This window comes from Lissotriton vulgaris, chromosome 5, assembly GCF_964263255.1.
Source record: "Lissotriton vulgaris chromosome 5, aLisVul1.2, whole genome shotgun sequence".
Taxonomy (NCBI): Eukaryota; Metazoa; Chordata; class Amphibia; order Caudata; family Salamandridae; genus Lissotriton; species Lissotriton vulgaris.
In genome coordinates, this window is record NC_141693.1 from 1,117,191,871 (window position 1) to 1,117,263,959 (window position 72,089).

Here is a 72,089-nt window from a genome sequence, read left to right on the forward strand (position 1 = left end):
TGCATGGAGGATGGGTTGGTGGATGGATGGGTGAGTGGATGGTTGGGTTGATGGATGGGTGGCTGGGTGGTGGATGAGGGGCTGGGTGTTGGATGCATGATGAATGGGTGGATGGATGGGTGAGTGGGTGGATGGGTGGGTAGCTGTGTTGAAGGGAGGATGGGTGGATGGATGGATGGATGGGTGGATGGATGGATGGATGGTTGGGTGGATGGATGGCAACAATTGGTGCTGGTTGCATGATGGATGGGTTGGTGGATGGGTGGATGGATGCATGGATGACCAAAATTGTGGATGGATGCATGATGGGTGGGGGGAGTGTGGATGGCAACTGCTGGCTGACTCACTGATGTCCTGTTGGATGGTACCAGTGGGGCCACCAGGCTCGCATCCTTAAGCCACCAAAGCGGAGGCAGGAGGAGCCCGGCTGAGGGCCCGTGTAGCAGGCTGCCTAGAGGAGAGGCAGGGTGCTTAATCCGGGACCAAGACAGCAAACTAGACAACTATGTTGATGCTGGCCAGGCACCCCCAGGGGTCAGAGACAGTGCTGAGGGTTTAGCCCCTGGCAGAGCCACCTGCACTGGTGGGTGCATGGTGAAAAGTTACAGACAAGGCCCTGCGATGCTGCGGGCATGTCTCCACAAGCCTGTGTGGGAAATTGCAGACTACCCTCTGGTGACTTGAGACGGCTGGGAGACACGAGGTGAGCGGGGAGGATTGAGAGCGCCGTTCACTGGGCTTCATCCGTTTGTGTAGCTTGGGATCATTGTGATTCCTGGAGACCGAGGGATGGAGACCTTCACCCTCCCCCTCGTACATTGTGGAAAAGATCTGGCCAGATGTACAACAAGATTGAATGGTGCAGTGCCTGTCCCGGTAATGGGTGGGGAGCCCCTGCAGTGTTGGCTTGGAGCACCAGGCACCCACCTGGTCCAGGGGGTCTGGATGGCCCCCAGCAGACTGGCATTATCCTAGGGCATCTAGATCGGGGGTAGCCCACATTGCATCTGGTGGTCCCCAGCCCAGGGGCAATTGGACTCAGGGCGAGTGCTGGAAATTTGCTGGCTTGTGCCTGCTGGGCTTGGGGAGGATTCAAGCTCAAGGTGTTGTACAAGGCCAAGACACTTTTTTCACTTTGGTAGCAGAGACTTTGGACTGGGTTGACACGCCTCCGGAGCCTCTCTCCCACCCCTCTGGAAAATTGAAACCATCCTTTAGCACAATTAACAAATGTAGATCATCGTGGGACAGACACCGAGCCCAGAAGTCTGCACGCCCGCATTAACAATCTCAAGGGCAAATATTATTTTGATGGGACACTGCGCAAACGCACTACTCTATCGATAACACATGACCCTTCACTTAGCTTGTCAAGGTGGCCCTGAATATTCCTCGGATAGCACAGATGACGGCAAGCTGTGACTCCTCAATGCCAAACACAATTACATTATGTATTGACTGAATTAACACAAAAATAAAAATTAGGAAAAATAAAAGGAGGAGTAATAGCGTTGGTGGGACGGGGAGGGGGGGCAGGGGACCAGGGGTTAGAGGTGGGTTCACGCATTCTGTCAAAAGATAGCAAACACTGTGGTAGGACACATAAAACGCGTTGTTACGGCGTGCGATTTCGTGGTCTGCGAAGTGATGTACTGCCCAATAGCAATCTATGCATTGGCGTTGCTACGACGTTCGATGTAAAAGGTGACGAGGTAATGTACTTTGCGGGGTAAAATACGCGTGGTAAACGCACGCGATGAAAGGGTGCACAATGTATTGTCATACATCCCTCATGCAGGATCTCGCAGCTCCTCGAACCACCTCTGCACGACATATCTCTGATGCAGAAATTGACATCTCAAACCTTCAACAGCATCTTCAATGACGGAGCAGGATTTCACACCATAAATCCTGTCAATGGCCTCATTTGAACTGCCTCTGCGTAATGCATCTCCAGAGCAGGACCTTGCATCGCAGCCCACAGCTCCTGAGGAACCACAGCGGTGTGATGCATCCTTGTCATGGGATCTCGCATCACTCCACAGCCAGGATTTAAGGTTCTTTGTTCAGTGGGCCTAACTGTGTCCCTGTGTACGGCCCACGCTCCATCACAGTCAGCCCAAACTTGTGACTTTGTTCTGGTCTAGCGTGACCAGATAACTACAATTAGCTCTTTATGCTTCTAAGCAGAGTTTTCAATTACATTTTTAACATTGCAGGTCTCTGGTTCTTCTGATAGGATGTTTGTTGCTTTGGTTTCAAATAATTTAGTAAATTTTACTGGATTTTTGTAAATTGGTGTCCGATTTTTCTTGTGCTGTGTGTTCGCTTTAATACTGTTTGTGTTCTGCATAAATACTTTACACACTGACTTTAAGTTAAGCTTGACCGCTTTGTGCCAAGCTACCAAAGGGTTAAGCACAGATTAATATGTGGTTCCTTGTGATCTTACCCTGACAGTAATTGTAGTTTCTGTTTGAGTAGGGTTTCACCCAATTTCCTACATTAGTGTTTAGCAGTGAGATTTAAGACTTGTTTGTGCAGTGCCACACAGTGATTTTGTGTTAAATAAAAATCCCATAGAAATAACTTGAAACCAATTCAAGTTTTAAAAATTCTCCCTGATTTTTTGTTGTTGCTTTTTTTCCAAATTTACTCTCATCCTACCTAGTGGACTGTGTCTGTGACCATGCCTCAAGAAATTGAATTTGAGCTCATTAAGCTGGAATACTACAGTGTGACTGAGCTCAAGGAGTTCTATAAGGAATGGGGACTTCCAAATACCAACGTTGCAGCTTTAGAAAACGCTGAGGGCCTGGACTTGCAACAGGAGATGACCAGGAGGATTAGGAGGATATGGAAGGACAAGGAGAGGATCTGAGTGCAGGTGGGGGGTGTCTTGCCTCTACAATTGGAGATCCACCCAGAGTAGAAAGAAGTGTATCATCTACAGCCGGTCCCCAGTGGAGCTGGCAGACACGAAGACTGAAAGGAAGTTTAAGTTACAAATGGCCAAGCTCAAATTGGAAGCAGACAAAGAGAAGGTTGTGGTAGAGAGAGCCTTAGCTGAAAGGAAATTGATATAGCTTATGAACGGAGTCTGAATTAGCTGGAGCTCAAGACAAAGTAAGCAGATTCCGGCAGTAATGTTGGCAGCATGCCCACAGTGTCTGAGGCAGACAAGAAGGTTAACATATCTAAAAATCTAGTGCCCAGACAAGTGGTACGGGATGACATTAATAAGTGGTTTTCTGTCCTCAAGATGCACAGGGACCCAGAGGAGCTGTGGGGGCATCATTGTGGAAAAACATGTCTATAGGAGTGAGGGATTCCTAAGTTACACTGGAGGTGGGGGACCATATGTCGTACACTTCAATGAAAGCCAATCTTGTTTCCAGATTTGAGCTCACTCCACAAAACATCCACACCAGATCTATATCTGTACCGACATAGTGACTAAATGGTTGATCCAGTCAGGATATTAATAGTTTAGGGTCTTAAAGCCATTTGTAGTAGTATAGCAACAGTTATTCAGTTACTTAACCCCTTCAGCGCGGTTCAAATTTTCGCGCTGTGCTGAAGGTTCTAATGAGCCTATCGGCTCATGACGGAACGGTTCCGTCATGAGCACAGCTCAACCGGCGCTCATGACGGGACCGTTCCGTCATGAGCGTGGAAGGGGTTAACAAAGACAATTAGGGATTCGTTCTCAAGATGGAGGATATCAAAAAGCTTAGATATAGTGATTTTACTTAATTGGTCAGGCACCCAAAGGGATAAACACGTAGTAATTTCCAATGTTAAGGCTACATTTTTAAACAAAGCTAAAAGAACAGAATCGCATGCCAACTTCATGTTAGGGTATTTAAAAGCAGGGATTTTCCCGATGGGAATGAGAGTCAGAAATGTACCATGCTTGTTTGTGGAAATGTGGAGGTTTATGGAAAAATTATTATTAATTTCAAACTGGTGTTTGAGAGACCGGATGATTTTGATTGTTGAAACAGCTAGGAAATTGGTGGTGATACAAAATTGAGGGGGATGTAGCCGACTAAATGCACCTTTAGACAGCTTCCGCCATGGGGAATAGAATCCCGTTTTATCCTGTGCCATCCAGGACTCTGGGCACCTGCTTTGTGCTGTGGAATGTATTCTTGCAGGGGGAATCTGTTTTGTCCCCGGTTGCCTGCTGGAAGTAACAACAGGGTCTCTCGACTGATTATCCCCACTGGACCTGGATGGCCTGCAGGGCTGATTGCGGGCTCTGGACTGCAGAGATCCAAGCCTAGGGCCTCATTTATGAAGCCTTGCGTCAGTTTTGCGCTTCTGATGCGTCACTTTTTGTGATGCATCGGCGGCGTAAAACATGCCTCCTGTTGCGCACTATTTACAAAGTGACGCATCTAAGCAGATGCGTCACTTTGGCCTCTGGATGAGGCAACCAGGGTCCGAGACAGATCGTGAGAGTTGCACCCAGAGCATAATACCATTTATATTCTTGTGGCCATCCGGGACTCTATGGTGGTGCTTGAGTCGAAGATGTACTCCTTGGCCATGGACAATAACTATCTTCAATAAACAAATGGAGAGAGTAAAGGGATTTTATCCACCGGAGTGGACGGAAAAGTACTCCTGATCCCCTGGGCTAGGTATCTATATAACAGAAAGGAGGAGTACCACCAGAAAAAGGCTCAAAGGGCGATTTTGGTGGGATGATTTTCTAATGAGAAAAAGAAGAAAGTCCTTCTTTGGTTTTAATAAACCCCTCATTCACCGACCTGGTCAGTGACATGCTTCATCATCGGGGCCACCTTGACAGCCGAGTGCCATCAAGGTGTGCTGCGACACCTGGAATACAGTGGAGCTGGTATATGAGTGATGAGTGCAAGAAAAAAGTAAGTGTGTTAAAAATTGTCCTGGTATGGCTTATAGGTGAAAATTTGTTATTCTTGAGACTACTGGACAATATTAAAAACGTGTGGGTAGATACAATAATAGGTTTAATTATGACCAAGTGTATCTGTAATATAAGTGGAAGGTCTACATGTTTCAAACCGAAATGGAAAATGCCGGTTTTTCTTCAGGACCAGAAAAGGAAATGGGTGGTCAGGGTACACTAACGCCCTGCCATACCTGCATTCCTTTGTTCCCTAGTAACAAAAATGGTACAGGGCGAATGAAGCTGTAACCCGGGGGTGGTTACGCTAGGAGCGAAAAGACCTGCAAAGAAAGAGAATATAAGTCACAAGAAAACTCGTTGCGTGCCTGCAACGTAGTGAAGTGACGAAATCTGCTGTCTCTGTGAGTCATCCCACACTGAGTTAATGCGGATTATTTAAGTGCGATGTGCTGCTCAAATACATGGAAAATAACGTATTGGCGCAATATAGCCAGTGTGGCTTCCTAGCACACCTATCAAGGGTTGTGTGCTTAGTGAGAAACGATCCGTGATTCTTTAGTCACTTGCATCCATAGAATATAGGTGCGAGGCTATGCAACAATCATATCCTTATAAGTGAAAGGAATACGACGTGCTATTGCTTCATCATGATCCAAACAAGACAATACAAAACAAACACTACATCTAACACACAGTATGTATAAAAAGTGCTTACTCATAAATTAAGGGTCATAAGGCTGCACGGGATTAGAGGGAAGGGAGGCCACTGTTGAAAAACATATTCTGCAATTGAAAGGGGAGAAAAGCTTAGTACCGGATTGTGTACTCGTGGGTACTGGAAAGGTTCCGAAAAAGGAAACGGAAGAGTTCACGTTTCACTGGGGGACAGCAAAGTTCTACTTACAGTTTTCGCGTGGCTAGTCAGGCCGTATACCTAGTTTGCCCCTCCATGCGCCCGTGGTGAAAGCGAGTGGAGAGCCGGGTTAAGGTTGCCGCCATCGTAGTCGGGGTGGGCGTGGTCTCCTCAGCGTGACGACGTCACGCGCTTCCTAGAGAGTAGGACGGAAGCCTGTGAGGCACACGCGGGGGTGTAACTATGGAAACGCTGTAGCGTTTAGTAAAACAGTTGACAATGCAATAGGGAAAAATACTACATTTTAGCGCGCAACTGAGCAGTAAAGTTCTATTTAATGGTGACATGTCTTTCATGGAAAGACCGATAATTTAACACGAGTGGTGGATATAACAACAATCTCGTTCCCTCATTTGATTACTACAAAGAAGGGGGGGGTATAGTAACTCTTAACTGTTCATTATGGTGACATGTCTTTCAAGGGAAGACCGATAATATAACACAGGTGGTGGATGTATCAACGATCTCATTCCCTTGTTTGATGACTACAAAGAGGGGAGGATTTATTAACTCTTGCCTATTCAAAATTGAGGAGTTACCTTAGGCAGTATGTCTACAAAGTCAACTAAACCGGGGGTGTGGCTTATTGAGTGAAAATGGGCCAGACAGTTGTTAAAAATGGGGGGTTGGTTGAGTTACAGAGTTTATTGGGACATAAGCCCATGGGATCTTAGGGCTGGGTATATATTCGTGAAGAGGAAGTCTCACAGCGGTTTTTTGGGGGGCAAGTTATTATTGAACATTCGCCCATGGTATGCTATCATTGAAACCATTGATATGTGTAGATAGTCTGTACACCCATCTTTGTTCCTTTTCATACAGACGTTTCTGTAAGTTGGGTCCAGGAGATATCTGTTCAATGATTGTCCATACCATGTCGTTTGGTGTATGATTTTTCTTTATAAAGTGGTCTGTTAGCCTGGTCGCACTTTTCTTGCAGCGGATGGTGCTGCGGTGTTCACAAATTTGTTGCTTTACTTTGCGGGTAGTCATTCCTATGTACTGTTTTTTGCATGTACATTCAATTAAGTAGATCACGTTACTGCTATTGCAATTAGTATGGGAAACTTGTCTCCATATTTTTCCTGCTTCAAGGTCCAATGTTTTTGTGTTTCTCGTCAGATGGCATACGCTACAATTTCTGCAGCGGTAGTGTCCAGTGACATCAGGGAGACCCCAAGTCCTGGTGATGGATTGAACAGCTGGAACTGTCCTTGTTTTTGGCCTGGTGTTGACCAGAGTGTCCTTAAGACTGTGAGACTTTTTGAATGAAAACAGTGGTTTCTCCCAGTGTAGATTTCCAGTGTTTATGATTGCCCAGTGTTTATTTATACTTCTGGTCACTTGATTTTATACTGCGTTGAACGTGGTCATGCATGTCAACTGTATAGAATTGTTGACAGTAGTTTTTTCTTCAAGTAGCGCCTCTCTGGGCTGATTTCTGGCCCTCTTTTGACATTTGTTTACAATTCTATTTGGGTATCCACGCTTTAGTAGTTTCTCAGATAGATCATTGGCTTGTTCTTTGTATTCAGAAAGTTTACTGCAGTTTCTGCGCAATCTAAGAAATTGTCCATACGGTAGGTTTCCCTGAGTGGGTGAGGGTGGAAACTCTCAAACCTTAACAAATTGTTTTTTGCAGTCGGTTTATAGTGAGTTTTTGTCTCCAGATGGTTGTTCTCCTTACTGATGGCCACATCTAGGAACACAATCTTTTCTTTGTCATAGCAGTTTGTGAATCTGAGGTTGTTATCGCAGGTATTTATCCAGGTAATGAATTGGTCCAATTGTTCGACTGGTCCTTGCCAAATCGCTAGGACGTCGTCGATATAAGGTTTCCAGAAAGTCAGATTTTCGCGAAAAGGATTAGCATCATTCAAGATGAACTTTTTTTCGAAGTCGTAAACATACAACCCGGCTACGATGGGGGCAAAAACGCTTCCCATTGATGTACCTCCAGTTTGTAAATAGAGGGTACCTTCAAATTCAAAGTAGTTGCATTTCAATGCCATCTTAGCACATTCCAGAATGAAAGCTCTAGGTGTATGAAAAGACCAATCCGTGTTTTCCAAGGTGTTTTCAAGAACTTGGATGGTGTCGTCCTGAGCATACCTCTGGAATGTGCTAAGATGGCATTGAAATGCAACTACTTTGAATTTGAAGGTACCCTCTATTTACAAAATGGGGGAACATCAATGGGAAGCGTTTTTGCCCCCAGCGTGGCCGGGTTGTATGTTTACGACTTCGAAAAAAGTCCATCCGCTGCAAGAAAAGTGCGACCAGGCTAACAGACCACTTTATAGTGAAAAATCATACACCAAACGACATGGTATGGACAATCATTGAACATATATCTCCTGGACCCAACTTACAGAAACGTCTGTATGAAAAGGAACTAAGATGGGTGTACAGACTATCTACACATATCAATGGTTTAAATGATAGCATACCATGGGCGAATGTTCTATAATAACTTGTCCCCCAGAAAAAAACGCTGTGAGACTTCCTCTTCACAAATATATACCCAGCCCTAAGATCCCATGGGCTTATGTCCGAATGAACTCTGTAACTCAACCAAACCCCCATTTTTAACAACTGTCTGGCCCATTTTCACTCAATAAGCCACAACCCCCGTTTTATTGACTTTGAAGACATACTGCCTAAGGTAACTCCTCAATTTTGAATAGGCAAGAGTTAATAAATCCTCCCCTCTTTGTAGTCATCAAACGAGGGAATGAGATCGTTGATACATCCACCACCCGTGTTATATTATCTGTCTTCCCTTGAAAGACATGTCACCATAATGAACAGTTAAGAGTTACTATACCCCCCCTTCTTTGTAGTAATCAAATGAGGGAACGAGATTGTTGTTATATCCACCACTTGTGTTAAATTATCGGTCTTTCCATGAAAGACATGTCACCATTAAATAGCACTTTACTGCTCCGTTGCGCGCTAAAATGCAGTATTTTTCCCTATTGCATTGTCAATTGTTTTACTAAACTCGACAGCGTCTCCATAGTTACACCCCCGCATGTGCCTCACAGGCTTCGGTCCTAGTCTCTGGGAAGCGCGTGACGTCGTCACGCTGAGGAGACCACGTCCACCCCGACTACGATGGCGGCAGCCTTAACCCGGCTCTCCACTCGCTTTCACCACGGGAGCATGGAGGGGCAAACTAGGTATACGGCCTGACTAGCCACACGAAAACTGTAAGTAGAACTTTGCTGTCCCCCGGTGAAACGCGAACTCTTCCGTTTCCTTTTTCTGAATCTTTCCAGTACCCACGAGTACACAATCCGGTACTAAGCTTTTCTCCCCTTTCAATTGCAGAAAATGTTTTTCAACAGTGGCCTCCCTTCCCTCTAATCCCTTGCAGCCTTATGACCCTTAATTAGGAGTAATCACTTTTTATACATACTGTGTGTTACATGTAGTGTTTGTTTTGTATTTTCTTGTTTGGATCATGATGAAGCAATAGCACGTCGGTATTCCTTTCACTTATAAGGATATGATTGTTGCATAGCCACGCACCTATATCCTATGGATGCAAGTGACTAAAGAATCACGGATCGTTTCTCACTAAGCACACAACCATTGATAGGTGTGCTAGGAAGCCACACTGGCTGCATTGCGCCAATACGTTATTTTCCATGTATTTGAGCAACACATCGCACTTAAATAATCCGCATTAACTCAGTGTGGCATGACTCACAGAGACAGCAGATTTCGTCACTTCACTACGTTGCAGGCACGTAACGAGTTTTCTTGTGACTTATATTCTCTTTCTTTACAGGTCTTTTCGCTCCTAGCGTAACCCCCCCCGGGTTACAGCTTCATTCGCCCTGTAACCATTTTTGTTACTAGGGAACAAAGGAATGCAGGTATGGCAGTGCGTTAGTGTACCCTGACCACCCATTTCCTTTTCTGGTCCTGAAGAAAAACCGGCATTTTCCATTTCGGTTTGAAACATGTAGACCTTCCACTTATATTACAGATACACTTGGTCATAATTAAACCTAATATTGTATCTACACACACGTTTTTAATATTGTACAGTAGTCTTAAGAATAAAAAATTTTCACCTATAAGCCATACCAGGACAATTTTTAACACACTTACTTTTTTCTTGCACTCATCACTCATATACCAGCTCCACTGTATTCCAGGTGTCGCAGCACACCTTGATGGCACTCGGCTGTCAAGGTGGACTCGATGATGAAGCATGTCACCGACCAGGCCGGTGTGTGAGGGGTTTATTAAAACCAAAGAAGGACTTTCTTCTTTTTCTCATTAGAAAATCATCCCACCAAAATCGCCCTTTGAGCCTTTTTCTGGTGGTACTCCTCCTTTCAATAACTATCTCCGCCTGGATTTGCGCAAAGCGGCAGACAGAGTGAAAGCAATGAGGGCGAGGTCATCACACTGCAGCAGCAGGATAGAGAGCTCCAAGCAATGGTGGAAATGCTAAAATGTACTACATAATGGCACCCTTTAGCAACACAATAATCAAACACATAAATACAAAAAAGTTCTTGTTCCTTCGTTGAATGTTCTTTGTTCCTTTAATACTCCTTCTCCACAGGAGATATTAATTATTCATGGAATACATTGTACATCCCAGTCAAACACGCCGATCGACACGGACTATAGGAGTACTCTCCAAGTATACGAAATTATGGACTGAAGTTGAAATATTGGGTTAAAGGGATTCCAGAAACATCAAAGAAGATTAGAGGTTATACTTACTTTCCATATTACTGATGATTGAGGACCATTTCTGTGCGAGACTGACTACGATTATACCTTTTGACTTTAGCATTGTGGAACAGCCCGATTAAGTCAATTTGGTTTAAGAAAGGTGAACAATAACAATACAAGTGTTGGCTACACAATTGGCTGCATGATTGTACATGATTGACTGGCATGTACAATGTATTCCTTGAATGATTAATATCGCCTGTGGAGAAGGAGAATTAAAGAAACAAAGAATACTCAAAGAAGAAACAAGAACTGTTTTGTATTCATATGTTTGATTGCTGCGTTGCTCAAGGGTCTCATTATTTGGTTCGGCTCAAGGGTCCCGTCCTTAACATATCTTAAGGGTGTAAGTGGTCACCCTTTCCCTTTGGAGCACAGTATACTTATCATTTTCAATTACATGGGGATACTGGTAGGTTTGCACATAATATAGCCCATACCATTGACAAATGTTTATGCTAAAATGCACTGCTACATCTTTGGAGGAGCGACTGAAGGGTAGTCCAGATGCAATAATCTGCATTTTATTGAGTGCCCTGAGAGTAAGGACGGCCCAACAGTGAATCTTTTCCTGGAAAGATGGATTACTACCATTGAACATGCTCATCGTGCATTGCACCCACCTTTCACCCTGGTGCACCATCGTGGGCACTTGTTGGGTAGTTTCTCAGTTACAGGGACAGGGCTCTGTACTACAACATGTCCGGGCATATAGTCCCTACATGTATGTAGACAAAGCAATCAAAATCCTTCCTGGTAGTGCTCTTCCCTGTGAAGCTTCGTATTCAGCTTGACAACAGGGTTTATTTCTACGAGTCCCCCCCTAGAGGCTGCGGATGGGCTGGAATCCTTGGGGATAGGTATGGAACAACAGCCATAGGAATATAGAGAAAAGAGGCGACCAAGGGGACGTAGATCAGAGCGACATAGACCAGCTTCTACTGATGCCCTGACTCTGCAAAATCAAAGAGATGTGACGGTATCCTGGCATGCCCAGATCGAACCCTGCATGCACAAGACTCTCAGCCCTTGTTCACACAGAACTCCCTCTCGCCACTATGTTTGGTGCGCAAAGCTCAGGGGGCCTCATTTATGAGAAATGAGGGATCTCTGCGTAAAAGCAGCGATGCGTCATTTCTCAGTGCACCCTCCTTGCGACATACCTGATGCGTCATATTTAATGTATAGCGCATCATGTCGCAAGGAGTTACAGATACGTCAGTATTTCTGACGTATCTGTAGAGCGCAAAAGTGACTCATTGCTGGAGTGTGGGGTTACCCAATGCACTCATTTACAGTAAATCACATGTTATGTAACAAACAAAATTCATGTACAATCAACAAAGCGACAAAAAATTCTAGGAATCTCCAGAGGGAGAGTAGTCCAATGGAGTCCTTTATTTAGTCAAACAGCCAGCCGACTGTCAAGACCTGCCTAGTTGCCACAAAACATGACAAGGAAAAATCCAAAAATGCCGCTGGTGTGCAAGCGCGATGTATATACTCGTGTGGAGGAGACGACATGTGGTGTCCGCTATGTTCCTCAACCAGTGTCTGACTGTGCTACAGGGTAGCAAAGTAGACGTGGATGGAGCTTTGAGACGCGGCAGAGTTTCGGGTTGCCGGTCTATTGTTTCCTGGCTCGCGAAGGACACCGCAGGTGAGGTGCGCGTTCCAATAACGAACTGCGCACTTCAACTGAAGCCGTGCAGAGAGTCGGAGTGATTTTCTGCGTGCTCCGAGAATCAGAGAAATTCATTTCATTTGTCTTCAAGTTCCTGTTATCGCATGCGCAACGTGGGATTACCGAAGTAAGAGAATTCCAATTCTTTTCAAAGACTTTTTAAGCCTTAGACTACGCTGCAGTCATGCGACATTTTTCTTTGTTCCTGAGAGAGACTACAAGTCTTCACAGTTTCCCTCAAGTTAAGAAAGAGTTTTCCCATTCTAAATAGGAGTAATTAGGATGGATATCATTTAGTTTACTCATAGTTAGGACGTATTCATTCCTTGAGCAGCATATAAACTCTCTATATCAGAGAAGTGTGGATCAATGGTTAGAGCAAAAAACACAGTTGATGGACAGAATGCAGAACAATGTCTTACATTCACCCCAGTATAAAGATCTGGGCCTAAATCCATCGTTTTTTTGCACTCCACACCGCCCTAGGTCAGACACTGGCTATATGCAAATCAGCCTTGACCCTGTGCCTCATGGGAACAGTCCAGCCCGAACTACCAAGCCATGTCTTTCCTAGACCGGAATCAAGCGTCCAAGGACCGGTTTCTGGCTATTAGCCTTCTTCAGCCTGGATAGCTTGACTCCAGTGATGTGATTTGCATATAGCCATGTCTGAACTGGGGTGGCAGAGTGGGCTAAAGAAGGGTGATGGATTAAACCCAGATCTTTTGACTGGGTGTGAGTGTTTGATTGGTTCAGATGCTCCGTCCATTACCACCCCCTTTTGTACCGCTTTTGGCCGCCATGGGTGTGGCAGGGTATGCTCAGACGTGAGTCCCTTGCTCACTTTGCCACTGGATTCAAGCAAGCCGGGCTGAAGATGGCTAGTATGCCAGAAACCGGTCCTCGGAAGCTTGTTTCCGGTCCAGGGAAGGCATGGCTTGGCAGTTCGGGCTGGACTGTTCTCATGAGGCACAGGGTCAGACTGATTTGCATATAGCCATGTCTGAACTGGGGTGGCAGAGTGGGCTAAAGAACGGTGATGGATTAAACCCAGATCTTTTGACTGGGGGGGAATGTTTGATTGGCTCAGATGCTCCGTCCATTACCACCCCCTTTTGTACCGCTTTTGGCCGCCATGGGCGTGGCAGGGTATGCTCAGACGTGAGTCCCTTGCTCACTTTGCCACTGGATTCAAGCAAGCCGGGCTGAAGACGGCTGGAATGCCAGAAACCGGTCCTCGGAAGCTTGTTTACGGTCCAGGGAAGGCATGGCTTGGCAGTTCGGGCTGGACTGTTCCCATGAGGCACAGGGCCAGACTGATTTGCATATAGCCATGTCTGAACTGGGTGGCAGAGTGGGCTAAAGAAGGGTTCAGATGCTCCGTCCATTACCACCCCCTTTTGTACAGGGAAAGATACAGAGCAAGAAGGAATGCAAACAATAAAAAATGGGAAGAACATCTATATACATCAGAGCATGTGAAAGCATATTGGTAACAAGAAACCAAATAATTCAAAAAGGGTAGTAATTATACAGAAGATTAAACTGAAATATGCAATCCTTAAAATGAGCAGAATGTTTTTTCAAGCTCTTCGACCACAATGTGCCATCCATGGTGTGATTGTCACACCATCTTTATTGCACAACACAGACAGCTTACTTCTTCACCGCACACACTTACCTTGCAGTTCAGTCTTTCATCACTTGATGAGGTGACAATCTTTACTTCAGCAGCAAATCCTTAAGAGCATTGACCTTAGTTTACTGCATGCCTGGGTTTGTGGTTTTAACTTTTATTACATCTCTCTGCAATTGAGTGAGTTTGAGATGACACAAACTATTTTAAGCTTAATTTCACATTTCTTCAGAAAGGCCACTACCTCCTTGAAACACAATTGTGTCCATTATCTATTAAAATGCCTTCAATGAAGGATTGTGATGCAACGTCCTGCATTTGGGATGAGTCATGCAGCAGCCGTACTAAGAAGCTGAGGCTGCAATGTGAGGTCCTGTGCTGGGGATGCTGCAATCCCTGGTGGCCAAGATGTGGAGCTGTAGGAAGATGCATCATGATCTGTTGGTTCTGCACAAGAGACCATATCTGGGCTGGCAGAGCACCTTCAAGTTCACTGCCAAGGGTCTAATACTGGGGTGGCACTACTTGAGGGGAAAAGACTCATACCAGAGAGACTCCAAGTGCTGGGTTTAAGGTGGTTGGAGGCTTGGAGCCTCTTCTGTCACTGAGTGTCTGATCAGAAGGCCAGCCAACTAGTTTTTTTAGTCACTTTGATTGTCCTGGTTTTAAGATGCAAGCCCAGTCCTTCACACTCAGGCAGCAGGACAGCAGAGTAGCAGTCCTTCTTGCAGAGCAGCACAGCAGTCCTTCTGAGTCTTTCACAGGTCAAGAACTATACTGAAGGTTTGGGTCTGAAGGTTCAATATTTTTACATAGTGCCAACCTTAAAGTAGGAGAAGATTCTAAAGGTTTCCACCCACAGAGGTGGTTGACATTTTCTGCCTCCCAGCCCTGATCTGAGCTTGTCTGGGGGCTCAAAAGACTAGTGTAAAACCCTCTGTAAGTTTGCTCGGACAAAGTATTTGTCCACAATTGTGTCCATTATCCATTAAAATGCCTTCAATGAAGGATTGTGATGCAACGTCCTGCATTTGGGATGTGTCATGCAGCAGCAGTACTAAGAAGCTGAGGCTGCAATGTGAGGTCCTGTGCTGGGGATGCAGCAATCCCTGGTGGCCAAGATGTGGAGCTGTAGGAAGATGCATCATGATGTGTTGGTTCTGCACAAGAGACCATATCTGGGCTGGCAGAGCACCTTCAAGTTCACTGCCAAGGGTCTAATACTGGGGTGGCACTACTTGAGGGGAAAAGACTCATTGCAGAGAGACTACAAGTGCTGGGTTTAAGGTGGTTGGAGCCTCTTCTGTCACTGAGTGTCTGATCAGAAGGCCAGCCAACTAGTTCTTTTAGTCACTTTGATTGTCCTGGTTTTAGGATGCAAGCCCAGTCCTTCACACTCAGGCAGCAGGACAGCAGAGTAGCAGTCCTTCTTGCAGAGCAGCACAGCAGTCCTTCTGAGTCTTTCACAGGTCAAGAACTATACTGAAGGTTTGGGTCTGAAGGTTCAATATTTTTACATAGTGCCAACCTTAAAGAAGGAGAAAATTCTAAAGGTTTCCACCCACAGAGGTGGTTGACATTTTCTGCCTCCCAGCCCTGATCTGAGCTTGTCTGGGGGCTCAAAAGACTAGTGTAAAACCCCCTGTAAGTTTGCTCGGACAAAGTATTTGTGTTGTGCAATTGTGGTAGGTGACAGCTCCTCCATCTATAAAGTCAGAGATGGCCCATGTTAACCTCACATATTCCCCTTTGTCTCTGTCTGGGAGAAATACACAAAGACCAACTGCCAGCTACACCTAGTCATGTGACCCAGGATACAGGCACCAAACACCTAGGACAAGAAAATGGCAACTTTCTAAAAAGCAGAGTGTGTGTACACAGCGATAATGCACTCACAAGTTTGACAATACTCTCTTGTCCCAATGTTTCAAAAGTATTCTGCTTGGTGTGCTGATTCTGAAGTGGATCTACCTGGCCACAAATTTTGGAAGAACATGAAAACTAGGACAACCTGGCCAAGACAGAATCTGCACTACCTTTGTTCACTCCTGCGGAGTGAAAACTGTTTTTAACATAATTTATTGAACCAATCAAAATTACATTTAAACAATATTTTATTCATACAAAGATGCAAAATCAATTTGAAGAAACATTCATGAAAAAAACAATTCATCCAGCGTAGTGCGTTGCTTCTTTTATTCCAAAGCACTGTTACCTGAACTTCTTAAATTTTCAAATAGCGCGGATTTACAAGCTTGTCAATAGCAAATCCCAATGCATTTCGGGTGCTGTTTGCACCCTTCTTCAGGGGGAATTTAAGAGAACATGTAACAAAATCAATATTGATACCTAACAATCATCCCGAGGAGGGGGTGGGGGGGTTGAACATGCGTAGTCCATGTCAAGTACAGCGACAAAGAATTAGAGTGACAAGAATCCAAACGGTTGAAGCATTGCCATGTGAAATGTAAAACGACTCTCTAAAAAAAAGGTGAGCAGACAGAAAACCGATTCCAAAGTGTTATGTGAAGGCACCAGACAAATATGTGCTTGTTAGTGTAAACAGTCTCATCATGCGAGTCCGTTCAAGGACTTAAAAGTCAACAATATTTATGGAATACCTGCAATGGGTATCTGAAAGTGACTCACAAGCTTGTATGCTAAATAAAAACACTGAAACGTAGAGGTAACAAACTGTGAGACCTTGTGATAGACTTGATAGTCATTATTCTGACAGTGGAACGTCCTGTGTTGGTTCTCACCTATAATATAATGCGATCTGCTGCAAAAAGCCTACTCATGCAGGTGTTGTATCGCCAGTAGTCACTGAAAGACATGAACACAGTAACCAGCATATGTTAAAGTTGATACCAGTGTGAGTAGCAATCATGGTACTTTTCTCAAAATAAATAGTTCCATCTCACCTCTACTGAAACGTGATGCCGCTATCTCAAATACTATGTGCTCAAGCTGAAGACCGTCGACCATCTGTTAACAGAAGTGTCGTTCTAATCAAAATATGTGTAAACACCATAAAGAGCTCTATAAAAGGTCTATAGTTAGCAACATATAACTTGTAATTTGTTTGATGCATGACATTCTGTTATGATCTTCAATGGACCATGTTGTTTACGTCTTCCATTCATTATCGTTATCAACCCTATGATTTGACTTGACTTCTGTAATATTTGAAGAAATATGCAAGAAAATGTTGGTAGCACAGGCATCACACACCATGTTTGCATTTTTTTACATCTATACACACCATGAATGCAAAACAATGTTTTGTAAATACTGATGATAATATGTTCGATTATTCAATTTTATGTAAAACGTGGTTGATTACACATTGGTCGTAAATCACATTCCGCACCTCAACAGCTATCGCAGTCATTACAATGTTGCTGTTATAATTACCTTGCTTTTCATGTTTTTTATGTAATGTCCTGTTGATCACACGGAGAATATAGATTATGACAGCTCTGCTTATAGGCAGTAATCTCTAGTTGTTCGAATATTGATTCATCAAGGCACTTTTTGTTGCAAATGCATTTTAACTGAGTTTATATAACATCTAGACAACAAGCTGTTTCTTAGAAAGTACATAGTCGCATCTCAGAGATACCACATTATGGCCTGTATTGGCTATACGCGTGTACACCAAACTAACAACACAACTCCTCTACAATATGGCCACCGTGCATGGTTGTTGCACTCAGAGTCCATCGTCGATCTCCATTTATATCGTCACAAGCCGGTTTCATCAACTTTTGCGCGTACATTGGACGCGAGACATCAGGAGTTCCCGATACAGTGAGGATAGTTGCTTGTAACACACTTGTAAGTTTGGGGTTCATGTAAAGGGGTGATATGAGTGAGCTCTTTATGGCGTTTTCCCATTTTCTGATTAGACCGACATTTCTGTTAACAGATGGTCGACGGTCTTCAGCTTGAGCACATAGTATTTGAGAGAGCGGCATCCCATTTCAGTAGAGGTGAGATGGAACTATTTATTTTGAGAAAAGTACCATGATTGCTACTCACACTGGTATCAGCTTTAACATACGCTGGTCACTGTGTTCATGTCTTTCAGTGACTACTGGCGATATTACACCTGTATCAGTAGGTTTTGCGGGTTTACTCAGGGTTTTTGCAGCAGATCGCATTATATTATAGGTGAGAACAAACGCAGGACGTTCCACTGTAAAATGAATGACTTTCAAGTCTATCACAAGGTCTCACTGTTCGTTACCTCTATGTTTCAGAGTTTTTGTTTGGCATACAAGCTTGTGAGTCACTTTCAGCTACATGTTGCAGGTATTCCATAAATATTGTTGACGTTTAAGTCCTTGAATGGACACGCATGATGAGACTCTTTACACTAACAAGCAAATATTTGTCTGGTGCCTTCACATAACACGTTGGAATCGGTTTTCTGTCTGCTCACCTTTTTTTAGAGAGTCGTTTTACATTTCACATGGCCATGCTTCAACCTTTTGATTCTCGTCACTCTAATTCTTTGTAGCTTTACTTGACATGGAAAACGCATGTCCAACCCCCCCCCCCCCCGGATGATTGTTAGTAGGTCACTTCATTGATATGTAGTATCAATATTGATTTTGTTATATGTTCTCTTAAATTTCCCCTGAAGAAGGGTGCAAACAGCACCCAAAATGCATTGGGATTTGCTATCGACAAGCTTGTAAATCCACACTATTTGAAAATTTAAGAAGTTCAAGTAACAGTGCTTTTGAATAAAAGAAGCAAAGCACTATGCAGGATGAATTGTTTTTTCATAAATGTTTCTTCAAATTGATTTTGCATCTTTGTATGAATTGCATATTGTTTAAATGTCATTGTGATTGGTTCAATTAATTATGTTAAAAACAGTTTTCACTCAGCAGGAGTGAACAAAGGTAGTGCAGATTCTGTTTAGGACAGGTTGTCCTAGTTTTCATGAACTTTCTAAAAGTGACATTTTCATAATTATGATTTAAAATCCAGCTTTACCTTTATGGAAGGTTTTAAATTTCAATTCTTTAGACACCAAACTTGACATCCCCACCTGCTCACAATATCACTTGTGTCTGAAATGGAGAGGCTAATATATTTGGCCAGTCTCCCATTAATACCCTCATACATTACCTGTATCCTCATTAGCCTTATCACATCCTGAAGGAATCACTTCTTCTGACTACAGAGCTTACCAGGGGAGGAGGATGTGTGCTTTCATGTGAATTTTCTTGTTTTTCACCAGGAGGAATTATTGAAGCTTATCAAAAGGATCATTTTGCACCTCTATCAGTCTTCTATTTGGCCTTTCTTACCTGAGGGATCTTCCTTGATAGTCATGGCCATGGCTTAGAGTCTTCCCATGTTCTTATGAGGATCCTCAAAAGAAGGGATAGCAGAAACATATTTTATGATTGGATGAGGGAGTTTAAGATCTGAGTTTTAGTAGACACCGTGAAAGTTTCTTAAAATATTTAAAGTGCAATACAAAAGTTAGAAAAGTACAGATGCAGCATGAAATCAATCAGCACAAATAAGTCAATTTCCATAAATGTTATACAAATAATGCTGTCATGGACAAACATCAGAGGAATGGACTAAGGGCCTGATTTAGAGTTTGGCGGAATGGGTAATCCATAACAAAAATGATTTATATCCTGTCCACCATATTACAAGTGCATTAGATACTATGACAATTGTTTTACAGGCGATCGGTTAACAGGCAAGTTTGTGATGGACTAACCTGTTCTCTGAAGTCTAAATTAGGTCCTAAATCTCTAATGTGCAGCAAATCAATAGAAAATCATGAGCATCTCTAGAGAAACCCAAAAACGTCTGCCCCCCCCAAAAAAAATTTAAGGGGTAATATATGTGAGCATTATTACAGCAAATGTTTCATGTTTTTAAAACGTCACATAACCCTAACATCTTAGCACTAATCCATTACATGAATATTGATTCTTCCTTTCTGACTTAATGTCATCCAAAGATGTCATAACAAATGAGTTACATAAACAACAGAGAACAAGTGTGAATGAATACAATACAATGAGCTACTTGGGAGAGCCTTGGAAAGTAGCTATAGGCTTTGTCCAATAAGTTATTCAGGAACAACATGTCATACAACTATACAGTTCACATCTGCTTGTGGAGTCAAATGAGAAATATATACACAGAATGAACATCATGATACAGAAGCCATTTTAACAGAGATTGTGTTAGGGTCTAACTGAGGCCAAGTTAGACTAAGCCAGAAAAACACATGAAATACATCATAATTATGGGCCATATTTTCAATGAATGTGATCAGTGCGTGTCGCCAGCCATTTGGCATATTTACAACAATATTTGGTATCCCTGTCCCCTCCCTGCGCTAGTGCATAATCGGCTGCCATGCGCCGGCGCAGGCACCCTTGCACCAGGGTGGCTTTAGGTGTCCTTGTAAATTTCAGGCAGAAGGTTGCGCCACTGATGCATCACAACATGACGCATGAGTTTAAAATGATCTAATGGGCCCCATTGAATACCCAACAGCTAAACTTTCATAAATAAATATCAATATTTGAGTGCTCTCCTTTTGTTACAGCAACGTGTATCACGTGTCCCCACAGCTCCAGTGGCACAATGGGGCCCTACCCCTTCAAGGGGCCCCCAAACCGTAAAGGAGCCCCTATTTAGACCAATCTTTCATGAGCATTCAGTCCAGCGCCAATGGATATCTGTGAGACTCTGGCAGGGCCGGACTGGCCGTAGGGGGCACCGGGAAATCCCCGGTGTGTCGCAAGGTTAGGGGGCCGGTTTGGGGACCCCTAACTCACTATAAACCAACTGCAAAAAACAATTTGTTAAGGTTTGAGAGTTTCCACCCTCGCCCACTCAGGGAAACCTACCGTATGGACAATTTCTTAGATTGCGCAGAAACTGCAGTAAACTTTCTGAATACAAAGAACAAGCCAATGATCTATCTGAGAAACTACTAAAGCGTGGATACCCAAATAGAATTGTAAACAAATGTCAAAAGAGGGCCAGAAATCAGCCCAGAGAGGCGCTCCTTGAAGAAAAAACTACCGTCAACAATTCTATACCCTTGACATGCGTGACCACGTTCAACACAGTATCAAATCAAGTGACCAGAAGTATAAATAAACACTGGGCAATCATAAACACTGGAAATCTACACTGGGAGAAACCACTGTTTTCATTCAAAAAGTCTCACAGTCTTAAGGACACTCTGGTCAACACCGGGCCAAAAACAAGGACAGTTCCAGCTGTTCAATCCATCACCAGGACTTGGGGTCTCCCTGATGTCACTGGACACTACTGCTGCGGAAATTGTAGCATATGCTATCTGACGAGAAACACAAAAACATTGGACCTTGAAACAGGAAAAATATGGAGACAAGTTTCCCATACTAATTGCAATAGCAGTAACGTGATCTACTTAATTGAATGTACATGCAAAAAACAGTACATAGGAATGACTACCCGCAAAGTAAAGCAACAAATTTGTGAACACCGCAGCACCATCCGCTGCAAGAAAAGTGCGACCAGTCTAACAGACCACTTTATAGTGAAAAATCATACACCAAACGACATGGTATGGACAATCATTGAACAGATATCTCCTGGACCCAACTTACAGAAACGTCTGTATGAAAAGGAACTAAGATGGGTGTACAGACTATCTACACATATCAATGGTTTAAATGATAGCATACCATGGGCGAATGTTCTATAATAACTTTTCCCCCAAAAAAACGCTGTGAGACTTCCTCTTCACGAATATATACCCAGCCCTAAGATCCCATGGGCTTATGTCCCAATAAACTCTGTAAACCCAACCAAACCCCCATTTTTAACAACTGTCTGGCCCATTTTCACTCAATAAGCCACACCCCCGGTTTTATTGACTTTGTAGACATACTGCCTAAGGTAACTCCTCAATTTTGAATAGGCAAGAGTTAATAAATCCTCCCCTCTTTGTAGTCATCAAACGAGGGAATGAGATCGTTGATACATCCACCACCCGTGTTATATTATCGGTCTTCCCTTGAAAGACATGTCACCATAATGAACAGTTAAGAGTTACTATACCCCCCCCCTTCTTTGTAGTAATCAAATGAGGGAACGAGATTGTTGTTATATCCACCACTTGTGTTAAATTATCGGTCTTTCCATGAAAGACATGTCACCATTAAATAGCACTTTACTGCTCCGTTGCGCGCTAAAATGTAGTATTTTTCCCTATTGCATTGTCAACTGTTTTACTAAACGCGACAGCGTCTCCATAGTTACACCCCCGCGTGTGCCTCACAGGCTTCCGTCCTAGTCTCTGGGAAGCGCGTGACGTCGTCATGCTGAGGAGACCACGCCCACCCCGACTACGATGGCGGCAGCCTTAACCCGGCTCTCCACTCGCTTTCACCACGGGCGCATGGAGGGGCAAACTAGGTATACGGCCTGGCTAGCCACACGAAAACTGTAAGTAGAACTTTGCTGTCCCCCAGTGAAACGTGAACTCTTCCGTTTCCTTTTTCGGAACCTTTCCAGTACCCACAAGTACACAATCCGGTACTAAGCTTTTCTCCCCTTTCAATTGCAGAATTTTTTTTTCAACAGTGGCCTCCCTTCCCTCTAATCCTGTGCAGCCTTATGACCCTTAATTAGGAGTAACGATTCAGAAAAGGGGGTGGTGATGAACAGAGTGTCTGAATTAAGCAGACCACTCTTACCCAGTCCAAAGATCAGGGCTTGATCCATCACCGTTATTTATCTCACTGCACCATCCCAGCTCAGAACCTGGCTATATGCAAATCAGTCTGTCCCTGGCCCAGTGCATCATGGGAACAGGGCAGACTAAACTACCAAGCCAATTCTTCACCAGAAAGGAGACAAGCTACCGGGGACTGGTTTCTGGCATTTCAGCCGTCTTCGGCCCGGCTTGCTTGAATCCTAATGGTGCAGTGAGAAAGGGACTCATGTCTGAGTATACCCTGCCACACCTATAGTGGCCAAAAACGATTCAGAAAAGGGGGTGGTGATGAACAGAGTGTCTGAATTAAGCAGACCACTCTTACCCAGTCCAAAGATCAGGGCTTGATCCATCACCGTTATTTATCTCACTGCACCATCCCAGCTCAGAACCTGGCTATATGCAAATCAGTCTGTCCCTGGCCCAGTGCATCATGGGAACAGGGCAGACTAAACTACCAAGCCAATTCTTCACCAGAAAGGAGACAAGCTACCGGGGACTAGTTTCTGGCATTTCAGCCGTCTTCGGCCCGGCTTGCTTGAATCCTAATGGTGCAGTGAGAAAGGGACTCATGTCTGAGTATACCCTGCCACACCTATAGTGGCCAAAAACGATTCAGAAAAGGGGGTGGTGATGAACAGAGTGTCTGAATTAAGCAGACCACTCTTACCCAGTCCAAAGATCAGGGCTTGATCCATCACCGTTATTTATCTCACTGCACCATCCCAGCTCAGAACCTGGCTATATGCAAATCAGTCTGTCCCTGGCCCAGTGCATCATGGGAACAGGGCAGACTAAACTACCAAGCCAATTCTTCACCAGAAAGGAGACAAGCTACCGGGGACCGGTTTCTGGCATTTCAGCTGTCTTCGGCCCGGCTTGCTTGAATCCTAATGGTGCAGTGAGAAAGGGACTCATGTCTGAGTATACCCTGCCACACCTATAGTGGCCAAAAACGATTCAGAAAAGGGGGTGGTGATGAACAGAGTGTCTGAATTAAGCAGACCACTCTTACCCAGTCCAAAGATCAGGGCTTGATCCATCACCGTTATTTATCTCACTGCACCATCCCAGCTCAGAACCTGGCTATATGCAAATCAGTCTGTCCCTGGCCCAGTGCATCATGGGAACAGGGCAGACTAAACTACCAAGCCAATTCTTCACCAGAAAGGAGACAAGCTACCGGGGACCGGTTTCTGGCATTTCAGCCGTCTTCGGCCCGGCATGCTTGAATCCTAATGGTGCAGTGAGAAAGGGACTCATGTCTGAGTATACTCTGCCACACCTATAGTGGCCAAAAACGATTCAGAAAAGGGGGTGGTGATGAACAGAGTGTCTGAATTAAGCAGACCACTCTTACCCAGTCCAAAGATCAGGGCTTGATCCATCACCGTTATTTATCTCACTGCACCATCCCAGCTCAGAACCTGGCTATATGCAAATCAGTCTGTCCCTGGCCCTGTGCATCATGGGAACAGGGCAGACTAAACTACCAAGCCAATTCTTCACCAGAAAGGAGACAAGCTACCGGGGATCGGTTTCTGGCATTTCAGCCGTCTTCGGCCCGGCTTGCTTGAATCCTAATGGTGCATTGAGAAAGGGACTCATGTCTGAGTATACCCTGCCACACCTATAGTGGCCAAAAACGATTCAGAAATGGGGGTGGTGATGAACAGAGTGTCTGAATTAAGCAGACCACTCTTACCCAGTCCAAAGATCAGGGCTTGATCCATCACCGTTATTTATCTCACTGCACCATCCCAGCTCAGAACCTGGCTATATGCAAATCAGTATGTCCCTGGCCCAGTGCATCATGGGAACAGGGCAGACTAAACTACCAAGCCAATTCTTCACCAGAAAGGAGACAAGCTACCGGGGACCGGTTTCTGGCATTTCAGCCGTCTTCGGCCCGGCTTGCTTGAATCCTAATGGTGCAGTGAGAAAGGGACTCATGTCTGAGTATACCCTGCCACACCTATAGTGGCCAAAAACGATTCAGAAAAGGGGGTGGTGATGAACAGAGTGTCTGAATTAAGCAGACCACTCTTACCCAGTCTAAAGATCACCATCAGGATTCAAGCAAGCCAGGCCGACGACGGCTGAAATGCCAGAAACCGGTCCCCGGAAGCTTGTTTCCTTCCCAGTGTAAGAATTGGCTTGGTAGTTTGGTTTGCCCTGTTCCCATCATGCACTGGGACAGGAACAGACTAATTTGCATATAGCCAGGTTCTGAGCTTGGATGGTGCAGTGAGCCTAAAAACAGTGTTGGATCTAGCCCCGATCTCTTGACTGGGTGAGAGTATTCTGCTTAATTCAGAAACTCTGTCCATCACCACCCCTTGTTGTTAAATATTTTGTCCACCATAAGCGTGGAAGGGTATACTCAGATGTGAGTCCCTTGCTCATTGCACCATCAGGATTCAAGCAAGCCGGGCCGACGACGGCTGAAATGCCAGAAACGGGTCCCCGGAAGCTTGTTTCCTTCCCAGTGTAAGAATTGGCTTGGTAGTTTGGTTTGCCCTGTTCCCATCATGCACTGGGACAGGAACAGACTAATTTGCATATAGCCAGGTTCTGAGCTGGGATGGTGCATTGAGCTAAAAAACGGGGTTGGATCTAGCCCTGATCTCTTGACTGGGTGAGAGTATTCTGCTTAATTCAGAAACTCTGTCCATCACCACCCCTTGTTGTTAAATACCTTAATTAGGAGTAAGCTCTTTTTATACATACTGTGTGTTACATGTAGTGTTTGTTTTGTATTTTCTTGTTTGGATCATGATGAAGCAATAGCACGTCGGTATTCCTTTCACTTAAAAGGATATGATTGTTGCATAGCCACGCACCTATATTCTATGGATGCAAGTGATTAAAGAATCACGGATCGTTTCTCACTAAGCACACAACCATTGATAGGTGTGCTAGGAAGCCACACTGGCTGTATTGCGCCAATACATTATTTTCCATGTATTTGAGCAATGCATCGCACTTAAATAATCTGCATTAACTCAGTGTGGGATGACTCACAGAGACAGCAGATTTCGTCACTTCACTACGTTGCAGGCACGTAACGAGTTTTCTTGTGACTTGTATTCTCTTTCTTTACAGGTCTTTTCGCTCCTAGCGTAACCCCCCCCAGGTTACAGCTTCATTGGCCCTGTAACCATTTTTGTTACTAGGGAACAAAGGAATGCAGGTATGGCAGGGCGTTAGTGTACCCTGACCACCCATTTCCTTTTCTGGTCCGGAAGAAAACCCAGCATTTTCCATTTCGGTTTGAAACATGTAGACCTTCCACTGATATTACAGATACACTTGGTCATAATTAAACCTAATATTGTATCTACACACACGTTTTTAATATTGTCCAGTAGTCTAAAGAATAAAAAATGTTCACCTATAAGCCATACCAGGACAATTTTTAACACACTTACTTTTTTCTTGCACTCATCACTCATATACCAGCTCCACTGTATTCCAGGTGTCGCACCACACCTTGATGGCACTCGGCTGTCAAGGTGGCCCCGATGATGAAGCATGTCACCGACCAGGTCGGTGAGTGAAGGGTTTATTAAAACCAAAGAAGGACTTTCTTCTTTTTCTCATTAGAAAATCATCCCACCAAAATCGCCCTTTGAGCCTTTTTCTGGTGGTACTCCTCCTTTCAATAACTATCTCCGCCTGGATTTGCGCAAAGCGGCAGACAGAGTGAAAGCCAATGAGGGCGAGTTCATCACACTGCAGCAGCAGGATAGAGAGCTCCAAGCAATGGTGGGAATGCTAAAATGTACTAAATAATGGCACCCTTGAGCAACACAATAATCAAACACATAAATACAAAAAAGTTCTTGTTCCTTTGTTGAATGTTCTTTGTTCCTTTAATACTCCTTCTCCACAGGAGATATTTATTATTCATGGAATACATTGTACATCCCAGTCAAACACGCCGATCGACACGGACTATAGGAGTACTCTCCAAGTATACGAAATTATGGACTGAAGTTGAAATATCGGGTTAAAGGGATTCCAGAAACATCAAAGAAGATTAGAGGTTATACTTACTTTCCATATTACTGATGATTGAGGACCATTTCTGTGCGAGACTGACTACGATTATACCTTTTGACTTTAACATTGTGGAGCAGCCCTGATTAAGTCAATTTGGTTTGAGAAAGGCGAACAATAACGATACAAGTGTTAGCTACACAATTGGCTGCATGATTGAACATGATTGACTGGCATGTACATGTATTCCTTGAATGATTAATATCGCCTGTGGAGAAGGAGAATTAAAGAAACAAAGAATACTCAAAGAAGAAACAAGAACTGTTTTGTATTCACATGTTTGATTGCTGTGTTGCTCAAGGGTCTCATTATTTGGTTCGGCTTAAGGGTCCTGTCCTTAACATATCTTAAGGGTGTAAGTGGTCACCCTTTCCCTTTGGAGCACAGTATAATTATCATTTTCAATTACAATGGGATACTGGTAGGTTTGCACATAATATAGCCCATACCATTGACAAATGTTTATGCTAAAATGTACTGCTACATCTTTGGAGGAGCGACTGAAGGGTAGTCCAGATGCAATAATCTGCATTTTATTGAGTGCCCTGAGAGTAAGGACGGCCCAACAGTGAATCTTTTCCTGGAGAGATGGATAACTACCATTGAACATTCTCATTGTGCATGGCACCCACCTTTCACCCTGGTGCACCATCGTGGGCACTTGTTGGGTAGTTTCTCAGTTACAGGGACAGGGCTCTGTACTACAACATGTCCGGGCATATAGTCCCTACATGCATGGAGACAAAAAAATCAAAATCCTTCCTGGTAGTGCTCTTCCCTGTGAAGCTTCGTATTCAGCTTGACAACAGGGTTTATTTCTACGAGTCCCCCCTGGAGGCTGCGGATGGGCTGGAATCCTTGGGGATAGGTATGGAACAACAGCCATAGGAATATAGAGAAAAGAGGCGACCAAGGGGATGTAGATCAGAGCGACATTGACCAGCTTCTACTGATGCCCTGACTCTGCAAAATCAAAGAGATGTGACGGTATCCTGGCATGCCCAGATCGAACCCTGCATGCACAAGACTCTCAGCCCTTGGTCACACAGAACTCCCTCTCGCCACTATGTTTGGTGCGCAAAACTCAGGGGGCCTCATTTATGAGAAATGAGGGATCTCTGCGTAAAAGCAGCGGTGCGTCATTTCTCAGTGCGCCCTCCTTGCGACATACCTGATGCGTCATATTTAATGTATAGCGCACCATGTCGCAAGGAGTTACAGATACGTCAGTATTTCTGACGTATCTGTAGAGCGCAAAAGTGACTCATTGCTGGAGTGTGGGGTTACCCAATGCACTCATTTACAGTAAATCACATGTTATGTAACAAACAAAATTCATGTACAATCAACAAAGCGACAAAAAATTCTAGGAATCTCCAGAGGGAGAGTAGTCCGATGGAGTCCTTTATTTAGTCAAACAGCCAGAAGACTGTCAAGACCTGCCTAGTTGCCACAAAACATGACAAGGAAAAATCCAAAAATGCCGCTGGCGTGCAAGCGCGATGTAAATACTCGCGTGGAGGAGACGACATGTGGTGTCTGCTATGTTCCTCAACCAGTGTCTGACTGTGCTACAGGGTAGCAAAGTAGACGTGGATGGAGCTTTGAGACGCGGCAGAGTTTCGGGTTGCCGGTCTATTGTTTCCTGGCTCGCGAAGGACACCGCAGGTGAGGTGCGCGTTCCAATAACGAACTGCGCACTTCACCTGAAGCCGTGCAGAGAGTCGGAGTGATTTTCTGCGTGCTCCGAGAATCAGAGACATTCATTCCATTTGTCTTCAAGTTCCTGTTATCGCATGCGCAACGTGGGATTACCGAAGTAAGAGAATTCCAATTCTTTTCAAAGACTTTTTAAGCCTTAGACTACGCTGCAGTCAAGCGACATTTTTCTTTGTTCCTGAGAGAGACTACAAGTCTTCACAGTTTCCCTCAAGTTAAGAAAGAGTTTTCCCATTCTAAATAGGAGTAATTAGGATGGATATCATTTAGTTTACTCATAGTTAGGACGTATTCATTCCTTGAGCAGCATATAAACTCTCTATATCGGAGAAGTGTGGCTCAATGGTTTGAGCAAAAAACACAGTTGATGGACAGAATGCAGAACAATGTCTTACATTCACCCCAGTACAAAGATCTGGGCCTAAATCCATCGTTTTTTTGCACTCCACACCACCCTAGGTCAGACACTGGCTATATGCAAATCAGCCTTGACCCTGTGCCTCATGGGAACAGTCCAGCCCGAACTACCAAGCCATGTCTTTCCTAGACCGGAATCAAGCATCCAAGGACCGGTTTCTGGCTATCAGCCTTCTTCAGCCTGGATAGCTTGACTCCAGTGATGTGATTTGCATATAGCCATGTCTGAACTGGGGTGGCAGAGTGGGCTAAAGAAGGGTGATGGATTAAACCCAGATCTTTTGGCTGGGTGTGAGTGTTTGATTGGTTCAGATGCTCCGTCCATTACCACCCCCTTTTGTACCGCTTTTGGCCGCCATGGGTGTGGCAGGGTATGCTCAGACGTGAGTCCCTTGCTCACTTTGCCACTGGATTCAAGCAAGCCGGGCTGAAGACGGCTAGAATGCCAGAAACCGGTCCTCGGAAGCTTGTTTCCGGTCCAGGGAAGGCATGGGGATGCAGCAATCCCTGTTGGCCAAGATGTGGAGCTGTAGGAAGATGCATCATGATCTGTTGGTTCTGCACAAGAGACCATATCTGGGCTGGCAGAGCACCTTCAAGTTCACTGCCAAGGGTCTAATACTGGGGTGGCACTACTTGAGGGGAAAAGACTCATAGCAGAGAGACTCCAAGTGCTGGGTTTAAGGTGGTTGGAGCCTCTTCTGTCACTGAGTGTCTGATCAGAAGGCCAGCCAACTAGTTCTTTTAGTCACTTTGATTGTCCTGGTTTTAAGATGCAAGCCCAGTCCTTCACACTCAGGCAGCAGGACAGCAGAGTAGCAGTCCTTCTTGCAGAGCAGCACAGCAGTCCTTCTGAGTCTTTCACAGGTCAAGAACTATACTGAAGGTTTGGGTCTGAAGGTTCAATATTTTTACATAGTGCCAACCTTAAAGTAGGAGAAGATTCTAAAGGTTTCCACCCACAGAGGTGGTTGACATTTTCTGCCTCCCAGCCCTGACCTGAGCTTGTCTGGGGGCTCAAAAGACTAGTGTAAAACCTTCTGTAAGTTTGCTCAGACAAAGTATTTGTGTTGTGCAATTGTGGTAGGTGACAGCTCCTCCATCTATAAAGTCAGAGATGGCCCATGTTAACCTCACATATTCCCCTTTGTCTCTGTCTTGGAGAAATACACAAAGACCAACTGCCAGCTACACCTAGTCATGTGTTCCAGGATACAGGCACCAAACACCTAGGACAAGAAAATGGCAACTTTCTAAAAAGCAGCGTGCGTGTACACAGCGATAATGCACTCACAAGTTTGACAATACTCTCTTGTCCCAATGTTTCAAAAGTATTCTGCTTGGTGTGCTGATTCTGAAGTGGATCTACCTGGCCACAAATTTTGGAAGAACATGAAAACTAGGACAACCTGGCCTAGACAGAATCTGCACTACCTTTGTTTTCCCATATTCTGATTAGACCGACATTTCTGTTAACAGATGGTCGACGGTCTTCAGCTTGAGCACATAGTATTTGAGAGAGCGGCATCCCATTTCAGTAGACGTGAGATGGAACTATTTATTTTGAGAAAAGTACCATGATTGCTACTCACACTGGTATCAGCTTTAACATACGCTGGTTACTGTGTTCATGTCTTTCAGTGACTACTGGCGGTATTACACCTGTATCAGTAGGTTATTCGGGTTTACTCAGGGTTTTTGCAGCAGATCGCATTATATTATAGGTGAGAACAAACGCAGGACGTTCCACTGTAAAATGAATGACTTTCAAGTCTATCACAAGGTCTCACTGTTCGTTACCTCTATGTTTCAGAGTTTTTGTTTGGCATACAAGCTTGTGAGTCACTTTCAGCTACACGTTGCAGGTATTCCATAAATATTGTTGACTTTTAAGTCCTTGAATTGACACGCATGATGAGACTCTTTACACTAACAAGCACATATTTGTCTGGTGCCTTCACATAACACTTTGGAATCGGTTTTCTGTCTGCTCACCTTTTTTTAGAGAGTTGTTTTACATTTCACATGGCCATGCTTCAACTTTTTGATTCTCGTCACTCTAATTCTTTGTAGCTGTACTTGACATGGAAAACGCATGTCCAACTACCCCCCCCCCCCCCGCCCCCGGATGATTGTTAGGTCACTTCATTGATATGTAGTATCAATATTGATTTTGTTATATGTTCTCTTAAATTTCCCCTGAAGAAGGGTGCAAACAGCACCCAAAATGCATTGGGATTTGCTATCGACAAGCTTGTAAATCCACGCTATTTGAAAATGTAAGAAGTTCAAGTAACAGTGCTTTTGAATAAAAGAAGCAAAGCACTATGCAGGATGAATTGTTTTTTCATAAATGTTTCTTCAAATTGATTTTGCATCTTTGTATGAATTGCATATTGTTTAAATGTCATTGTGATTGGTTCAATTAATTATGTTAAAAACAGTTTTCACTCAGCAGGAGTGAACAAAGGTAGTGCAGATTCTGTTTAGGACAGGTTGTCCTAGTTTTCATGAACTTTCTAAAAGTGACATTTTCATAATTATGATTTAAAATCCAGCTTTACCATTATGGAAGGTTTTAAATTTCAATTCTTTAGACACCAAACTTGACATCCCCACCTGCTCACAATATCACTTGTGTCTGAAATGGAGAGGCTAATATATTTGGCCAGTCTCCCATTAATACCCTCATACATTACCTGTGTCCTCATTAGCCTTATCACATCCTGAAGGAATCACTTCTTCACACTACAGAGCTTACCAGGGGAGGAGGATGTGTGCTTTCATGTGAATTTTCTTGTTTTTCACCAGGAGGAATTATTGAAGCTTATCAAAAGGATCATTTTGCACCTCTCTATGAGTCTTCTATTTGGCCTTTCTTACCTGAGGGATCTTCCTTGATAGTCATGGCCATGGCTTAGAGTCTTCCCATGTTCTTATGAGGATCCTCAAAAGAAGGGATAGCAGAAACATATTTTATGGTTGGATGAGGGAGTTTAAGATCTGAGTTTTAGTAGACACCGTGAAAGTTTCTTAAAATATTTAAAGTGCAATACAAAAGTTAGAAAAGTACAGATGCAGCATGAAATCAATCAGCACAAATAAGTCAATTTCCATAAATGTTATACAAATAATGCTGTCATGGACAAACATCAGAGGAATAGACTAAGGGCCTGATTTAGAGTTTGGCGGAATGGTTAATCCATAACAAAAATGATTTATATCCTGTCCACCACATTACAAGTGCATTAGATACTATGACAATTGTTTTACAGGCGATCGGTTAACAGGCAAGTTTGTGATGGACTAACCTGTTCTCTGAAGTCTAAATTAGGTCCTAAATCTCTAATGTGCAGCAAATCAATAGAACATCATGAGCATCTCTAGAGAAACCCAAAAACGTCTGCCCCCCCCCCCAAAAAAAATGTAAGGGGTAATATATGTGAGCATTATTACAGCAAATGTTTCATGTTTTTAAAACGTCACATAACCCTAACATCTTAGCACTAATCCATTACATGAATATTGATTCTTCCTTTCTGACTTAATGTCATCCAAAGATGTCATAACAAATGAGTTACATAAACAACAGAGAACAAGTGTGAATGAATACAATACAATGAGCTACTTGGGAGAGCCTTGGAAAGTAGCTATAGGCTTTGTCCAATAAGTTATTCAGGAACAACATGTCATGCAACTATACAGTTCACATCTGCTTGTGGAGTCAAATGAGAAATATATACACAGAATGAACATCATGATACAGCAGCCATTTTAACAGAGATTGTGTTAGGGACGGGTCTAACTGAGGCCAAGTTAGACTAAGCCAGAAAAACACATCAAATACATCATAATTATGGGCCATATTTTCAATGAATGTGATCAGTGCGTGTCGCCAGCCATTTGGCATATTTACAACAATATTTGGTATCCCTATCCCCTCCCTGCGCTAGCGCATAATCGGCTGCCATGCGCCATTGCAGGCACCCTTGCACCAGGGTGGCTTTAGGTGTCCTTGTAAATTTCAGGCAGAAGGTTGCGCCACCAGTGCATCACACAACATGATGCCATGAGTTTAAAATGAACTAATGGGCACCATTGAATACCCAACAGTTAAACTTTCATAAATAAATATCAATATTTGAGTGCTCTCCTTTTGTTACAGGAACGTGTATCACATGCCCCCGCAGCCCTGTTGCACAATTGGGCCCTACCCCTTCAAGGGGCCCCCAAACCTAAAGGAGCCCCTATTTAGACCAATCTTTCATAGGCATTCATTCCAGCACCAATGGATATCTGTGCGACTCTGGCAGGGCCGGACTGGCAGTAGCGGGCACCGGGTAATCCCCTGGTGCGCCCCACGGTTGGAGGGGCCGGTTTGGGGCCCCCGGGGGCCATTTTTATTACAGGGCCGATTTTGCAGCATAGCTGCAAAATCGGCCCTGTAACAAAATTGGCAAAAACCGGCTCTGGCAAAGAGCTCAGCGGCACCCACAACCCCCCTTTGGGCCAGGCACTTTGCCAGGGCCGGTTTTGGTTCCACATCCGGCCATTGACTCTGGAGTCCCGAACTGACGGTCCAACGTAAAACTGGTCAGATTAGTTTAAAGGATTTTGATCAGGTTGGTGCAAGTGTACGAAAAGTGCATCCTCTGAATAACTTCTGTTCCATTAACGACGGTAAGGTTACCACCTAATATACCATGCCACCTTCTCTGAAAGTGCCTGCACCAACCTGTGGGTAATGCCCCACCGCTTAGCTGTTTTGTAACTTTCAGATGTGTTCTGAATCTGTCACATTTTCATCTGTTAGAACCAGATACTAAAACAAGATAAATGTTAAGAATTAATACGAAAGCATGATACCTAATCCGCCCTAATGCCTGGGAGTGGATCTCTTCCAGTTCTCGAATAGATCTAAGTTTACATATACAAATGCATTGCTTCTTTCATTATTCCTACTTAAGCATTTGGCCAAATACGGTGGGGAAAAACTCATTTGTTTTTGTACACTGTGAGAAAATATGCTTTTATGAACTTTTGTGTGCCTGCAGAAAGTAAATTAGTTTAGTTGATGAAATTGTTTGATTTATAAACTATTCTTCATTTGAAACCCAGCCTTTGTGCGCTCTCATGCAGTCAGCACTTTCTCTTGGAAGTTGATTGAAAAACCCTTATTCGGATAAACAAATTAAATCTTCAAGTACATTTCCAAAATTTGCAGGGATATTATAAAGTAAGCAAAAGAAAAAACAGCAGAAGTGTTTTAAAGAGGTAAAATTATGGTCTACTTCCCACATGGAATAAGCTTTGCGGCGATATTTTTATCGCCATATGTACAAGCTGCCGCTAATCTCTGTTAGCAGCAGTTTTCGGGCAAAAAACATCCATTCTAAAGATCGCCACTTCTGTTAGCGATGATGACATGCAAGGGAGTCATTCTCGTGCAAAAACTGCAGCTAACCACACTTTGCGATATTGACAAGGGGAATCTTGAACTTTGTAACACCCAAAAAACTGCTGCTAACTGCATTCAGAGGCAGTTTTTAAGAGCAGTAAATAGCTGGCCTTAAAAGCCTTGGGGCCTCATTTCAGCAGGTGTTGGTGACGGGCAGCTGTGCAAGCAATGTTTTTGCGCTGCCCTGCAACAAAACTACAGGGCAGGAATGCGCACCATCAATAAGATAGTGCACATTCCTGGCCCTCAGTCATGAAAAGTGTTGCAGCGCTGCAACAAGACAGAGTTGCAACACTTTTCACTACCCCCTTCTTGCGACACTGCGGTGCGCTGTTTTCACTAGACAGTGCTCCATGACGCAAGCAATGACAGATACGTCTGGAATGCTGACGTATCTGTCTGCGCTAAAGTCACACATTGCTGCAGTCATGTCACAACCATGATGCAACTCCAGCAATGCATGAGGCCAGCCTATCCCTGTGACACTTCTTCAACCTTACGCCGGTCATGGGTAAGGTAATGACGCAGTGCCGTCCTTGAAGGGTGCCAGGGTGTCGGCTCAGTTGGACATCCATCAGTGGCGGTTGAGCTCTGCAGTGTCATCGTCTATAAGCGTTTGAATGAGTGAATGGGGAGTTGAGGAGACGTTCTTCGGTGGCCCTGATCTAGCTGCAAGGGGGGCGATGATGGCGGTGGTGTACGGTGAGCACGGTGGAGACTTGATGGATACAATGATGGTCGGTCTAGGAGAGTCCGGTGGTGTGGCTGTAGTTGAAGTTCCCGCTGGTCTTCACAACGCAACTCCAACAACGCAGGTGCCTTTACATTGCATTCCTTTACAATGCATTGTGAGGATAGTAATGGTTTTTTAAAGTTTTGGGGTGGGTTTGGGTTTCTGCTGTTGGAGACGAAATTTGGGCTGTGTTATTGGGTAACATTTGAAATTTGGGGTGTGTTTTGGGGTCAATTATGAATATTGGGGTGTGCATTTGGGTCAAATATGATGTTTAGGGTGTGTTTTGGGGGCTCAAAGATGAATTTTAAAGTTCAGGGTGTGCTTTGGGGTGCAAGGGTTAGTTTTAGGGTTGCACTCACTGAAGTGGGAATAGTAATATTTACATCTCCGCTATCCAACATCTTCCCTACTGTTGCAATATGCCAAGTATTAGTAGGCATTGTAATGGAGTGAAATGTAATGGCATAGGTCGTAACTTCATATATACCTTTGGTACACCAGGGGTACGCCCACTGCGCATGGCCGCACAGCGGCTGCCATTGAGAAGTGCTGCAGGGGACCCTGGACAGCTAGGAATTGGGAAACAACTGAAAGGACGCTGGATGGGGCGTGGATGCGGGGGTGTGTGTGTGTGTGTGCAGCGGGTGTTGTAAAGATTTAAATGGGAGAAATCTTACCTCTAGGCCGGTTCCTGTGTCTTCGTTGCTCCTGCTCACTTGAGTCTGCGTCTAAGGAAAATGAAGTCGCCAGCCAGGCTCCCTCCCCTAAGCCAATCACAACACTGCAATGCGGCATTGGGATTGGTCATTGGCGCCGGGACAAGGCGTTCAGCCAGGGGCTGGAGGAGTGTACATGACTGCTTTGGGCGGCCTGAGTGGACTGACCAAACAGTCATTGTGCACTTGAGTGGGCATGTACACTCAGCCTCTGCCCTGCTCCGTGAGTGGGGCAGCACTGACAACCCTCCCACCAGCAAAGCAAATGTAGCCTGATTACATCAGGAAGTTATCATCATGTGATGATTTTTCCTCTTTTTGCACCGCTTGAAAGCAGTGGGGCGACGCTGTGGCGCCAAAGTGGATGATCCAAGACTGGGGCGGCGGCGTTCACTGGTGCTAGGCTGGGGTGACTTGACCCCTGGGCCTCATCCGCTACGTGTCACACCTTCTCCTTACCTGGACATTGACACCTTGGCGCAATCCGCTGCACTCTCTCCAAATCTGTGGCTCAGCCAGTAGGATTCTCAGCCAGGAGGGATTTCAAAAGCTTGGGTACAGCAGTCACCGAAAAATCTGCTGGTGAACCTCCCGATACAGTTGATGCAACAGGGCCCTCTTAGGCGTGAAGTTGCATCGCTCCCGCCACACAAGTTTGGCGCAGCTCAGGAGCCTCACCCTCCACAGCTTCTGGCCAGCGCAACATCATCTGGCTTGTGACGCAGAGAGGCACCGCCCACCATTGGTAATCCCCTCCGTGCACCCCGGTGTAGTGGTGGATTGTAGTATGCAATGCAGACCTCCCGACGTTGGCTTGCATATGTTGTTAACTCTGTTATTCAACATTTCTTCCATGTAACTTTTTATCAGTCAATTCCTTACTTTGGCATTCAAAGAAAACAGCAGCCACATGTGTGACGTGGAAACCTGCTTCATCAGAGGTTCTAGAAATTCCATAGACAAAATTCAATTGATAACCAAATTATGTCTATCTTGTGGTATAGTTGCAACTATGTAATGTTATTTTACTTTGAATCCCTTTTTTTACCTTCTGTGTTCCGTTTAGTGGAGAGTCCAAAATCCACCTGAAGTGTAATTGTAGAGGTCACTATAAAGTTCCAACATTAGCTTTCATTTACAGCCATGTTTTCATCCCCCGACTTCGTTAGGCAGCTCGCAACCTTCACACTCTTCCGTGTAGCCTACAATGAAGAATGTGATAGTTGCGAGCTGCCTAGTGAAAGTCCCACAGGAAGTCTATCTACTAAATTTCTAGAAGCTCCCATGAAGTGGGGTTCCCCAAAATACACAATGCAAACTAATGGAATGATAAAAAAAGATTAAATAGCTCTAAGACCTTTATAAGAAGGTGTAGGAAACACCTGACCTTGCTTAAAATCAAGGGCAGGGTCAGTAGGAGAAATTATATCTGGAAAGACCTGAATATTTGTATGGACCCTGATTTATAGTTGGCCTATTGTCCATCAAGGTGAAGGAGGACATTACATTTGCCACACTGACGGACAACCACCTGCTATGTCTATACATCCCGGCTAGGATTTGGTAATCTCTGTGTGAGAAAGCATTGAAAGTTAAATGAGCAGCCACCATGTTTCAGGCAACCGCTTAATAAACTTTCTTGTTTAAAACAAAAAAGCAAACTCTTAAAGCAGGAGTTTGTTTTTGGAAAATAAAAAAACTAATCACATTGACACCCTCTAAGTCTCCTTCCATGCTCTATGGGTCATCAGTCATTTTTAGTTCTCGCCTAGGCAGCGCATGCGCTGTCTCGTTGAAACTTGCAGTATATGCTTTACTAGGTGAGTCCCCGCCTCCCTTTTTCAATTTATTATTGAGTGTGTCTTTCAAATTTCACCACTTGCTATTGGCTAATAGTGTTCCAAGTCCCTCCTTTTCTCCCGTTGTGTACATTTATGGCTATTGGCCCCTTTACTTGTATTAGATCACTTCTTTTTGGGCTGTTGTTTTGGGGCGATTTCTTTTTTTAATATGCCTTGCTTTTTGACAGTTAAAATGTTTCAGCCCATGCCAAATGTGTTTCCTGGCACGTATAATTTTTTTTTACTTCGAGGCAAGCGTGTGATATTGACAGACTTTGAACGTTTGATCTCGTGCCGAGTGTGTTTCCCGACATGGATACGTTTTTTTTACTTCAAGGCAAGCGTGCACGTATAATCTTATTGTTATGTGTTAATTTAAAGTATTTGCTAATAATTGTGTCTGTTTATATGTTAATTTTTAATGTAAAGTATTTGCTAATAATTGCGTTGAGCCGACGAGAAGGCTTGGACCCAAGTCTGTAGCTCCCGAGTCGGCAGCCCTCACCGCTGAACCATAACCTCTCCCTCCGAGAGCAGCATACAGTTCTCTCTACATGCTTGATCCATTGGTAAATGGACGTTGGCTTTAACATGTGCTTTGCACAATGAAGACATCTTAACTTTCTTTCCGAATACACACATCAGCCTGATGGCATCTGATGCAGTTTTTCAAGAGCCATGCTTTCCCATAACCCCTCAGTACTATTGTGTGCTGTGCAATACAGGCAGGCTTGTAGTATGGAAGTGGGCGGGACCTACGCCCCTCTCTCAGAGTGGCTGCCATTGGAGCTGGGTAAGCAGGCTCGAGTCTCGGCAGAGACGATTAAGCATCCTGTGATTTGGGGCAAATCTAGGGTGACCAACCCTCCGTAAATTTCACGGACAGTCCGTAATTTCGTCCGTCTGTCCGTTGTCCGTGAAGGATTCTTTGACGGATGCCATTTGTCCGTAATTTTAACTGGTCGCACAACCGGCACAGCTGGCCCCCACCTCCCTTCTTTACTGCGATGCTGCTGAGGTCGGATGTAACAGACTCCGAGGCTCAGAGGCAGTACAAAAGCTCAGATTCTCATCAGCATTGGCGAGGCACAGCGGGATGGCAACCCTCACACCTTCAGCCCTTGATGAGCTGTTAAGAGGTGCTGAAGGTGACAGAGGGAGGGGCTGCGTCTTCAGGAGCAGGGGCATCTATTCAGATGCAAACAGCACTGAATGGGTCTTGTATACAACCATGTCTTGGAATATATCATTCTTACCCCACTTGAGTAGATTACACTGCTGGTTAGACAGAGCGTGCAATTTAAAGCTGTCCGCATGGTGCGTCAGGCATGTAATGGAAGTGGCCCCAAGTTTTTAAGCAGTACATTTTACAATACATGCTCTGTAGAGATTTTGCTAAGGCAATGTTACTTCTGACTTTTAATGATTAAGTGACAGTGCAATCAACACTGCAATAGTTAAATTTTGGTGAATAAACTGTGCAAGAAATTTAAACCATCACTGTTTACAAAGTTGTGCTAGTGTGGTCCAGATGGCTGCAGTCGAGTTTGCTTTAATATGACTGCGACAAAAGATTCCTCATGAAATAATGATGTACTTAGTAAATACTATTTTGTACAGCACTCAGCTGCCTTTATAGCTAGATTTGTGCCGTTACAAACATTGTCTGTCAATATGTATTGGCAAAGTAAGAAGGTCTGGCTTATAAATTAATGTGGCCCTTCGTTGATGGTGTGCGAGTGCGGGTCGAGTATTGTAGATGGATGACTCAATTATAGAATGAGTCAAAAAGTGGATGAATTAATGCACAGGTCCATATATGTATGATGAGTGACACAGTAACTAAATTCCACAATCAATAAAGAGACACTCTTGTAAGCCAAACATACTGGTTTTGGCAATGTTATTTTTACCAGGTGACCATACTTGTACTATTACCAAATATCTGCCTCCCTTCAACAATGGTCACTGACTTGCTCTTATGTAACATTGTGATTTAATATTAAAGCCTGTGCTTCCTTTACACATCCTCCAGGAGCATTTTAAACATAAGGTGATGAGGGTGTGGAACAATGTGAAGCACTGTGGACGAAATTTGCTTTCCAAGCGCAGTGCTTCTCAAGAATGTCTTAAGCCCATGTTTGTGCCCTTCCTCTGAGCCCCATGCCTGACCGGTCAGCATGCTCGCCTGTTTGAGATCTGACCTGGAAGATTTTAACTCTGCAGACCTGAAAGTCAAACAACCAGTTTACAATTTACGTTATGTTGCCATGTTATTTATTGTGCAGCAAATTTCTAGCATGTTTTCCTCATATATTCAAGATTTCTGATGATCAACGAATTACAGCAACAATTATCTAAGCAGCCATGCTAGCAGGAATGAGCACCCCCTACTGAGCCCCATTGTAAGAGGGATTTCCAGAAACTGCACCCTGGTCTCCTCTTTTGAACCCGCCTCCCAGGAGTCACAAGGACAGAAGATTTGTAGTTTGGTGGAGGGGTGGGGATAGGAGGGGGGCATTAAATGGAACACAGATCGAGATAGCCAATCATTTTAACCTTGCCCCATGGCGTATGTCCCCAGGAAGAAGCAGGTCATGAGGAAGAGTAGCTAAGCAACAGGGCCACTAGAGATAGTATATAACAGCTTTCATTAAAAAGAAGGTTATGGCACTTGCATGGAGGCAAAAGTTCTGAAATTAATTGTTCCCATCTTCTCAGTACATCATGGAGCGCTAGCCTTTTTGCTGCTTGTTTGTTCATTTACTGGACCCCCTCTCTGCCCAGGCCTGTACTCTTCTCTTGCCTGCTCATTCTTCCCAATCGCCATGTGTCAGGGCAAGCTTCATTCAATTTCGATAAACTCTATAGTTTAAGTAATTAAGCATTTTACTGCAATCATTTTTATTGTGCAGCTGTAGATAAAATAGAAGTAGTCAATACAATGGGCTGGAAAAGCCACTTGTTCAGTAGACTCAGCATGCTGCATATCCAGTCAAAGTGTTCCATGATTTAGAAGGGTCATTCAAAGTGTGTTAATATCTACACTCTATGTAGCTACTGCCTCCTCTTACCAGGCTATGAAGCGCATGTGATTGAACTTTAAAGCCAAGCTGACCAAGCTCATGCACTGCGTTCATTGAACAAGGAAGCACTTGTTTGAAACATTCCCTTTCTGCCCAGGGTTCCAAACATCCTAGAACCGGCCCTGATTACACGGAGGCAGCACGTGGTTCACTTCACAGAGCTTAATTACTGTCACTAAATTGTAAACAAACCTCGATTCTTTAAACATGCAGTCTATACTGTAATAAAATAGAGAAATGGCACAATCGCACCAACACTGATTAACAAAGTATGGAGGACAATCAGTTAAATCAGTTCTCTTGGAGTATCTCCTTTCAGTACTGTACGTCAGTGTGGGGGGAGGGGGGATAAACGAACATTTTGGAAACAGAGCCTGTCTTCTCATTGTCTTGTCCAGGAGGGGGTGAGGAGCCCTCAGCCACCCTGGAAGAGACCAAGATGATACTAGAATACTGCATACCCACCCCTGTGTCCACCCCGGTGGATCCTGTTCCCCTTCCAGTGATGGCTCTTGTCCCCCCATGTTGTGGCTCCTGTCGCCCCCCCCCCCCCCGCCTGTGATGGCTCCTGTCCCCTCCTGTAGTGGATCCTGTCTCTGCTCTGAGTGGCTTCTGTCCCAGTCCTGGAATGGCTCCTGCAACGGGGGTGAAGTTCTTGATGGGCCTCTTCTCAAAAAGGCTCAGCTCAAAATTATTATGAAAAGGTGGGCGAGTGAGTAAGTGAAGGGATGGCTGGATGAATTAGTGAAAGGGTGAATGGATGAATGAAAGATTGAATAGATGGATAATGGGAGGAGATGGATGGATTGATGAGTGAGTGGAAGGATGGAAGAGAGAAAACGGAAATAGCTGGATGTATGGGTGGAAGGGTAGCTGGATGGGTAAAAGGGTGGATGGATGAGTGAAAGGATGGATGAGTGAAAAGGTGGATGATGAGTGAGTGGGTGGATGGATGAGTGAAATGATGGATTGATTGATGAATTGATAAGTGCAAGGGCGAATGGATGGACGGATTAGTGAAAGGGTGGATGTAAGGATGGATGAGTGAGTGAAAGGGAAGGTAGATGGACAAAATGATTAATAGACCAGTGAAGGAGTGAAAGGATAAATGGATGAGGGAAAGGATGGATGAGTGATAGGGTCAATGGATGGATTCATGAGCGGATGAGTAGATAGATGGATGGATGGGTGGATGGATGGATGGATGGAAGGAAGGATTGCTAAGTGAAATAGTCGATGGAGAGAGAAGGGGAGGATGATGGATGACTGAAATGGTGGATGGGTGGAAGGATCAGTGACTGGGTGGATGGGTGAGTAAGTGAAAGGATGGCTGGATGAGTGAAAGGGTAAATCGCTGGATGAATGAGTGAATGGATGGATGGGTAGAAGAGTGGATGGATGAGTGTACAGATGGATAGGGTGAAAGGGCGGATGGATGGATAATGGATGGATGAGTGAAAGGATGGATGAAGGGATGGATGAGTGAAATGAAAGATGGAAGGATACATGATGGATAGGTTTGCAAATGGCTGAATATGTCTAGATAAGGCTGGGCTTACTTATATACAATTGCGCGACCTCTGATGTGTCTGTGAAACTTATCCAATTGTCCTGAAGTTTTGTCCTGAATTTTGACCTCCGGTCCTGAATTTGTGTCCTGAATTTTGACCCTTTGTCTTGAATTTTTACACTCACCGTCCTGAATTTGCACCAATGCCAGTTGGTCACCCTAGGCAAATTACGTCGTCTCCCCGTGCCTAACACAATAATGTGCCTGTCTCTAATGCAACTGGTGCTCATGTAAAGCCCTCTGACATCTTCGTGCAAGATAAAACTGGAAAAAAAACAGCTGCAGCACCCAGCCAGCCCTAAGAGTGAGCAGTCCAAAGCTCTCTAGGAGTGTCCCCATAGTAGGGCCTGGAAATAAACAATTGGGAGAATGTATTTCCCCCATTCACCTCTGTTGAAGCAGAGGCAAGTTCAGGTGGGGGCAGCCACAAGAACACTATTTGTGGCTTAAAATCGTGAGTCTACTGCCGGAAGCGGGTCTGTTGGAGCCTCGTGGGCTGCGGGGAGTGAACACCACCAGGGGTCTTCTAGAGAGTGCCTATTCCTGCCTCATGATCCAGGACAGTGAGCCGCTGCAGTATTGAAGTATGGAATAGAAGCCCCACCCACTCTCGACTTTGTACTGCTTTAAGTCATTGGGAAGGGCACGTGTGTTGTTGTACAACAAAGGAAAGGAAGGGATACAGTGTTTTTTGTTGTAACTTCTGACGTTGTTTGATTCATGTTGGAAGGGGACGTGTTGCAGCAACGGGTAGGCTGTTATATATGTACTGCTTATGGAACCGGACATTTTTTCTCTCCATGGTCTGGCTTCATACAAACTACCCCCGATCCTAGACTACCTACAGCTCAATAATTCAGAGCAGTTCCTTTGCCGATCTGCTACTACCTTGCTCTGACCCACTAGGCACCATGTGAGTTGTGACAGACTGCCCCACACTGTTTTTTTTCCTGGCCGTACCTGCTTTCATCTTCCCTTACTTTATAAGGCTCTGGCTGGAGATGTTTCTTTGGATTTGATTTAACTCTTCGGTGGGATATGCCTCTGCCCCTTCCCTCCCTCTAAGTTGTGCATAAATGTATTTCACATTCCTACTGTATCATTTTTGCACTCGTTGTCGTACTTTATTCTTTGCCTCTTCTTGTCCATGGCACAGGTCCTGGCACATTTGCAGCTGTCCTCTGGTAGTTGTTTTGGGAAGATTTTGTTAGTCACTTCATACCAACTGCACTAGTTATTCTCTTTCGGTGGCGTTTAATGTTACTTGCGGCTTGTGGTACTGCACCTTTTCACTGCTTTATGCACAGTACAACAGTAAATGTTGCTGTACCGCAATAATATGCTGCATAGCTAAATATATATAAGGTCCCAAAGGCGAGACCGATTGAACTGCAAATGCTTGTTTATTCTTCTCACCACTCAGTCATGTAGGAGTTCCGGACATATTCAGATCTGTCTTGGGACCGCACCAGGTGTTCATCCAGGCTGAATTGCCAGTCTGAGCCGCCTTTAAAAATGAACACAGACCGGTGCTGCCTTTGTTGGTCCTAATGAGTGAAGTGCAGATGAATCCCTGTGCCACCGCAAGCTACAGAACCCATCCCTGGACGTACTCTTGAGATATAGAGTAACTAATTTAGAAGAACAAAAACATTATGAATGGAACACTTGAATTAATCATAACCACTAACATTGGTATGTATTCATTCCATCGTCTCTTTGCTCACTGTGCTCACTCTTTCAACCGCCATTATGATGTGATGTGGCCTGATAGTTTGGCCGTATTAAGATGGAGCATACAATGCTTTGAATGCTTTTGCACTGTCTTCTATAGTGGCACATTGAGCTAAAAAAAAGTGGAGTAGAATGTTACCCAGGGTAATTACCAGTTAATATGATTACTTAAGCATTTGCTCTGCACCTTTTGTTTTTTTTACTTGGCTCTAAAGTATGACCGCTTCTGGGAGACAGCTGTGCAGGGGCCAACTCCTATTTGGGGACCAGCCTGTAGTTTGTGAGCGATGTGATGTGTCTAAAGCTAACTGCCAGGTGACGTTTCGGTCATTATTCTCCGTTTTCTTCACACGGATGTGGTTGCGGTATATTTTCGAAGTGTTTTTTATATAGTTTATATTTATAAAAATATTTTCAACCGTTTTTTCAGATTTTAGCTCAGCGTATCATTTCTTATACCCTAGCATTCACAAAAACAGATATCCCATTCACACTCCAGATTGCTCCATAGTAAAGTCCATCTTTTTCATACTGTCATTTCAACCTTTTGGCCAGCACATGATTTTATGGTAGTTTTGCTTTGCTGGTGATCATTCTTTTTCTTTCTTTTGTTTATCTCTCTTCCTTGTAAGTCCTTTAACTTTAATAATGCATACACCGAATTTTCAGTGTAGTTTGACATTGAACCATACATCACAGTGAAAATACTTTGTTACTGTAGCCTTACCTTCTTCACCTATCTGTGTTTTGCAACTGCTCCCTGCCCTGCAGCACCACGAACATGTGACAAAAATCAGTTCTTTACTGTGCGGAATCTCAAATAAATAGCTTTAATAATTTTTTCGTTTTTTGAATTAATTAAGAGAAGCAAAATTACTCATTTGAAAGACTTCTCTAAGTTTGTATTCGGTTCTTAGTTGCTGTGGTTTTAACCAACGTTTGCCCCTAAATCCAAGACATCAGGGCAACATACCATCAAACATGAAATATCCTGTGAAGCTTTTAGCGCAAAAACTCCGATTCTGGTACAAGTTCTCACGACCCCAATAATTTTTCTGAAAATTCTAGGGTTAATGGTCTTTTGTTCATCTGGGAGATTAAACTCTTTATTCTTTTGCATAATTCCCCACTTTTTAATATAAGATCTAACATTTGTAATAGAGAAACACGCTTTTGTCTAATTTAATGTTGGTATTTTTAATCAGCCGGTATGTATTAACCCTTCACTGCTAGGCCTCTCCCCGTGCTAAGTCTTTTTTTGGGCTATTTGGGGTAGTTCATGCTAAGGCCCCTGTAACTTTTTGACCACATGAGGTATCCAAGCCAAATTGGCGTCCTTTTCTTCCAACATTATGGTTGATTGATTGATTGATTGATTGATTTATTTGTTGATTAATTAAAACCGTTACAACAAAGGACAGAAATAAATACAACACAACACATTACCTAATTGAATATTCCAGGAAACAATGCATAAAGTTGACCACAATCAATGAACTTTTTCCAGTTCAGGGCAATTTAAAATTATTATTTCATTTTTAAAACAGTCTATAGGGCTTGGCATTTTCCAGGGATAAAGGGCATTTATGTCATTCGATAACAATAATAAACATAATAAATGGAACATTATCTAAAAAGTAGTACTCTAAAAACAAACAATTAGTACAATAAAAAGAGCCATAAAAATAATTAATCATCACCTTAAAAACAGCAACATCCTCATTTCACAGCCGTAACAAATTTAACATATACTTTGGGTGTCAACCTTACATAATTTCATTTCCACTGTAAGCATACATTTTACAAATTGGTGTATTTATATGGACGTTGACACCGCTTAAGCAAAATATTAATGCCGATCTACAAGTCCTAAGTTCCCATTTCTTTAAAAATAGGTTTTAAAATGGTTTTCCGTTCCTTCATCATTTTTGGGCATAGTGTTACCATATGCTGCAAGGTTTCATCATATTGCCCACATAGCCGACAAATATTTGATGCCCATTTGGACTTCCATTTAGGGGTTCCATCTTTGGTTAGATAGATTTCAAACCTTAATAAAATAAATTTGTTCTTAATTAAGGGTTTTTGATGAAAAAGTAAATAAGGTTGGACCATCATTTTGTCGAAGCAATTGGCAATGGACCAAAAGTGTTTTTTTTTCCCCAATTCATATTTATCCAACACTTCTGACAGCAAGGCAACGGTTGAATTAATTAATTTTTTATGAACCATTTTACTCCTTATTTCGTCTTCCAATTTGGGACATTCGAATTTTAGGAGACACTCAGCTAAATATTCCTGCCAGCTTCTAGAATATTAGCTGGTCGAAATCTCTCTCCAACATATATTGGCCAACGTGCCCTCCTCGGCTCGAGATAATGCCAATAGTGTTTTAACAAATGCAGCTTTACCCACCAAGAGCTGATGCCGTAAGCCAAAGTCCAATCTTAAATTGGCACGTGAAATCTGCCTAGGAATCCTAAAGACTGATTTATATGTCCTTGCAACTATGGGGTCTTTAAAGGTACCCATGGTTTGTTCATTCCCCTGGAGAAGACCCAGAAATTAGCCAAAGTACAGCCACATTTTTTGTGTGGAAAAATGGTAAATAAGTGCTGCAGAAGAAAGTGTCTGTTTTTTACCCTGCAAATGGTATCAACAAAGAGTTTGCAGTGCTGAAATCACCATCTTCACAGCTTTCCGGGACTGACGGACTTTTGTCAGAAAACAAACATTTTTTACACAGTTTTGGCTTTTTTGTGCTTTCCACCTCCTTCCAGTTAATGGTAGAATGGGGGTATGATAGCAATAATAGATCCTGGAAAGCTATCCATTTCAGAAAAGCAAACAAAGTTCAGCAAGTGGTCATTTGTGTAGATCCTTCAAGGTTTTTTTTAATAGAAACTAAGCACTGAAAATAGGAAAATTTTTAAATGAGTTGAAAAAAACAGTCATTTGTGCCAACGTTTTCACCTATAAATTCTTATAAGTATGACAAAGGTTTGAAAGCAATATTACTATTACATCCACTGAACCCTTCTGGTTGTGGGGATATATAGGACTTGTAGGTTCACCAAGAATTCGAGGAACCCAAAGCCAATAACCGAGCAGCGTTTTGCAATGGTTTTCAGGTCGAGCTTAGCGCAGCTCACATGCGCGGTCGATGGGGATGCTTCTTTCAAGCACTCCAAACTTCCCAGAGACTTCTCCGTGTGATTTTGTTAACTCCCAAACATTTTTTTGGCCCTTGTGTGTGGCTTTCAAAAATGAAAGCATGCAAGTGGCCAAAGGCAGATGCATGTCCTGCCTTTGTCTCTAAATGTTCACTCCCACGGCCTTTGGGTCCCAGGAGCGAACAGCTGCGCTCAGGGTGCCAGCTGCATTCCTTGATCATGTTACTAATTAACCCAGCACGGTCGCTTTCACTATTGCGACCGCATTTGTTTTCAGTTCCATAAACAATTGTGGGGCTATCTTGGCGCCTTTATGCTCTGGCGCACCCCCTGTACCAATCAGATTAAATTGTTGATGGTTAGCCTGACCAAAATATTCTCACAAAATGCTTGCAGACTACCACTCCTTCCCCAATCGCACATGCACAAGTGCTGTCACTCACGTCAAGTTTAAAACATACTAACACACAAGCACCTACATACATACAGACAGACACGTAGAGCTGACAGCATCCTCTAGCTAACTCTTAGGGTATACACTGTGCCTAAGGCGTGATAAATAGGACTGAGACCTTGTACATAGTGAAACTTCACCTTAGTAGCATTAGTATTAAAAGAATCCTTCCGTTGTTTACACAGAAAAACGGTGATGGGCTTGTGTGAAACACATGAAAGGTAGTGCCTAAACAAAGAGTAGCCGGGAGGCGTTGGAAAGGCTCTATGTACCGGCCTTCATCAGGGCAGCCCTCTTCCCCCATAGTGAGCTAACCAGCCACAAGTTCTCTCTCCTAACTTGCCACCTGACCAGTCATAAACGTATAGCAGCCTTACGGCCAGGTTTGTGGGATATAAATGCCCGATCTATATATATACATAAAACAAAAAGATATAAGAGAAGCCCAACGTATAGCGACATAAACAGTTTCTTAACATTCTTTTACTCCAGCAGCAACTGCTACTTTGTTGACAATCGCACTAGTCAATGACCAGCTGTCATTTAGCCGCACAGATTTTTTTTTCGTTCCTATAAAGTGTGTTCATTTTCTATCACTAGTGTCTGATGACTACTTATATTAAAGAAACACTGAGAGCTGGTGGCTAATGTAATTGACACATCCTTTTTGTGCCCATTTTACAAGGCATTGTAAAACTCGTCAATCTACACCATTAAGCAGATGAAAAGCCAAACTGCTTTAATAATGGACTCAAAAGGAGATACTTTTATACCTCTGTGTACAATCCGTCAAGGGCCATACAAAGCCAAATTAGCAGGAGGGCAAATTCCGTTCACCATTCTTCTTCGGGTAATAGGATCATTTTTCTACTAGTCCAGAAGAGAAACTCAGGGACTGTGGTTAATTTGTCAACAAAATACCGGCTGTTTACTTCGGCATCGCTGTGTCCCACTGGCAAGCACAGGAGAAACAAGCATTGGCATAGCCAATAGATCTCACTTTTGGGACCTTAAAAGTATTTAGTTATGCAGCATAATATCCTTGGTGCAACAACATCAACTGTTGCATGGCTAAACACTTACAAGATCCCAAAGGCGAGACCTATTGGCTATGCCAATGCTTGTTCTATTCTGAACTCAATATTTTCCTGGGCAGGCCAAAACAGAAAAGAAAGAACATTACACCATCCACTCTAAATATGGCGTATCCTTAAACAGACAGCCACAATTCCATCAAGCCATCGGTGCAGATTTCTAACGGTGTAGCCAGCGGGCACAATGATGTTGGAAATCCTGATTGCCGGCTTGATTTTAAATACAGTGTGCAGACAGTTTGATGGCAAAAGATGCTCTACATTGAGGTGACAGCGTTCAGTTAAAACAACAAAGGAAAAATGGCATTCCTTTAAGTGTGCTAGTTTTTCTTGTGACAAGAAGACACTGGACAAGATAGCCTAGCACATCCTCACAGGTTGTTTAATTTAATTAAAGTGAACACATTGAATCATGATGGTTGTATTGTAAACCCAATTAAACATGTTCAAATATATTTAACCATTGTTTAATTCTGAAAATAAATGGAATGCTTTTTGGTCCTAAAAGAATTTGAGAGGTCAGCCTTCTCAAATGCTACTAGATGTTCTTATGAGTTGCACATATCGGGAGTAATTGCTGATGTTTCGCACAAAGTAAAGGTTAATTCAATTGTTTAATGAAGAAATGCTTCCAGCTTATAATTATAATACAAGACCAGCGTGTAGACACATGAATTTTACATCCAGTGTGGAATATTGATAGGGAAACAGTATAAAGGATTGAGGTTAGTGGTCAGATGGATATGAATTAATAACGAACGGGCTCAGGTGGACTCACCTTTGGGCCAACCAAGAGAGTGAGTGATTTTGTTAGTTGGATTTTGTGCAACAATATGGTACTCAAAAGGTCTGATTTGTTGATTTTTCCAGCACTTTGAAATTCTGATATTGCTTTATTCCTATATTTAGAGCTACTTTACTTTTACAGTATTACATTGCACACCTGACGCCGAAAAGGGCCATGCAGCTGAGGAATTGTGCTTTTCAGCAAGAGGGTTGTAGAGAGGCTGGTGGTGTGATTTCTCTATCAGACTAGTTTCACACAACGGGCAAAGCGGAAGAGCAAGAGTGCTGCATGGCAATGGACCAGAGATACTAAAAATCACTTTTTCGAAGCTTTTTTCTGAGCCTATCCAAAAAGAATGGATTGTAAATTGCACAGATATTACCTGACATCTAACACTTTCACCTAACATTCAAATCCTGCCAGCCATGTTGTAGTTGGTGGGCAGTGCCCCACTCTTGAGTGCTCTATTTATAGCCCTCACACCTCACACTCCCTGGTGGAAATCCACATTTACCAGACACAAATTGCTTGGAATAAAATCAGTTGTTGGCCAATGGATCTCTGGCCATCTAAGAATGTGTTACCACTGAATTGCTAATCGCAATGAGCAGGCATGTAAATCAAGCATCTTTAAAAAAAAAAAAAGCATCCCCCCACCCAAATGCCTGCAAATATCTGATCACTACATAATGTCACAATTGTAAGGTTATGTAGTAAGTAAATTCAATTCTATTTCCTTCTAGCTTTAAATAAGAAAGAAAGGGGAAAATAAACTTTCAGAATAGTGTATAAAATGAATTCTAGGAAATTAAATTGATTTCTGATACATACTGCAGTATGCAGACTACATTGATTAGATCTTTAACTAGGGTTTCTTCCATTTACCAGGTGACTGGAAGCGACCACGTCATACAGAGTGGATTAAAGTAGTCCTTTAAATATGTTCCTTTTACCATTTGGAGAAATTGACCTGTCAGGAAGCAATCGGCCCGTACCTCCCCTTGCTGGCTTTCCAACACCGGCTGAATAATAACCGGTCCTACACCCATTAACATAAAGAGCCGAGCCCGGCTCAGGCTGGCAGGGCTCTGCCGCGCGCTGTCATGTGGGACGAAATGAGCGCAATGAAGATGGCCATACATATTCATGATCAAAAAGAGAAGCCACCGCGACTCACGTTCCCGCAGCTTCTAAAGTAAATGAGCCGCGTCCCTCCGATGGGTCAATTTTGATAATTTTCCAATGACGGACATTTCATGATTTTAATGATCCCTGTATTAAGTTTAATGCGACAAAATTCTTACTTTTTTTGGCAAAGTGGCACTTTTCTTATTATGAAGAAACTGAATGTCTGTAAAAAGAATTTTATGGAACTGTCGAGTCTGAAAAGTCATGTCGCCGTTTCTTTTTCACTCTTCTAATTTTCGGTGTATGTTTAAAGATGGGTGCATCTGATGGAGGCAGTTCTGGGACATTCGTGGCAGACACCCTATCAGAGGCACCTTCCACCTTTTCCACCCCTTCCAGATGCAGGATGATCCCTTAGCGCTCATCCCAACAGTACATTATCCCTAAACAAATATCTCAGCTCAGGTCTTAGCACATGCACAATCAGTCTCCCCCTCAGGTTTTCACCCTGATGCGAACCCCGTAAAAATGTCGCATATGAGCGAGCCACACAAACAAATATGAAATGAACCCCCACTTAACCCCTTCTATGCAGCCGCGATTCTGCGCCTGCGCGGCAGAATTGTGAGTGGGCGGGTTCATGACGGCCCCCAGCCGTCATCAGCACACGAGCACCATAGTGCATGATGGCTAGGGGCCGTCATCAGCATGGAAGGGGTTAACGAAGCGCACACGAACCCGGTCAAAGCGTCGCGTATGAGCGAGCCACACAAACAAATATGAAACAAACCCCCTGAACGAAGCGCACGTGAACCCCTAACAACAGCACAAGGAGGGTGCAAACGACTCGCACAACACCCCAAAAAATGTCTCCTGTGTACAAACCATTGGAAATGAATGTCCTGGCCAGATCCAAACAGGCAAACAGAGGTCCCAACTCAGATCCACCCCTTATAACACACCCACCAACATTTTCAAACTAAGCCCCACCCACAAATGGACCAATAAAAATGTCCCACACACAAAAACCATCATCCTTTGCAACATAGCCATTAAGCAACAGACACAGACAACACACCAACAACTGCACACATCCACCTTCACACATATCCACCCTATCACATTCAGACCCACACACCCCCATTCACATTCATACCCACCGCCCCAATCCATACACACCGTCACCCCCAATCACATTCACCCCACACCATGTCTGCACAAAAGAATCCAAAGTTCACAAAGGAGGAGGTGGAGATCCTTGTAGATGAAGTCATCAGAGTCGAGCTACAGCTGTTTGGCGGATTGGTCAGACAGACCAGCATAGCTGGCAAAACACGCCTGTGGGTGAGGATCGTGAATAGAGTCAATGCTGTTGCACCCATCAGGCGCACCAGAAAGGATTGCCAGTCCAGGTGGTACGATCTGCGGAGCATGGTGAATCGGAAGATGGACGAGGAATATGCCAATAGCCATCACACTGGAGGTAGCGGTCCCCGCAGACCAGTACAGTACCAGCCCTGGGAGGAGAAGGTCATGGCTCTGCTACCACCGCTGGGAGTACATGGCATTGAAGGAGTCGTGGAGCCTGGTGAGTATACAAACAACTCAAGTAACATGGGGGTAATGGCATCCACACTCCAAGTACAAAAAATGCCTGCAACAAGTGGCAAGCACCCGCCGCCCATAACTACAGGCCAAAATTACCCTAATGCCACTAACATGTGTATGCCCCATTGACAAACCAAGGCCATGCTATGTCCCATGCTACAGGAAGCACAAACCCAAGAATGGACGTCCGGTATCCTGGGAGGGTGGGTGTAACAAAATGCATTGTGGGATTCCAAATCAGACCCAATTTCATGGGCGTCCGCAGGGGGGGCAAGGGTGGCTCTTGCCCCCCCCTCCCCTGGATCGCCAGTGTGTCTGGTCTGGGCCAAGTCGGGGCCGGCCCTAGTCTATCACGCTTTTGAAATGGTGCCATTGTCCCAGGTGGCAGCACCCTCCATTGGGTGGGAAGAGTGCAAGAGGGTTGTCAAGAATTGCGCAAAGCAGAGGGGAGGAGGGTGCAAGGCGGAGGGTGAGAAGGGTGCACGGCAGTGTGCCAGAAGGGTGCAAGGCAGAGGGGATGAGGGAGCAAGGCAGAGGGGAGGAAGGTGCAAGGGGGAGGGCAGGAAGGGTGCAAGGGGGAGGGTGAGAAGGGTGCATGGGGTAGGGTGAGAAGGGTGCAAGGGGGTTTTCGAGAATTGTGCAAGGAAGAGGGGAGGAGGGTGCAAGGCAGAGGGGAGGAGGGTGCAAGGGGGAAGGTGATGAGGGTGCAAGGCAGAGGGCCCAAAGGGTGCAAGGGGGATAGGGATGTGGCAAAAAATGTGGCCACCCCATCAACATTTCTGTGTACACCCATGGCCAATTGCACTCATCCCATATGGCCCATGTACACACCCATGCACCATGCTCAATGCACAGGGAGTGTGAAAGTACTGACAACAAAGCTGACACTGGGCTCTGGTGTAGGCAGCACAAGACCCTCCTGTGATCAGTGCAAACACTAACACCAGGACAACAAGGTCAGATATCTTGGACAGGAACTCAAAAACACTGTAATTGCAGCATGCCCCAAGGGGGGACAGCCACACCACGAGGGACGCCCAGTTCCAAATCAGACTCCAACTACCAGCAAGGCCTGTCACTCTTACCCCTTACATAAACATAGCCTCCTGGGACAGGCAATGGAGTGCCCCACTGTCACAATCATCATGTAACACAACAAAACAAATATACAAATACAATGCTCGGTGCTGATTCACAAGTCCCTTGCCCTTCTTTCACGACGCCGTTGCTTCACCTTTGTGATGCAGCGGACACACTAAAGTTGCGCCATGGCGCCGGGTATTTACAAGGTGATGCATCTGGGAGATGTGCCACGTTCTAAAGACCTGCACCAGAAGTAGCTGCTCTGGGGGGGGTGGCTGTCTTCGGCACAGCAACATCTCACAAAAGTGGCTGATTGAAATCTTCAAAATTTCACTCAGTCACTTTTATGCACATGCTTGCACAAAACCCTGTGCATGCTTGAAGCAGACGTAAGGATTGATGCAGCATTGAGCAGATAGGGCCACACAGAGCATTGCTGGATCTGTGTTGTGCCGACGACATAACTCCAGCAATGTGCCACTTCCATTGCACAGATGCGTGATGCAGCTGTGCTGTTTTTCCACCATGGTGATACACAGTGTCAATGTGTTGCATACATGCTGGCATAGCTGTGGTGCACAATGACTGGCAAATCACTGCTGACATGCATGGCTGGGCCAGTCATTGTAAATAATCACTCACATGTCAATGAGTCCGGAGCACAGATCAATCTGACCCCACAACATACCCATCCACAAGTGAACATTGAAAACAATCCAAAGCATAGACAACTACCAGGTGGAACAGTGCCAACGACAATGTATATGAAAATTGGATGTTGCATGAAATGGCAATAACATTGTCTGTCTCTCACACCCACAGGGCAACATGCTCAATCTTCCCCCAACGAGGGGGGAAATGAATTACAGTCCCAGGCTATGCAGGACCCAGATCCCACCAACAGCAACGCCTCTCACCACTCCATGGATGACCCTGACCAACCTGGCACCTCTGGAGCCCAAACCCATGCAGCAGCTGGATCCGGGACATCTGCGCCAACCACCACACCCATTCCTGCAACATCCCAGCAGACAGCTCGGAGCCCTACTCACACTCCACAACTGAGCCAATCTGACAATAAGGAACAAGGTTCGCCGGGCACCCAGAAGGTGGCAGACAACACCACCACTGCCATCCCTCAGGGGTCCCGTCGACCCGATGTGCCCACAACCGCAGGCCAAGCTCGTGTGGGCAGGAGTGGTGGGAGTGGCACCAGGCGGAGACGAGAACCTGACCACCCAGTTGCAGGGCCCGGTATGTCTGAACTACGAAACATCATGGAGGCATACCGGCGGGACACCAGGGAGTTCAGCCAGGTAGTGGGGGCCCTCACAGAAATCAAAAACCTGCAGGCGGAGCAACACACCAGTCAACGAGAACACCAAGGTTGGATGGAGGCAAGACTGGATGAGCTCTTGGCGGTGCACAGGGACATAAGCCATTCACTCCGTCGTATCGCTGACAACATGCAGCACCCTCCCTGTTTCACCAGAAAAGAAACATCGAGGCGAAGACCGTCAACAGGCACAGGGAGGGAGGAGTAGGAGGAATCGTCCGACAGAGCGTATCATGCATTGTCAAGGCCTGCATATGAGGGTCCCCCAAGGAAGGTGGGTCGTCCACGCAAAAGACAGTGAGAGGGAGTGGGCCATGCGCATCTCCCAGGTCACCTGGTCTGACATCTTGCCGTTGTGTGCAACAGCATCACCTTATTGACTGTTCCACTCACTCACATGGACTTGCTGGTTGCAGTCTGACCAATGATGCCAAGCACTGTTGTCTAGACTCTGTTGACTCAAACTGCAAGGCATCACATCTCCCTTTGTGAACTTTGGATTCCCTCCTTTTTGTACAGCACCTAGCACTCATTCACGTTTCCCGCACAAGATCGAAAAATAAACAAAAGAAACACAATAGATTCTGATGTTGCATTCTTTTTACATGAGTCACCAAAGTATATGTGGGGAAATCTCAAAGTATGCCAGAGTGTGCAACAAACTCAAGCCATCAATACACTGGGATCTGAGTCCGGTTGAGGACACACATAGGTCACAATGTACCTTCAAATACATACATGGAGTGCAATAGTTACCTGTGATGGTTTCAATCTTCTGAGGGGGGGACTTGCCCTACTGCTCTGACAGACAGTTCTGGTAGAGTTTCATGAAGGTGAAGAGGTCATGGGTCATTTTGAGGTGCCCAGGGAGGGAGTACCAGGTCTGTTTGGTCATGTGGGAAAACTATCTCCTGCTTGCAGTTACACTGTGGATGTGATGAATGGTGCCTAGGTCACGGTGGCTGGACGAAGTTGGGGCAACGGGGTGTTGGATGGGAGACGTCCATGTTCGTCTTTGGGGCAGGGGTTGTAGAGTGCCTACTGAGTGTGGGTGATGAGTATGAAGGTGATCCTGCAGTTGACAGTGAGACAATTGTAGGTATCTCAGGTGGACGGTCACGTGGCTGTGGCAGGGGATGTTGAGGCCGAGGTGTGTGCATGCACCCTGGATGTGCACAAGTCCTCCTGGAGGCTAGCTCTTGTCCCTGCATAGAGGGTTTTGCCGTAGTTTAGCCAGCTGGTTTTGTGGACCTGGGTGACTGTCTGTCTTGACTAGGAGTGGATCTATCTGAAGATCATTTGCAGCATGCGGAGAGACTTGCAGCATGAGGTAGTGATGGTGTTGACTTCCATGGTCATTGTGAGCGGGGAGTGTACGATGAGCAACTGCTTGCGTGTGTGCCCACTGTGTGCTTGTGCGCTGCCCAGGCCGGTGTGACACAAGGAGTTGTCCCAGCTCCAAGGGGACATTCCTCAGATGATGAGCTCAGTCTTGTCCAAGTCCAGCCTCAGGTGGCTGATGCTCATCCATTTGTCAACGCACCTCATGCCTTCTTGAATGTTGGATCTGGGAGTGGCTGGGCCTTTGGTGAGGGTGAGGAGCAGCTGGGTGTCAATGGTCAATGGCATAGGACATGAAGATGAGGTTGTGTGTGCATGTGATGTTGAAGAGGGGAGTCATGGAAACATTGTAGACTATCACGCTGAGAGATGTGGCCTGGGCCATGGGACCAATGACCCCAGTGTACTATGCGACGAAGGGGTGATGCTGTACTTAGTAATTTCATCCTGGGTCTTCCTGTGGATCCCACTGTTGAAGATGTGTGATCTGACAGTGTGTGAGCACATGGGGTTGAATGCTCTTGAGCAGTCGATGGGGTGAGGGTGGTGGTCTCACCATTGTTGAGCAGGGTCCAAGAAGTCGTTGTTGGCGGCAATGAGGGCTGTTGCAGTGGGGTGATTACTGTGGAAGATGCTCTGGGGCAGGTTGGCTGGAGATGTTTGCTTGGAGGCAGATGGTATGTTGCTCCTTTACTGTATTATTGATGACATTTGCCGAGTAGGGAAGCAGAGTGATGTTCCAGGACATCCTGCGTTACTGACGTCCATTGTCAAAGAAGGTCCTGGGTTTCGGCATGCCTCCAGCTCCCATGGAAAGTGGCATACTCAAAGGACACATTCATGACGTGCCGGATGTGGGCTTCAAGGATGGTGTAAGCTGTGATTGAGATATTGTGTGTGAATGCTCCTGATGGATAGCTGCAGTGGATGTTGTACATGAGCCGGGTGGTGTCTCTGCTGCAGACGGGAGTCCAGGACCTGAGGGGGGAATGTCCTGTGGAAAATAGCGCTGTCTGCCTCTGCATGAGAGGATTTCATGTACGTCCAAGAGCTTGGAGTGGTAGTAAGTTTCTGTTGTGATGTCCCACACAATGTCAACTGGTGGTATCCACAATGTTAACAACAACAAAAGAGTGTTCAGAGCTTGTCGGGAAGGACGGGATTCAGAGCACAAAGAGAAGAAAGTAGAAACACCCTCTTGGTGTGTTTATAGAAAGCCCTCACTCACCGACCTGGTCGGTGACATGCTTCATCATCGGGCCCCACCGGGAGTGGCCGAGTGCCACCCCAGTGTGCTTCAACACCAGATTTACTGCGGAGCGGGTTAATGTGAAGTCATGAGTGGCTAAGTGGTTGTGTAAGTGACTAGAAAAAGTGTAAGTGGTGAAATTAAAAATGCCTTAATTGTATCAAAAAATTCTTTATTGTCTGATCAATAAGTCATATTAAAATTATGTGTAGGAAAACTCAGCCAGATAAATTGAGTGGCTTGTTTCCTCTAGATTTATGTGCTGGTCAACATGTTTCTGCTAAGTCGGTGTTAATTTACCTGGCATTCATCAGGACCTATAGTGTAGTAAACCCCGGCGGTATGGACGCGCTAAGGCCCACTCTACCAAGGGACGTGAAAGTAAAAATATAAATACTGTCAAAAGGAAGTGCAACAAAATGGTAGCTTCTCACAGTTTAGGAGACCATACAAAAATTAAAATGCACCTGTGAAATGAAAAGGAGACAAACACACATGAAAAGACATGCAGACAATTAGATATCTTAAATCAGAGGCGTGTCAATTGTCAATAGTGACTCTGTGCTATGGTGATACAACCCATACATTCTCACGAAGGGTACTAGCGGTACATTCGGGGTCCCGCCTGTGGGTGTGAGCAAGTCTGCGGTAGAATACAGCAGACCAGAAGATGTCTTAATTATCGCACTATGCTCTTATCGATAGGCACAAGAAAGCGCCAGTCGAGGCGCGTGTGTTTCTGCAGGCGCCTATAGCCAGTGAGCTATTGGTGATCATGAAATGATAGCGCTACATATCTGGAAAAGCGCTTAATATAGCGCGTGGGAGCGGGAGAAGGATCAATAGGCCAAAGGCCAGTGAACCCTGGATAGTGCAGAAAAATAAAACAAAGAATTTAGAATAATTCTCACTTAACTGGTGTGAAACTATCACACCATAGACCTCGGGAGGGGGGTGGTGATGCAATTAGCACACCCTAAAGGGGAAAGGGAACACAGGGATTAGACTACAAAGAGGTACAAAGACCATGGAGGCAATACACTTAGCTGGTAGCGATTCTGTCACTTTATGAGCACTTACGCCCTCAGCATCTAGCACCCGCTTGGTACCTGCGTCTGCCCTCAGTAACCGGGTCTCGTGGTTACAGGGCTTAAAGCTGGAGCCGAGTTAATATGGATCGAGAGCGAGGACGCTCGCGTTTCCTGGATGGGCGGGGCCCGTGTGAGAGTGCATGGTAGGAGCCAATCAATGGCCGCACTATAGTGAGGATCGAAGGGCGGCTCTGTGAAGACTAGAGCGCCACGGATTAACCGTGATCCATTTCCATGAAACTTTTATTGAATCCCGTGGCGGGAGACAATATTACAAGCAGAGAAAATTCCTGTCAAACGTGCTTTGGTTTCTAATGACGGAAAGGGTTGAGCAGTGATGGTGTGTGGCCATAAGCACTGTGCAACGGGTGCAGCACAGACAGTCTTGTTGAAATATCGCACTGTAATAGAGTGTGCACGTCTCGATCGTAGTGCATGCCCAAAGGGAGATTGCACGCGTAAATTAACAGTTTGCAGAAACAATCACAGTAAGCCACATATAACCTATTTCACAAGCACCGCACAAATGATACAAATCAAGATGAGGCCAGCGTCTGCATCATAGCACATGCACCAAAGAGGTCTTCCGCGTATAACAACAGGGTGCAGAGACCCAGAGACTATCACTATGGGCCACAGGTCATGCTCCAAGGTTGACATTCCCATATGGGAGGGAGGTTTGATATTATGTAAGCTAACCATGTGACATTAAAAGATGGAATGGGTACAGGTCGAGTGCGAAAGTGTTCCTCCTGTGTATGACTCATAAGGTGTGCCAGGTGGTTGAACACAAGTGGGCAGGACAGCAGCTATTGGTAATGTCCCAAGGAAATAGATAAAGGGCAGGAATAAATTATTTGAGGATAGATGCCCACGGTATTTCATCATTTAGTCCGTGGATGTGGGTCCCTAAGCGGTACACCCACCTCTGCTCTTTCTCACAGAGTCTATCAGAAATGTTTGTGCCTCCGTTTATTTGCTCAATGATGGTCCACCTTAGGTCGTACGTGGTATGTTGGTCTGTAAAAAATGGTCACTCATTTTGGTTGCGGATTTCCTGCATCTGATATTGCTTCTATGCTCACAGATCCTCTGTTTGACTTTCCTTGTTGTCATCCCGATATATCGTAGCTCGCAGTGACATGTTATTATTATTATTATTATTATATGAAATTTATAACGCTCTCAGATTACCCGGGGGCATCCCGGCGCGAAACAGACCAAAAGGAGAAACTCAAACAAATAGGTCTTCAAAAGTTTCCTAAACAGTAGGATCTTGGGCTCTGAACGAATCTTAAGGGGCAAAGAGTTCCACAGAGTCGCCACTTGCACAGAGAAACGCCTGCCCCCAGAACGAGCTCTCCTCACTCTCGCTGACTGCAGAAGATGTTTTTGGTCCGAGCGCAAAAGACGTGTGGGCTTATAAGGACGGGCCATGTTAAAAAGGATGGGGGGCCCTTACCGTGCAGAATTTTGTGGGCCGTGCATAGCGCTTTAAATTTCACCCACTCCTTCACGGGGAGCCAGTGAAGCGTTTTGAGGGCCGGGTCGGCGGACTGCCTTCTGGGAACATCCATTAGGACTCTCGCAGCTGCATTTTGCACCTGTTGGAGGGTTTTGAAAGTCGCTTCGGGAGCACCTAGAAACAGCACGTTCCCATAATCGAGCCTCGATAGGATTAAACCACGCATCAAGAGCTTCCTTGCTGAATCAGGAAGCAGTGGTAACACCTTGCGGGCTGACCGCAGCAGACCAAAACAGACCCCCGCGGTCTTCCTGGCGTGGGTCCTAAAGGACAGATCTTCCTCCAACCACACTCCCAAGGTCTTGATCTCCTTCTTGGGAGATGGTGGGTCACCCAGAGACCGGGGCCAACAACTAGCAATAATAGAGGGGCTGGAATTACCCAGGAGCATCAGCTCGGTTTTTCCTCCATTAAGCTTTAAGGCAGAGTGAGACATCCGGCGATAGACATTAGCAAGGCAGTCGTGTAAAACTTCAGGTTGTTCCGCCAACTGAGCGAGGCCCACCACCAGCTGAGTATCATCAGCGTAGCTGATGATCTTCACCCCTGAGGGGGCGACCACTTTTTCAAGTGGAGTCATGTATATATTAAATAAGGTAGGGCTCAGCGATGAGCCCTGCGGGACTCCACATTGAAAAGGGAATAGGGTCGACTGCTCTGCCCCTTCCCAGACTTGGTAAAAACGGTTGGAAAGAAAGGATTCCAACCATTTCAGGGCCGTCCCTGAGACACCTACCTCTGACAGACGTTGGAGGAGCACCTGATGACTCAAGGTGTCAAAGGCAGCACTCAAGTCCAGGAGGATCACTGCCACTGACCCTCCTGTGTCAAGAGTGCTCCTTGCTTCCTCCACTACTGCCAGTAGGGCTGTGTCCGTTCCCTGGCCGTGGCGGAAACCAGTCTGGGAGTCTCCCAACAGGTGGTTGGATTCTAGATGATAAGAAAGCTGACGGTTGACCAACTTCTCTGCAACTTTTGAGAACCCAGGCAGAAGTGATATTGGCCTGAAGTTGGTCAAGTTGGAAGGATCCAATCCTGGTTTTTTCAGTAAGGCTTTTACCACTGCCTTCTTCCATCTCTGGGGCACTGTACCATGAGAGAGTGAAAGATTAATGAGGTCAGCCAGCGGAGTTGACAGAGTGTTTGCCACAAGCTTGAGGTATTTCATGGGCACTGGATCACTCGGAGATCCACTCTTCATCTCTGTCAACACTTTTAAAACCTCCTCTTCCGAGAAAGGGCCGAAGGAGGCTAGCTCAGCCGGGCATCTTACTGGACTAACAGCCAACTCAGGGATTTGAGGGGTCGCGGGCAGAGAGGATAAAATCTTCTCTATTTTAGAATGGAAGAAGTCAGCCAGTTCTTCGCATTTTTCTTTAGGATTATCATACACGACTGGCGGGATCGGGGCCTTCAGAAGTTCCTTAAAAATTTTGAAAGATTCTCCTGGGGAATTACTTGCCCTCTCAATCCTATCACTAAAGAAGTTCCTTTTAGCATCCTTCAATGCATTTTTATACTTCCTCATCTCTCTTTTATAATTTGCCCGACTTTCTTCCGTCTGCTCTCTCCTCCATGCCTGTTCAAGCCTTTCACATGAGGTTCTGAAGACCCTGAGTTCGGGGGTATACCAGGGAGCAGAACCGATTCTTCTTTCCCTGACAAGCCTCCTTTTTTTTGGAATCAGTGAGTCCAAAGAGTTAGTCAGCCATTCGCCCATATGTTGATCAGCGATAGTGGGGTCAGCTGCGGGGTGAGGACAAGTTCTAGCTAACTCTGCCGCCCAACTGTCCACCGGCAGCTTCGACCATGGTCGTTCAACAGTGTGTTGCCTGGGTACGGGATCTCTCCGGTTCCCCAGCTGCCATCTAAACGGAATAAGGTAGTGATCCATCCAGGGGAGAGCCGACATCTGGAGAGCTTGCAGGTTCGCAGAGTTGGCAAAGACCGCATCAAGCTGATGACCTCTATTATGGGTGACTCCAACATTAGCAAGATGTAAGTCCAGTGCACCAAAAAAACTTAGTAAGTCTCTTGCTACTACATCATTGGGGTCATCAAAATGTAGGTTAAAGTCCCCAAGAATAACAAAGTTGGAGGAGGTAGCAGCCAATGGAATCACAGCCTCAATGAGGGAGTCTACAAAATTCCCCAGCGTAGCGGGAGGCCGATACACAAAGAGGCCAGAGATGGAGGCAGTAGAAGATATGCAAAGGGAGAATTGACAGCCTTCAGAATTGTTAAGGCCGCAATCTACCGCTTTGCATACAAATTTGTCTCTATACACAATGGCCACTCCACCCCCTCTCCCATCCGGCCTATCAAGATGAAAAATAAGGTATCCCGGAGGGAGAGCTTTAACAATGTCAGGACCAGAGCACGTGGTCAACCACGTTTCCGTCAGGAACAGAGCATCCAAACTATAGTCCAAAAGGAGGGAGTTAATTCCGTAGCGTGGCAGGGCAGAGACCTGCAGTTAAGCAGAGCCATAGCGAGATAATTCTGGGTCATGCAGAAATTATAAGGGCGACACGCAGGACATTGTTTAAATGCAGTACCCTCAGCCCAATAATAGCAGCAGCTGGGATGTTTAGGCGCGCGTAGCGAAAGCAAAAACTCCCCCGAATACCTGAAGGAGGGGGCCAGAGGCCCAGATGGATTGAGCAGAGTGACGTGCCCTAGGCCCGTCTGGGCCCGGACGGGCACAGACGGGCTTGACTCTGGTGAAACTCTGGCGATATTCCGGCATCCCTGCTGCGCGTCCCCGCTGCGCGCGGTCATGGCTGTATTTATGCCCTGGTCGCCTCCTAGAGAGAGGACTAGCGCGTGCACCCTCTTCCCCAAACAGAAATGGCCGCCAACGAGACTAGGGCGCTTGACCCCCAAAGAGCGGTGGTTTAACCAATTAGAATGCGTGTGAGAGGACAGAGATGCAGGTATGCGTGGCCGGCGTTGTTAAAAGCAGGGAAAACAATTTAAATAAATTTTACGCAAATACCAAAAACGGGATATTAAAAGCTCATAGAGCAGCAATCAAGGTCACGCTGCGAGTAAAGCGCTGCATGTAATGCGCTGGCTGTCAAGAGTGAACTGACCTGGTTTGCCTGTATTTATGCCCTGGTCGCCTCCTAGAGAGAGGACCAGCGCGTGCACCCTCTTCCCCAAACAGAAATGGCCGCCAACGAGACGTGGGCGCTGGACCCGCAAAGAGCGGTGGTTTAACCAATTAGAATGCGTGTGAGAGGACAGAGATGCAGGTATGCGTGGCCGGCGTTGTTAAAAGCATGGAAAACAATTTAAAATTAAATTTTACGCAAATACCAAAAACGGGATATTAAAAGCTCATAGAGCAGCAATCAAGGTCACGCTGCGAGTAAAGCGCTGCATGTAATGCGCTGGCTGTCAAGAGCGAACTGACCTGGTTTGCCTGTATTTATGCCCTGGTCGCCTCCTAGAGAGAGGACCAGCGCGTGCACCCTCTTCCCCAAACAGAAATGGCCGCCAACGAGACGTGGGTGCTGGACCCGCAAAGAGCGGTGGTTTAACCAATTAGAATGCGTGTGAGAGGACAGAGATGCAGGTATGCGTGGCCGGCGTTGTTAAAAGCAGGGAAAACAATTTAAAATTAAATTTTACGCAAATACCAAAAACGGGATATTAAAAGCTCATAGAGCAGCAATCAAGGTCACGCTGCGAGTAAAGCGCTGCATGTAATGCGCTGGCTGTCAATAGCGAGCTGACCTGGTTTGCCTGTATTTATGACCTGGTCGCCTCCTAGAGAGAGGACTAGTGCATGCACTCTCTTCCCCAAACAGAAATGGCCGCCAACGAGACGTGGGCGCTGGACCCGCAAAGAGCGGTGGTTTAACCAATTAGAATGCGTGTGAGAGGACAGAGATGCAGGTATGCGTGGCCGGCGTCGTTAAAAGCAGGGAAAACAATTTAAAATTAAATTTTACGCAAATACCAAAAACGGGATATTAAAAGCTCATAGAGCAGCAATCAAGGTCACACTGCGAGTAAAGCGCTGCATGTAATGCGCTGGCTGTCAAACATGTGTTTAGATATATCACATTGACAGAGTTGCAGTTGGTGTGGGTTTTTTGTGTCCAGGTTTTGCCTTGTTCTAATGAAAGGGATTTGGTGGCTGCCGTCAAATGGCACACACTGCACTTGGAGCAAGGGAAGTGTCCCGTGATTTTAGGTAGACCCCATGCATCAGTAATGCTACGGATCGGGGTATCAGTGGTCTCTTTTGGTTGGGTGTGTACTAGGGCGTCCTTCAGGCTGCGTCCCTTTCTGAAAGAAAACAAAGGTTTTTCCCATGTTTTCTTTGTGCCTGTGATGATTTTGCAGTTTTTATTGATGGATTTTTTCATCTGGTTGGAGAGACTGCTGTAGGTAGTCACGCAAGTTAGTGGTGGTTCCTCGGGGGTTCTTACAGGCGTCTCATGGAGGACTTCCCGAGGTTGATTCCGTACCCGTTAAAAGCCCTTACTGAGGATGTGTCTCGGGTATCCTCTTGCTTGCAGTTTGTTAGTGAGACCTCAAGACTGTTGTTTAAAGTCTTCAATGTTGCTGCAGTGTCGCCTGATCCTCAGGTATTGGCCGTAGGGTAGATTCTCCTTCAGGGGGCGTGGGTGGAAACTGGTGAATTCTAACAGGTTGTTTTTTGCGGTAGGTTTGTAATGAGTTTTGGTCAGGAGCGAAGTACCTGTGTTAGTGATGACCACGTCCAGGAAGACCACTTCTGTCATACTGACTGTATTGGTGTACCTGAGGTTTTTGTCAGCCGTGTTGATCCAATTAAGGAACTCGTCAAGGTGGGCTCTGCTCCCTTTCCAAATTAGGAGGATGTCGTCAATATATCGCCTCCAGAAATAAATATTAGGGGCGAAAGGTTGGGTAGTCGGCAAAATATGTTTAGCCTCAAAATCATAAACATACAAACCCGCCACACTGGGGGCGAAGGTGCTGCCCATAGAAGTGCCGGAGCACTGGAGATAGAGCTGGCCTTTGTACACAAAAAAAACTCTCCTTAAGTGCGATGGTTGCACAGGCCAGGATCAATTCCTTAGGGGTATTGTATTCCCAATTTATTGAGTTCAACGTGAAACCTAGTACCCTGATGGTGTCATCCTGTGGGATGCTAGTGTATAGGCTCTCTATGGCCAGAGCAGCCAAAATCACTGTGTCCTCTTCAAAGGACAAGGTTTGTAAGAGCTGGAGGAGACTTTATGTATCCTTCAGGTACGTAGGGGTGTCCTGGATGAAAGGTTTGAGGAAATGATCGCAGAAGATTGAGAGTGGTTCGAGTATGGAGCCAATGCCTGACACTATTGGGCGCCAGGAGGTGGAGACTTGTTTTTGTGTGTCTTTCGCAGCGTGTAAAAATACGGGACAATGGCCTTACTTGTTGTCAAAAAATCTGCCTCGTTTTTAGATAGATGTCCATTCTCTTCTGCTTCCTTAACCATGCCAATGATTCTGGAGTTCCGCGGATGGGTCCTGGTTAAGGGAGGTGTAGTTTCTGGTGTCGTTCAATAGTAACTGGCAGACTTTGTCATAGTCAGCAGTGTTCTGAACTACTATCCTGCCACCCTTATCAGCGGGTTTCAATGTGATCGCGGTGTTATTCTTCAGGGTTTCTAAGGCTTGGTACTCAGCAGTGCTGAAGTTACCAAATGTGGTAGGTTCCTCACATGACTCTAGATCCTGGAAGACAGCTTGTTCGAAGGCTGTAATAGCCGCAGGTATAGAGTGGGGTGGTGGTGCGAAAGTTGACTTGGTCCGAAGACCTGTGTCCCAATTCCGGAAAGCCGCATCAGCATCATCCTTACCTTTGAAGAAGGCCTTCGGTTTTAATTTCCTGAAGAAATCAGTGAGTTCGGTGTGTGTCAGTGTGAATGTTTACAGACATTAATGCCTCACCAGAGTAAAAACCTCCACAACAGATGACTGTCAAGAAGGGTTACTGTCCTGTCATGGGAGTGGTGCAACATGAAATGTGATCCATGGTGATGTGACATGTATGTATGGTTCTCCAACATGCACAGAAACAGTTCCCACACATTCTCAAACCATACCAACCATAAACAGCCTGTTTGGATCTCTTACCCGAACTGACATTTACACATTTCCCTGCATGGAACGCTGATTCGGTCCACGTTGCAATCATCATAAGGAATAGCAGGAGGATGAAGATGACACAAACAGACAACAGGCACAGCAACCTGGGAATGACAGACACACAAGGGGTCACTGTTTAACATCATTGACAAGGACATGGGCATGTAATGGACTGGAACAATGTAGTGCACATGTAAATTCCTAGCTCAGTCATTGCGCATTTCAGTGTAGCATGACATTAGCACTTGCGTGACACATCAGAACACACACATCAAAGTTACATTGCATACAGTCTGCTGGACACACACATTGCAACACATGCCACTCAATACTACAAGCTTGCACACTCATTTCCAGTGACTCACAATTATGAGAAGAAGTTGCGTATGAGCTGACTCCGGATATCATCCTTCTCCTCCTCCTCATCACTTGCATCATGACCAAGCCCTTCATCTTCAACGGGTGGATGTTCCTGCTCCTCAGGATCCAGGATGAGTGGCACTGCCTTTTCAACTGCCATGTTGTCCAGCATAAAGCACATGATGAAAATATTACAGACCTTGTCCTGAATCAACTGTCGAGTGAATCTGTAACGTCGGATGCAGTCACGTTCCCTCATGGTAGCCAAGTCAGGAAATGGCCTTGGTAAAGGTGGTGCCCTGCAGGACATATTTGGGAAGAATGGAGAATAGCTGTCAGCCAACATCGATAGCAATGTACATAGCACAAGCAAAACTGCTAGTACACATCAGGTCACTATGGAGTGTGGTGTATACAATACATCCAGGACACATATGGCAGCTTGCTGGCACTCCTACAACAACCCAGATACACCAGTTGAGTTAAAAATAAACATGACATGCCCTCAAAGGAGCTGCTGGGCTGGTCTGAGTGAACAGCCCAAGATATCACGGAAGTGACACACGTCAGGATACCTGCAGTGTAAGGTTGTCATCCCATCCAGATAGCAGACTGCAAGGCACACGCACAGGTCACATGGAATGTCTAATGTACATATCATACACATTGCAATTAAGGTGTGCATTGTGACAATAAAAAAACACAGCCATTGTCACGATGTAGACAGGTACACCTGGGGAAAAATGATGTCAGATGCCATCAGAGCCAAAATTTGTGAGAATGCACATGTAGCATGGTGTGCGTACATGTGAAACCATTCCCATCTCAACACAGACCCATGTTAGATGCACCAACAGCAGATGCAGTTTACGGAACACAAACAGCAAGCTCAGTCTTTAACATTACACACACTGGACATAGTCTTATAGGGTCATGCTGAGTGTGAAATGTCAAGTGACAAAGTGCCCCGGTCCCTGGCATCATGAGACAGGTGCCCATAGTGATGAATGTGCCATCCTGGTGTTGATGTGCCTGACAACATCTGCATAATGATACTATTGGGACAAGTGTAAAGGTGATGTGTATCACATAGTGCCCCATCACACATGACATGTATCAACAGTTCATCACACAGCGATTGTGCAACAAGATCACATGCCCTGTGCTATATCACTGCCTGCCACACCTAGGGCCTGCTCAGGTAAGTATGCAATGACAAGAACTTGATAGACATACTTTTTCGAAACATACCCCTACATCCCTGCCATGTGTGTGCCTCGTATCACTATTGTAATGGTGCCATATGTGAGCATGTGAACTGTACCATCTGAAATGCACCGTACCCCTGCATTCCATGGGTGTGTGCGCATCGTATCACTATTGTAATCGTGCCATACGCGAGCGCACCGTACCCCTGCATTCTGTGCGTGTGTGTGCATCGTATCACTATTGTATTCGTGCCATACGCGAGCGAACTATACCCCTACTTTCCGTACGTGTGTGCGTATCATATAACTATTGTAATCATGCCATACGCGAGCGCACCGTACCCCTGCATTCCGTGCGTGTGTGCGCATCGTATCACTATTGTAAACGTGCCATACGCGAGCGAACCGTACCCCTACTTTCCGTGCGTGTGTGCGCATTGTATCGCTATTGTAATCGTGCCATACACGAGTGCACCGTACCCCTGCATTCCATGCATGTGTGCGCATTGTATCACTATTGGAATTGTGCCATACGCGAGTGAACCATACCCCTAATTTCCGTGCGTGTGTGCGCATCATATCACTATTGTAATTGTGCCATACGCGAGCAGACCATACCCCTGCATTTCATGCATGCGTGTGCATTGTATCACTATTGTAATCGTGCCATACATAAGTTCACCGTACCCCTAATTTCCGTGCGTGTGTGCCCATCGTATCACTATTGTAATCGTGCTATATGCGAGCGAACCGTACCCCTACTTTCTGTGCTTGTGTGCGCATCGTATCACTATTGTAATCGTGGCATACGCGAGCGCGTGAAATGCACCGTACACATGTGTGTGTGTGTGTGTCAAAAAAGAGTTAGGGGACACCTAGGGGACGTGTAGTAGGCCCTGAATACATCCTGGTTGTCATGGATACTGAGATTTGAATGTTTGCTACAGGTGCCCTGCAAAATTCAGTTGGTCATAAATATACAATGTTGCAAAATGATTGTGGAGCTGAAGCTCAAATTTTAAACCATGTAAATGTGTGTCAGGGCCTTATCTGTGAAGTGATTGGATGAAACGTAGGATGCAAAATGTTAGAACTGGGGTTCTCTAGTTGGCAGGGGTAGGTACCAATGTCCAAATAGGGACCCTTGCTTCTAGTCAGGGTAACGAGGAAACCCTCCGAGATAAACCCTGCTCACCCTCTAGGTAGCTTGGCACGATCAGTCTAGGCTAATCAGAAGACAATGTGTAAAGTTTGTACCAACACTCACAGCAACACAGTGAAAACACCACAAACTGGCTCCACAACAGTTTGGAAAAATAAAGGTATTTAATCAAAACTACACAAGACCAAAACAACAAAATTCCAACATACACAGTTCAAGAATATGGTTGCGAAAGAGTTCTTTAGGTTGCCATAAAATAATCCACTGTTGCGTGAAAAGTTCACAGTTGCGACACGTTGAGTCAACAGTACCTTTAGTTGCAACAAAGTTCTAAAAGCAGAAGCTGGTGCGGTGGAAAACAAGTGATGCGTTGCTCCTGAGACCTTGGGGAGGCGATGTGACAACCCTGCTGCAGCAGCGGGCGTGTTGCGACAAATTTGGTCTGTATGGGGATGAAGGCCACTTGTATGGATTCCGGTGCGCAGGTTCCGTAGACAGTTTGTTCTCGCAAAGGCACGATGCGACGATCTCGTAGGGGCTGCGGTGATCTCCAGGGCGAAGATGCGCTATCCAGCGGCGATCGCTCTCTCTCAGCTCCTTGATGTGATGATCTGCGACGATCTTCTCAGCGACGTGATGCGGTCTACAAGCAAGCGGTGCGGTGATCTCACCCAGCGACGACAAGCTCTGCGCCGACACTCGCAGCGATAGTGATCTTCCCGCAATCGAAGGATGTGTTGTCTTAGGCAGCAGCAACAGGCGCTGAGACGATCTCGACCTCCGTAGCGGCGGGAATTTCCTCGCACTGTCGGGGATGCGCTCCGCAGTGAGCGATGCAATATCTTTTCAGTTGCAAAAGTCTCTAAATCTTAGTTTCCAGCTTCCCAGCACAGGTTCAACTTCCAGAGGCACCACAACTGGCCCAAGCACTCTAGGAAGGACAGAACTCTCTCAGCAGAGTTCAGGGAAGCTGGGGGTGAAGTCCTTTTGTTCCTGGGACTTCGAAAACAGGGAGCCAGCTCTTCTCAGGCCCTTGGAGATTCCTTCAAGACAGGGGACACAGCACAGCAGCAAAGTCCTTCCCCTCTCCTTGGCAGCAAAGCAACATCAGCAGAGCAGAGCAACAGCAGGACAGTCTACCTTCTTCAGATTCAGCTTTCCCCTTGGCAGAGGTTCCTTCTTGATTCCAGGATGATCTAATTTTCTGTTGTCTGGGGTCCTGTACTTATACCCCTAAAAGTATTTGTTCTCTTTATGCAAGTGGGCCCTGAGCCCGGTCTGAACCAGTTCTGGGTGTTCCTATGCACTTTGTTTTTCTGGCTTCTCCTTTCCTTTCAGAGTGAGGGGCAGGGTCGTCAGCCACCCAGCAGGAGGTAGAGCCAGCATTGTGGAAGGCAGGCACAGCCCTATTCAGGCTCAGGTGCTATCTCCTCCCACCACTCAAGTTGCAAATGCAGTCATTCAGACTGGGGCTGACTCAGCCAGCCTCATGGGGAATCCCCAGCCCCTGTCACTCTCAAACCGGACAGTCAATACATAAACAGGCCAAGGCACACAGAAAGGTGAGACAAGAGAACAGCAACTCTCTAAAAGTGCTGTTCTCAAACATAGGATTTAAAAACAATCTTTCCTAAAAGATGTGTTATTAAATTCTGAGTTCAGGGATACCAGACTTGTATATCCTATCTTGTTCCTATCGGAAGATCTGCTGGTAGCCACTCTAGCCAGCATCCCCCATGATAGCCTATGGAGCAAGATAGCCTTGCAGCAGTGAAAAACGAAAATGTCTGTAATTCACTACCAGAGCATGTCACCTGCACAAGTGCATGCTCTACCTTTCACATACACTGCACCCTGCCCAAGGAAGTACCTTGGGCCTTCCATAGGGGTGAACAATGTGCACAAAAAAGGAAGGGATAGGCCCTGTCTGTGGGGACACTGACCAGGAGGACATGGCAGTTCACAGACTGCACACAGGCACTGCGGTGGCAGGCCTGAGACACCATGTTAGGGCTACTCATGTGGGTGGCACAATCAGTGCTGCAGGCCCACTATTAGCATTTGTCATCACCAGCACTGGCACACCCAGTGCACTTTACTAGGGACTTCATGGTGATACAAATATGCCAATCATGTATATCCAATCATAATAACAATTTACACAGGGAACACTTATACTCTGACACTGATCAGCAGTGGCAGAGGGTCCAAAGCATCTAAAACAGCAAAAACAAAGTCCAGCACAGCATAAAAAATACAGGAGGTAGAGGCAAAAAGATAGGGGTAACCACGCTAAAGATGTCAGGTCTAACACAAACTAATCTGCCTATCACACTGTACTCCTGAAACTGAGAGCCCCTCAGCAGCACTGATTTAAGCCAGCATGTAGCCCTGAGAGGGCACTTGCCTGCACAACATTGGAGTGGACCACACTGCTGCTGTCTCTGCATCCTCTGGCATATCATGATGGCTGGTACTGTGGATAGGGCCCCTGCCTTCAGTGAGGAGGAAAACAAGGCCCTGCTGGATGCACCTCTTCCACAGTACAGCAAGCTGTATGGGAGATCAGAGGAGCAGGTGAGTGCTGACTGCACAACCTTTGAGTGTGCACCTGTTGTGTGAGTGTCACTACAGGCATTGTGTATTGGTGGGACAGACATGCAATGTGTTTGTGATTGAGTCCCGGGGTGTACATGGTGGTGTCCCTCATGCAGAGCATGATGTAGTCCACGTGTGTTTACTCCTCACTTGCATTGTGCTTACTGTGACCTTCACTGCATAGTGAATGACACTCTCAGCCATGCCAGACCTTGGTGGCTTCATTCTCACATGTCCTGAGGTGGAACAGTGTTCCCCTAGGAGTGACAGGTGACTGTACTCACAGATGTTTATGACTTGAGGGTACCTGTGGTGAGATTGTCCAAATGATGTGTTAGACCTCATGAACATTAATGTGTGTGGATGTTCCTTGTCATCTGTCTGAGTGTGTATATGATGTCTTGCACCACTGCTGCAAGGCGTATGCAGCTGCTCTGCCATCTGATGTGACATGTAAGCTGTGCTGTGTGCCTGAATTGCTAAGCTAGTGAGCAGAAAAGAATTGCTAGCCCCCCACTATAATTTCTTGTCTCTAGATTTAAGAACACACAAACAAAGAAATTATCTTCTGTTTGTAGGGGTTGTTTTATTTAAACCCATTTAGAATTTATCAAATTTTTCGGATATTTTCATGAGTGAGAAAGAAACTTATATATAACGTTTATACATATATACAAAACTACTACACAACAAACATATATACAAATATGAACAGTTTATATACAGTCTTCTTTTCGAATGTAGCGGTTTTCCACAAATACTTAAT